Below are 65,062 nucleotides of genomic sequence, written 5' to 3'. Positions count from 1 at the left end.
TCATCTAAGATATATGTGTTAGACAATGAATAATACAATGATTTGTATATTGATCGTCATAGACTCTTCTAACTTACAGTTGTTAATATATTAACATATTACATAATTGCGTACAACATTATATAACACGATGCTGTTTGTGGTGTGTATTCTCTGCAAATTCTCGTTCATAACTACTTTATACATTCACGATGGAGATGTGTTTATGTTTCGCACATCAATGGTTTGATTCTTTTCCTCTGGTGGTGTTCAACATGTGTTTAAGCTAAAGGTTAATGCGCCTAGGACGAGCGCTTCCATACTCAATAGTAAGCACATTTCTCTCGCTAGCTTTTAATTCTGTTTATTCTTGTTGCTTTTCTCCATTATGGCTATATTATTTATTTCACACATATAATTATTATATATTCCATATTGAACCTTGTTATCAGTATTCGTAACATAAGAAGAAACTGGAGGCTTTTTCCAAGTGCTTCGATAATTTGGATTTGACAATTAACGTGGGATACGCTGTGTGATACTCTGATTACCTAAGAATATATACGACAAAGATATCTTGTAAGTTTTGTATAGTTTGTGGACTTCCCTTGTGTGGTAGGACCAGGGAAAAAACCTAGAAGTAACATTTCCTTTTTAATTTACGATGCCATTTTCCACATGTCTCCTTAATTACGAATTATTTTGACCATGTACGCGACCCCTTTTCTGTTCTTATTTATATTCGCTTCCTTATTTCCTTTATCTGCATACCATTATCCTAGGTAGACCTACTTATACATTTATCGCATCGTCCTTTAGTTTTACTCTGGAGCCTATATCACAGTGTATTCCTTTCCTTCCTCGGAAAAAAACATATCGTCTACAAATATCAGGTGGTTATTCAATTCAAATATCCTTTATCAATGTTATATCCTTTCTACTGATGCTATACAGCATAGTTTGGATCCAAAACACAGTTCCTTGGTTAATCTATATATAGTATTTCAAATCTAATCTGTGCGTTGCTATGTGTTCTGTATTTCCAATTTTCTTCAATCTCTTCTATATATAAGTGACCCTACGAAACTTCAACTTGCTTGAAATTCTAAGTACAACATTCAGTTTTTCGTGTGATGGTGGTTCCAAGAACGACCTGCCTACCCGTGTAGGCCTATATGCTATTTCCTTACTAATCTTTATGGTACACTTCACATCAGGTTTCATTTTCGCAGAGAGCAATGATAGTATCGTAAACCCTCCTATAGTGATCCAGCCATTCCATCCATCTGTGTCTTCCATCAACCAGTGGCCTAATTAATAGTTGTCAATTAAATTTTTATATACAAATACCATTATATATGCACTTTCCCAAAAGTTTATATTATACTTAAACTCAACAACAGAACCTGGTGAATAGTCAATTTATGTAATCTGGTGTCAAAACATTTTATTTATAATTCTTAATACGAGGTTTGCCTGATTCTATCGTTTCAATTTTGTTATTTGGTATAGCCTACACCAAGTATAACTTTGCAAATTGCAAGTTGAATATTGGCAGAATTCCTTTACCATAACCCAACTACAGTGGGCTATTTATTTCTCGGAAATTACCAATATTTCTGTATGTGAAGGAATCTTGCGGTACTACGAATTCAAGTACTGACAACAAGGACCTTTTAGCAAAGTTCCTTCATTGATGAACTTTCACTGCATTCCAAGAATCTTTGTGAAAAGGCATTTTCAAGCTTCGCGAGTAAAATATCAGTAACTTTCTCAGAATGACACTTTTCATTGGTATCCTGGAGAAATTGTTTATTTCGTCGTTTTAATCTTAAGTGTATTTTTTTATAGTCACCTCCTATGTGTTTATAAAGTTCGTGATCCACGGTGATTCATAAGTCTGTTTCGTATCTAAAGTTTACTAAAACAAAGAGTTGACTACATCTACAGGATGTAGAAAATAATCTACAAACAAGATTAGTAATGCTGTGACATTCTTAATTTTCCTAAAGACGTCGCCGAATATTCCCTTGCCCATTGTAGAGTTGACGTAAGGCAATCCTTTAAGACATTTTAGTATTAACGGATGTATAATGGAATATAAAAACATTTGAAATTCTGTCTAACACGAAAGGAATAAAAGTAAAAAAGTATCAAGAGAAGTAAAAATATTTGTCACTATATATTATTTGTAAGATAATGTATTAATTCATATATAACTGCAACTCAGAGTTGACGTAAGGCAATCCTTTGGACATTTTAGTATTAACGGATGTATAATGGAATATAAAAACATTTGAAATTCTATCTAACACGAAAGAAATAAAAGTGAAAAAGTATCAAGAGAAGTAAAATGATTTGTCACTATATATTATTTGTAAGATAATTTATTAATTCATATATAACTGCAAGTCAGAGTTGACGTAAGGCAATGCTTTGGACATTTTAGTATTAACGGATGTATAATGGAATATAAAAACATTTGAAATTCTGTCTAACACGAAAGGAATAAAAGTAAAAAAGTATCAAGAGAAGTAAAATGATTTGTCACTATATATTATTTGTAGGATAATGTATTAATTCATATATAACTGCAAGTCAGAGTTGACGTAAGGCAATGCTTTGGACATTTTAGTATTAACGGATGTATAATGGAATATAAAAACATTTGAAATTCTGTCTAACACGAAAGGAATAAAAGTAAAAAAGTATCAAGAGAAGTAAAATGATTTGTCACTATATATTATTTGTAGGATAATGTATTAATTCATATATAACTGCAACTCAGAGTTGACGTAAGGCAATGCTTTGGACATTTTAGTATTAACGGATGTATAATGGAATATAAAAACATTTGAAATTCTGTCTAACACGAAAGGAATAAAAGTAAAAAAGTATCAAGAGAAGTAAAATGATTTGTCACTATATATTATTTGTAAGATAATTTATTAATTCATATATAACTGCAAGTCAGAGTTGACGTAAGGCAATGCTTTGGACATTTTAGTATTAACGGATGTATAATGGAATATAAAAACATTTGAAATTCTGTCTAACACGAAAGGAATAAAAGTAAAAAAGTATCAAGAGAAGTAAAATGATTTGTCACTATATATTATTTGTAGGATAATGTATTAATTCATATATAACTGCAAGTCAGAGTTGACGTAAGGCAATGCTTTGGACATTTTAGTATTAACGGATGTATAATGGAATATAAAAACATTTGAAATTCTGTCTAACACGAAAGGAATAAAAGTAAAAAAGTATCAAGAGAAGTAAAATGATTTGTCACTATATATTATTTGTAGGATAATGTATTAATTCATATATAACTGCAACTCAGAGTTGACGTAAGGCAATGCTTTGGACATTTTAGTATTAACGGATGTATAATGGAATATAAAAACATTTGAAATTCTGTCTAACACGAAAGGAATAAAAGTAAAAAAGTATCAAGAGAAGTAAAATGATTTGTCACTATATATTATTTGTAGGATAATGTATTAATTCATATATAACTGCAACTCAGAGTTGACGTAAGGCAATGCTTTGGACATTTTAGTATTAACGGATGTATAATGGAATATAAAAACATTTGAAATTCTGTCTAACACGAAAGGAATAAAAGTAAAAAAGTATCAAGAGAAGTAAAATGATTTGTCACTATATATTATTTGTAAGATAATTTATTAATTCATATATAACTGCAAGTCAGAGTTGACGTAAGGCAATGCTTTGGACATTTTAGTATTAACGGATGTATAATGGAATATAAAAACATTTGAAATTCTGTCTAACACGAAAGGAATAAAAGTAAAAAAGTATCAAGAGAAGTAAAATGATTTGTCACTATATATTATTTGTAGGATAATGTATTAATTCATATATAACTGCAAGTCAGAGTTGACGTAAGGCAATGCTTTGGACATTTTAGTATTAACGGATGTATAATGGAATATAAAAACATTTGAAATTCTGTCTAACACGAAAGGAATAAAAGTAAAAAAGTATCAAGAGAAGTAAAATGATTTGTCACTATATATTATTTGTAGGATAATGTATTAATTCATATATAACTGCAACTCTGTTTTTTATAGAAAACGGTTCCGAAAGATTTGCAAACAGGGTTGCCAGTTTGGCCTATTTTCCGGCCAAAAAAAACTCAAATTTGACCTTTTGTATTTAAATAGGTTGGCCTTTAGTAATATGAAAAAAAGCCGGCCCTTAAATACTATATTTTTGACCTTTTTCTATTAATGGGTTGACCTTTTAAAGCCTCTGTTGATTAGAAATTGACCTTTTCTCATTTAGAAAACCTGGCAACCCTGTTTGCAAACAACAACAGTGAGTCAGGGTTGCCAGATGGGTTAGTCTAAAAATCCCCAAAACAACCCAAAAATCCCTATTTCCACAAATATCTTCTCTTCTGATCATGTAGGCTTTACTAATATAGAAATTAATCCCTATAATTCATATAAGCACAAGAAAATTAATTCCAACAATATAAAGGTTTACTCATCTTTGTTTCTTCTTCACATCAAGTTGCACGGAATATCCCCCATCAGACACCAAAAATCCTCAAATCTAGGAATAAATCCTCAAATCTAGGAATAAATACTCAAATCTAGAGATAAATCCCCATAGCTGGCAACACTGCAGTGAGTGGACTCGGCTGACATTGCATCTGACGGGTAAGTTTGTGTTTCCTGTAATATTTCACCATTTCCGCTGGTATTTGAACAGTCATCTTCGAGGATTGAGCCTCGTGTGTTGTTAATCGGTTTCGTTCCTGACAAGAAGTAAGTATCGGTCTCGTACTTGGCTTACATTTAGTGTTAAATGCTTCAGAAATGTTGGGCATGGAATTCAATCTGCCCGTTTTGTGGGTGGATTTTTTTATACGAGTGACGTAATGTAAAAGTTCCATTTGAGTTCTACAATTATCAGAAAAATCACATCGTTGTCAGTGATGAAATACACCTAATTTTTTCTTCAGTAAACAATATCAGTGTACGTTATGGCATTGTATTTCATAACCATAGGAATACATTAGCTTCTGGCACTCACTAACCTCTATGTCATTCTTGTGGCATTTTCTATCAAGTATTTGTTAAGGTACATTCGTGGTTACAAGTGTCCAATTAGTCGGTAAGGCCATTTCCTTTTATATGTCCTAATAATTACAGGTAAAGAAAGCTTATTGATTTTGCCCATTTTTCCGACCAATTAATTGTTTAATGCGTTTGCCAATTTTTCCGGTTTTCCTTGGGGTCAACTCCAGATATCTGCATTATTTAGGAATTGTAAGTACAAAAATATTAATAGCCCCTAATTTTATAGTTTATTTATGACATATTTGTTTTTGATGTTGTTAATAGTTTATATATGACATGTCTGTGTTGACGTCGTTACTTATTTTAGAATGATTTATTGTTAATTTGTTCTCTTCATTTATTTATTTCCTTTTCTCACTGGACTATTTTTCCCTGTTGGAGCCCCTGGGCTTATAGTATCTTGCTTTTCCAACTAGGGTTGTAGCTTGGATAGTAATAATAATAATAATAAGTCTTAAGGAACCTTGGATATGTGCAAGTGTATTAAAGTAATGGTTCCATATCATATCCTAAGATTATAAGATGAAGTATATTCACATATTCCAAAATATTTTATTATTATTATTATTATTATTTTTTAAGTTAACCCTTTTACCCCCAGGCTATTTGGAAATTTCCAACCCTTAATCCCCATGGGGTTATTTTTTTTCAAGCACATTTTGCAGTATATTTTTTTCCAAATTGCTCTAACAGCCTTAATTTTTGACATAGAGGGGTCAGGTTGGTCTCATTCTCTTGGAAAATGCCTGAAGTTTCTTAAAAAATTATCAAAAATATGCAAAAAAAAATTTTAAATAACATTTTTTTGCAAGGACGTACCTGTTCGTCCATAGGGGTAAAGGGATGAGTTTTGTGAAACGTACCAGTACGTCCTTTGGGGGTAAAAGGGTTAAGATAATACTGCCTTGCTGTGTAAGGTTTGTTTAATTTTGGTTTGGATAATGATCTTGGATAGACAAGGGTCCTATTTTGCAACTTTAAATGTTTTTAAAGTGGAGGATATGATGAAATGTTGTTATGAAGAAATTAATTGCAATATGATTATATGCTTTCCAACTGTTGAAAACTAGTATTGTAGTTCTGGGATAAATGTGGTCAACTGATTTAGTGATACAGACTTTCCATTTGTAAAATGCTTCACATTTGATGTAAAATTTCTTATTTGCGTAAGTAAGGATTAAATTTCATAAATGAAGTTATGAGGCATATGAAAATTGTCTTTGTGTTTTTACTTCACTCAACTATTCATGATTATGAAGAAAATGAACTAAGTTGTTCTTCCTGGTTGGAGAGCAAAGAATAAGGTTTATCACAGTTGACATGAGGATTGCCTTGCACATATTGGATTTTGTATTATATCTGATTATTTAGAAAATGTCCTTGGGCCACAGGCTCATGTCAAATGAGGTTCCAGTGGGTCGTTACAAGTTGCAAGTGTCCTCCAGTTGAGTAAATAATTACAAAAGTGACCAGAACAACTTTTATTCATTAACCCTTTTACCCCCAGGCAATTTGGAAATTTCCAACCCTTAACCCCCAAGGGGTTATTTTTTTCCCAGCACATTTTGCAGTATATTTTTTTTCAAATTGCTCTAACAGCCTTAATTTTTGTCATAGATAGGTCAGGTTGGTCTCATTCTCTTGGAAAATGCCTGAATTTTCTTAAAAAATTATCAAAAATATGAAAAAAATAATTTTTATAGCATTTTTTTGCAAGGACGTACCGGTACGTCCATGGGGGTAAAGGGATGGGTTTTGTGAAACGTACCAGTACGTCCTTTGCGGGTAAAAGGGTTAAGTTACAGTATAAAATCTGCAGGAGGGGGAAAATCATGTCAAGAGCCCTGTCTGAATGAGAAGATTTTACATTATGAACGAAATTCTGTTGGGTTTCCTACAAACTCTGAATTGTTCCGGTAAGGCCATACTCACAGGTTTAGAACATGCTGAACAACATTGAATCAGTCTATTAGGGTAATGTTGAAATTAGTCAAGTTAGAAGGGTCAGCAGGTGGATCTCTGGTAGTAGAGTCGGATATGTTTGAATTTTTATCGCAGCAGTTGGGCAAAGTGATTCAAAACAAAGGATGTGGTTTTCTTGATAAGAAAACAAGAAAGGAAATGTTGGTGATTGGGAATTGATGCATTATTTCAATCTTGTTTTATTTGTATATATAGGTGTTGTACCATATAGAGATACAATATGTATATATACAGTATATATATATATATATATATATATATATATATATATATATATATATATATATATATATATATATATATATATATATATATGTATGTATCTTATTGTGTGTGTATATATATATATATATATATATATATATATATATATATATATATATATATATATATATATATATATATATATATATATATATATATGAATATATATATATATATATATATATATATATATATATATATGTATATATATATATATATATATATATATATATATATATATATATATATATATATATATATATATATATATATGAATATATATATATATATATATATATATATATATATATATATATATGTATATATATATATATATATATATATATATATATATATATATGTATATATATATATGTATATATATATGTATATATATATATATATATATATATATATATATATATATATATATATATATATATATATATATGTATATATATATATATGTATATATATATGTATATATATATATATATATATATATATATATATATATATATATATATATATATATATATATATATATATATATGTATATATATATGTATATATATATTAACTGAAGTGATAAAGACTAGACTAAACAATTGTCACATTATTTTGATTGCATTATGATTTTACCTTATTACAAAAAGCTTCTACAACATTAACTGTTTTATGTCTATACTAGCAACTCGTCAGTATGCTGTGGTTCACGCCACTTTATTTTGAAAGGACCAACTCTCTTCCTGGATATTGAAGCTATTTGATCTTAGTAAAGTACTCTATGTATACACCTTCTAAGTCCTTCTATCCTGCCAGATACTGTATCTGAATATTGTTCACTTTCTTTTCACCAATTTTTCGTTTGCAATCTTTCCACATGAACAGGATATGTAATCACATTTATAACCTCTCCATCAAAGTGAACATTCTTGCTCTTATATTAACACACTTACACAGTACAGTATCACGCTTTTCATTCTTTTCATGTTATGCTAACAGTTCTTCTTAGCAAGGTTGGTAGCGTCGCGGATCTCTATTATAGAGGTCCCGAATTCGGTCCCCGCCAGGGACGCGAATACCGTGAGACCTTCTACCGGGGGGTACTCCCACGTGGCGCCTGGGGGGGAGGTTAGAGGGGACTAGTGATAATCCCTGCTGGCTAATAGTCGCCCGAGGAGGACGATGTAAATCGTCTCAGTGGAGACCTAAAACCCGCAACTTTAACTTTTTTAACTTTATACACTGTGAATATCTCTATTCTGCTTTAATATACAGTAGTAGAATTTGTTCAATAAATCCTCAAGATATTCCAAGTGGGGCTTCCGTAGACTCTTAACTTGCTTCCAATGCTTCGACTATTATGTTGCCTCTTCTCACATCTTATTTATTATCCAATAGATTATTATTAAATGCTTGCACAAATCAATGGTTTCTATTCATCCACCATCTTCCGTGTTCTCATTTATCCACTTACATTAATCATATTCACACCTGCAACTTTCTCCAGTTGCACACATTTCATGTTTTTAAATAGTAACAATTTCTTTACATTATTCTTAATTGTTATCCTACCATCAGCTATTACACATTACTTTCACAAAGGTTTTCTTATCGTGATATGCCTTTCATCTACATTCAATGTCATTTCTAACTTTACACTCAATCCAATCCTAAAAGATTTTAAAGATTTGGGGAAAATTTGTCAGAAACACATCTAAACCTATCCAGTCACTAATTTCCCTCCACAACTTATCCTCTGTACCATACATCCATAACACTTTCTGGATCAGTCGCAAAGTTTTTATTTGGTTGTGCGTGTTGTAAACTTTTTCGGGATCAGTCGCAACGTTTTTATTTGGTTGTGCGTGTTGTAAACTTTTTCTGGATCAGTCGCAACGTTTTTATTTGGTTGTGCGTGTTGTAAACTTTTTCTGGATCAGTCGCAACGTTTTTATTTGGTTGTGCGTGTTGTAAACTTTTTCTGGATCAGTCGCAACGTTTTTATTTGGTTGTGCGTGTTGTAAACTTTTTCTGGATCAGTCGCAACGTTTTTATTTGGTTGTGCGTGTTGTAAACTTTTTCTGGATCAGTCGCAACGTTTTTATTTGGTTGTGCGTGTTGTAAACTTTTTCTGGATCAGTCGCAACGTTTTTATTTGGTTGTGCGTGTTGTAAACTTTTTCTGGATCAGTCGCAACGTTTTTATTTGGTTGTGCGAGTTGTAAACTTTTTCTGGATCAGTCGCAACGTTTTTATTTGGTTGTGCGTGTTGTAAACTTTTTCTGGATCAGTCGCAACGTTTTTATTTGGTTGTGCGTGTTGTAAACTTTTTCTGGATCAGTCGCAACGTTTTTATTTGGTTGTGCGTGTTGTAAACTTTTTCTGGATCAGTCGCAACGTTTTTATTTGGTTGTGCGTGTTGTAAACTTTTTCTGGATCAGTCGCAACGTTTTTATTTGGTTGTGCATGTTGTAAACTTTTTCTGGATCAGTCACAACGTTTTTATTTGGTTGTGCTTGTTGTAAACTTTTTTTTTCTCAAGCTTCTTTTATTTTTACACCTCTTTTATTGTGTAGACCCGGTATTCTCCTTGTCCTCCCATTTTTGTCATCAATCTGAATATTGTGTATTTGAATAGCTGATAAATATGCATATGCTTTATCCTTTCATCTTTTGAGAGAGAAGCATAATGGTGTCACTCTTCTAATTTTGGCCAGTAATTTTTAATTAATGCTATTGTTTGCTTCGTTTCATTCTAACTGTATCCCAGTACAGTTCATTGATATATAGGTATAGTGATTTAGGGGATTTTCAGATAAGTCATCCAAAAAGGACCTTTCACTTATACATTATAGACTACAATATCTATTGTGTATATGCATGCCGTACATGTTATTATTATTATTACTTGCCAAGCTATAACCCTAGTTAGAAAAGCAGGATGCTATAAGCCCAAAGGCTCCAACAAGGAATATAGCCCAGTGAAGAAAAGAAATATGGAAACGCTACAAGAGAAGTTTAAGAACAATAATATTAAAATAAATCTTTCATATATAAACTATAAAAACTGTAAAATGACGAGGAAGAGAAACAAGATAAAATAGTGTGCCTGAGTGTACCCTCAAGCAAGAGATCCCTAACTTAAGACAATGGGTAGTGCCATAGCCTCTGTACCATGGTCTTCCACTGTCTTGGAGTTCTCTTGTTTTTGGGTACACTCCAGCACACTATTCTATATAATTTCTCTTCCTCCTGTTTTGTTAAAGATTCTATAGTTTATATAGGAGATATTCATTTTAATGTTGTTACTCTTCTTAAAATTTTTTATTTTATTTTTTCCTTTGCTCACTGGGCTATTTTTAATGTTGGAGCCCCTGGGCTTATAGCATACTGCTTTTCCAACTAAGGCTGTAGCTTAGCAGGTAATAATAATATTAATGATGATAATAAATAATAATAATAACAATAATCATAATGGAAGACCATGGTACAGAGGCTATGGTACCACCCAAGGCTAGAGAACAATGGTTTGATCTTGGAGTGTCCTTCTAGAAGAGCCTCTTACCATAGTTAAAGGTCTCTCTTTTACCCTTACCAAGAGGAAAGTAGCCACTGAATGATTACAGTGCAGTAGTTAACCCCTTGAGTGAAGAAGAATTGTTTGGTATTTTCAGTGTTGTCAAGTGTATAAGGAAAGAGGAGATGTGTAAATGATAGGCCAGACTATTCTGTGAATGTGTCGTCAAAGATGAAATGAACCGTACCCAGAGAGAGGGATCCAATGTAGTACTGTCTGGCAAGCCAAAGGACCCTGTAATTCTCTAGTGTTAGTATTTCAATGGGTGGCTGGTGTCTTGCCCAACCTACTACCTATATGGTGTGTATGAGCAGAAACACAATATTACATAGTGTAAGTGAGAAATATCTCAAAGGAAACTGATTATATTACTAATTTCCTGTTGCTTTAATATCTTGTAAGATTTTATTAACCCTTTTACCCCCAGGCTATTTGAAACTTTTCAACCCTTAACCCCCCAGGGGTTATTTTTTTTCAAGAACATTTTGCAGTATATATTTTTTAAAAATACTCTAACAGCCTTAATGTTTGTCATAGAGAGGTTAGGTTGGTCTCATTCTCTTGGAAAATGCCTGAAGTTTCTCAAAAAATTATCAAAAATGTGAATAAAAAAAATTGTAAATAGCAGTTTTTTGCAAGGACGTACCGGTACGTCCATGGGGGTAAAAGGGTTAAGAGGGTTTAACAGGAAAGGATTTACCTTTAGAAATACCACAGTACAATAGTGCAATATGTTATACAGTAGATAATTATATAAAGAAAAATATTTTTTTCCTTTGTCATTGTTTACTTTTTCAACCTTTAAAAATGGTTACTTAGTACTCCTCAGTAAACCATTATTGGTTGTATCTATTCTTTGTGTAAAGTTCGATATGCTTGTACTTATTATTGTTCATGCGAGTTGGGGTTCCAAGTGGGCTAGGCTTATCTAATTATATGAACTTTGTTTGAGTTATCAAACACTTTCTCCATGGCACTCCTGATATTTTGGGGTTTCCCAGCAGCTGGTATCCTGTCACTTTGCTTCTACCACTTCTCCAAAAGTTTTTCTTAATCTTGTCCAAACCTACTTCCTAGCCTTTAAATGCTTTATCTCGGCTACATCCTTGTTCCTCATTTGTGCTTTTTCTTCCCAGAAAACTTGCCATTAGATTCTGCATTGTATAATGCTGTATATCATCTTTCCTGTCTTTCCTCCATTTTCTTTGCTAGAGCTCATGTCACAGTGTTTATGTAAATCTGCCAAATTTCTGCTTGCTTTACCAATGAAAAACTTGTTTTCCAAAAGTTTAGCAATCTCTTCATTTCATCCATTTGTTCCTATCCTTTTCAATTACTTTCTCAATCCCATCATATTAATTAAATATGTAAACGATAACATTCTTTGCAGTATCTCCTCCACTGTCTAATCTTCTCTATTTCATCACTGTGCATTAATTTATACTATGTTTGGATGAATTGAGTACTGTACAGTGTACACTACACTGTTTTGAGATAGTATCTGATGGTAAAGTAAGACCCTTTTACATTAACATAGTAAAGTTTTCAATATTAAACTTACCCGATAATCATGTAGCTGTCAACTCTGTTGCCCGACAGAATTCTATGGAGGGATACGCCAGCTATCACAATACTAGAAGGGGGTGTACTTACCAGCGCCACCTGTGGCCAGGTACTCAAGTACTTCTTGTTGACACCTCCTCAATTATTCCTCTGTCGTGCTTCTGACAAGACGTTCTGGGATACGCTTATGTTCTTGGAGTATTTTCACGACTTTGGTGAAGTATTTCTCTTTGATTTCGGCTGTCGCTTTACTGGAAACTTCTATTTTAGCTTAGTTAGCTTTTGGAATTAATTTGATTAATTTTGGTGACGAAGAGAGTATGAACTCTCGTTCACCTTTCAATGGCCGACCCTTCCCTTAGACGGAAGTGTTGGTGTCTAAGAGAGTATAGACTCTTTTTCTTAATTTTGCATAACAAAAGTTATAGATTTATTTTATATCTCTCCGCCTCTTATAGGCCTCTTCGATTAACTTCCTTTTATTATAAACTTATTAAAATTAATTTTTATATTTGTTTATATTCGACCTTCCTAATACAGTAGTAGGCGGTCTTTTCTTGGTACCGAAGTTAATTATCGTGAGCCCGTCATTTCGGTTTTACCTGTTAACATATTATGCTATTTTAAGGTCTTTGAAAGAATTTCTTTGATAGTCTCGTACTTTTTCAAAGTTGAACTAACGTTTTGTTTGTCTCGGCAGTTGTTGACGTTCAGAACGTTTCAACTTGCACTCTATCGTTACGATAGAGAAAGAATGTTCACGGTTTCACATTGCAGTAAGAGTAACCGTGTCTAGCGTTTTGTTCATTCTTTCTTAACTTAATGGTTTTGATCCTAATAAGGAACTTTTCTTTTTGGGAAATATTTCAGTTTTTTCCTTTAACAATAATATGTTTTAACGATATATATGATTGGGCTCTTCTCTCAGGTTCTAAGTCAAGAGAGAGAGAGAGAGAGAGATAGAGACGGAGGGAGAAAGAGGATAAACGTTTCCCTCAAGCCTGCCAGGCGTACGAGTAACGTCGTTATCGTTTTGCTCTTATCCCTAGTCTCTTTAGGGGAAGAAACTAAACGTTTCTAGAGTGATCTAGTGTTTAGTCTCTTTCCAGCCACTGAATTTTCTTTCATTAGATTTTTCTGTTACATAGTAATTCTGTTTTCGCAATTACTAACTTTTGAGAAGGATAGAATTGCGTGTTTCAGGTACAAACCACTTAAAGTTTCGAGTTCAGTGAAATAAGTGCAAACAGAAATCAAAGTGATAAGTGATTAGCGCAAAGTATGTCAGTGTTATGCGTGAGGGTACTTTTGTGCGCGCCAGTCGTCCTCCCAGTCCGGGACCTCTTGCAAGCTCCCAAGCCCAGGGGAGAAGCAATGTCGAAGGATTAAAGGGTTCGGCAGGCCTTGATCGGCGCACAGAAGTATCCTCGGTGGTTGTGGGCGTGTCTTACCGAGACCGTCACTCCCACCCGCAGACGATTGAGCCCTTATTTTGCTCGTCTGCAGAAGAGATTTAGAGGAGAAAATATAGGCAGAGTAACGCTGGTCTCAGGTCTCAAGACCTCTTAAACGTAAGTCCAGACCTATGCCAGACGTACGAAGTAAAGTTCAACAACCCGGATGCAGTCATTGGGTTAGCTCTGACTCTCCTCAGTCATCAGTTTGTCGGGCTGAGAGTGCGCCTACACTCCCCCCGCCTATGCTCGCTCCACCTGATCGCAGTACCACCTGCCAGGCGTACGATGTTGTGGACTCTACTACAGTCCATGCAAGCACAGCTTTCGGACCTGATGCGTGAGTGTCGTGCTGAGAGTGTTGCACCTCCTCCTCCTCCTGCACCGGTGGTGCACCAACCGCCTGTGCTGCACCCGCCTGCACCGGTGGTGCACCAACCGGCTGCACCCGTTCAACCTGTGCTGCACCCGCCTGCACTCGCTGCACCCAGTCGCAGCACCATCTGCCAGGCGTACGATGTTGTGGACTCTACTACAGTCCATGCAAGCACAGCTTTCGGACCTGTTGCGTGAGTGTCGGGCTGAGAGTGTTGCACCTCCACCTGCACCCGTTCAGCCTGTGCTCAACCCGCCTGCACTCGCTGCACCCAGTCGCAGCACCATCTGCCAGGCGTACGATGTTGAACCTCTTTCTGTGTTCGCTGTTCCCAGTGTTGTTCAGCCTCAGCCTTCTTTAAGGCAACCTTTGGTTTGGGATCAGGAGGATTACTCCACTCTTCCTCCTCCTCCCCTGGCTGCTCCACCGGTGGTGCAACTCTCGGTGGAGGTACAACCTCTTCCACCTGTGAGTCAGTCTCCTCAGCTGCTGCACCGAGCTCAACCCGTGCACCCTGATCCTGCGCCTCAGACACCTCTGCTTGCGGGAACTTTACCTTGTTCTGCGCAACCTCGGTCTCTTCACGCTCCACTCATACCACAGGAACAGGAACTTTCTGCACCTTCCACTGTTGTTGTTCCAGCTCGTTCTGACTCTGCTGTTCAGCATACCTTACCTCCTTTTTCAAACCATGGCAAAAATATGAATCATGAGTTATGAATGTAAGGTAAACATTATGTTGATTTTTAAACCCCATGCAAGCATGCATAAAGCACTCTAGCACTGGTCATGGAATTTCTGAGAATGTTAAACGCCATGCACACGCTCTGCTTTCCTTACAGCAGGCTCTGCTTACAGCAGGCTCTGCTTACTACATGCTCAGCATTCAGCATGCTCTGCATTCAGCATGCTCTGCATACAACATGCTCTGCATACAGCATGCTCTGCATTCAGCATGCTCTGCATACAACATGCTCTTCATACAGCATGCTCTGCATACAGCATACTCTGCATTCATCATACTCTGCATACCTTACCGCATGCTTCTCAACATATCTTGGGTTGTTGCCAACTCACTAGACTGTCAAGCAGTTTCATAACGTTGCCTTCTAGTCTGCTGCTTTTGCACCAGTGAACCCTCACTCAGAGAACTTAGCTTTTCTAGGATAAGGTCCCTGTAGATGAGAAAGTTCTTTTCTCCCTCCTTCTGATATTCCCTTGAGGACTCTGTCATTTGGAGGGAGCCTTTAGCTGCATAACCTCTTATGGACTTTTATTTAAGCATAACATGCTTACAGGGAAGGTAATGGTTCCACTTCAGCCGCTAATCCCGTCTGTTACCACACCTGCTCCCATAGACCTTGAGCTGTGTTGCATGACATGCAGTCCAAGCTTAGTCCTTGTTAGAGGATTTTTTTGTTTACGGAGTCAATGTGTCACGGGGAAGACGTTCAACAACCAACAGAAGGGACTTGTTGTGACGCAGTGCGGCTACCTCAGCAACCCGTTAAGGAGTTGTCTGTACGACCCAGATAGTCTAGACAGATTCGGGTTGTCACTGTACTTCCTCGCTTGCCCATGATTGACAGTTTACAGACTGTGCAGCAGTATCATGATCTTGTGTCCGGCTCCGTCAGACGACTGGCTTTTAAGAGCTCCCACAAGTCGTCGCTGTCTGGAGATTTTCAAATGGACTATGGTTCTGACCAAGGAACTGGGCCTCCTGGTCAATTTTGAGGAGTCTCAGCTAGTTCCATCCCAGACCATTGTTTCCTTGGGTATGGATCTTCAGAGTCGAGCTTTTCGGACTTGTCCGTCGGCCCCAAGGATCTTCCAAGCCCTAGAATGCATCCAGAGCATGCTGAGAAGGAACCGATGCTTAGTCAGGCAGGGGATGAGTCTAACAGGGACACTTTCATCGCTGGCCCTGTTCATCGAGTTAGGGAGACTCCACCTCCGCCCCCTTCAGTATCATCTAGCTGCTCACTGGATAAAGGACATGACGCTAGAGACGGGCTCAGTTCCTGTTTCCGAAGAGATGAGGTCTACTCTAACGTGGTGGAAGAACAGCATTCTTCTCAAGGAAGGTCTACCTTTGGCTGTTCAGACCCCCGACCACCGTCTCTTCTCGGACGCATCGGACACGGGCTGGGGTGCGACACTGGACGGACAGGAATGCTCGGGAACATGGAATCAGGAGCAAAGGACACTTCACATCTATTGCAAGGAGTTGTTGGCAGTTCATCTGGCCTTGATAAACTTCAAGTCCCTCCAGCTTAACAAGGTGGTGGAGGTGAACTCCGACTACACCACAGCCTTGGCTTACATCTCCAAGCAGAGAGGGACTCATTCGAGGAAGTTGTTCAAGATCGCAAGGGACCTCCTCATTTGGTCAAAGATCGAAAGCTCACGCTGGTAACGAGGCTCATTCAGGGCGATATGAATGTCATGGCAGATCGCCTCAGCCGTAAGGGTCAGGTCTTCCCCACAGAGTGGACCCTTCACAAGAATGTTTGCAGCAGACTTTGGGCCCTGTGGGGTCAGCCAACCATAGTTCTATTCGCTACCTCGATGACCAAGAAGCTCCTCTTGTATTGTTCTCCGATTCCAGACCCAGCAGCAGTTCGCGTGGATGCCTTTCTGCTGGATTGGTCCCATCTCAACCTGTATGCATTCCCGCCGTTCAAGATTGTCAACAGGGTACTTCAGAAGTTCGCCTCTCACAAAGGGACACGGTTGACGTTGGTTGCTCCCCTCTGACCCGCGAGAGAAGGGTTCACCGAGGTACTGCAATGGCTGGTCGACGTTCCCAGGACTCTTCCTCCTAGAGTGGACCTTCTGCGTCAACCTCACGTAAAGAAGGTACACCCAAACCTCCACGCTCTTCGTCTGACTGCCTTCAGACTATCGAAAGTCTCTCAAGAACTAGAGGCTTTTCGAAGGAGGCAGCCAGAACGATTGCCAGAGCAAGGACGACATCCACTCTCAGAGTCTATCAGTCTTAATGGGAAGTCTTCCGAAGCTGGTGCAAGGCCAATGCAGTTTTCCTCAACCAGTACCACTGTAACCCAGATTGCTGACTTCCTGTTACATCTAAGGAACGTAAAATCCCTATCAGCTCCTTCGATCAAGGGTTACAGAAGTATGTTGGCAGCGGTTTTCCGCCACAGAGGCTTGGATCTTTCCTCCAACAAAGATCTACAGGACCTCCTTAGGTCTTTTGAGACCTCAAAGGAACGTCGGTTGTCCACTCCAGGCTGGAATCTAGACGTGGTCCTAAGGTTCCTAATGTCATCAGGATTTGAACCGTTCCAATCAGCCTCTTTTAAGGACCTCACATTAGAAACTCTTTTCCTCGTGTGCTTAGCAACAGGTAAAAGAGTAAGTGAGATCCACGCCTTCAGCAGGAACATAGGTTTCACATCTGAAACGGCTACATGTTCCTTGCGGCTCGGTTTTTTTTTTTTGTTTTGTTTTTTTTTTTTTTTTTTTTTTTTTTTGGCTAAAACGAGCTTCCTTCCCGTCCTTGCCCTAAGTCGTTCGAGATCCCAAGCCTGTCCAACATGGTGGGGAACGAACTAGAGAGAGTACTTTGCCCTGTTAGAGCTCTTAAGTACTATCTAAGAAGGTCAAAACCATTACGAGGACAATCAGAAGCCTTATGGTGTGCTATCAAGAAGCCTTCTCTACCAATGTCTAAGAACTCAGTTTCTTACTACATCAGGCTTCTGATTAGAGAAGCAAATTCTCATCTGAAGGAAGAAGACCTTGCTTTGCTGAAGGTAAGGACACATGAAGTGAGAGCTGTGGCTACTTCAGTGGCCTTCAAACAGAACCGTTCTCTGCAGAGTGTTATGGATGCAACCTATTGGAGAAACAAGTCAGTGTTCGCATCATTCCATCTCAAAGATGTCCAGTCTCTTTACGAGTACTGCTACACCCTGGGTCCATTCGTAACAACGAATGCAGTAGTAGGCGAGGGCTCAGCCACTACATTCCCATAATTCCATAACTTTTTAACCTTTCTCTTGAATACTTTTTATGGGTTGTTCGGTCGGCTAAGAAGCCTTCCACATCCTTGTTGATTTGGCGGGTGGTCAATTCTTTCTTGAGAAGCGCCGAGGTTAAAGGTTGTGATGAGGTCCTTTAGTATGGGTTGCAGCCCTGTATACTTTAGCACCTTTGGGTTGATTCAGCCTCCAAGAGGAACGCTGCGCTCAGTAAGGAAGACGAACTTAAAAAAGAGACAGAGTAACGGTTCAATTCGACTTCCTTACCAGGTACTTATTATTTCATTGTTATTTGAGATAACTGTTATATGAAATATGGGATACTTAGCTATCCTTTAATCTTGTACACTGGTTTTCACCCACCCCCCTGGGTGTGAATCAGCTACATGATTATCGGGTAAGTTTAATATTGAAAAATGTTATTTTTATTAGTAAAATAAATTTTTGAATATACTTACCCGATAATCATGATTTAATTGACCCTCCCTTCCTCCCCATAGAGAACCAGTGGGACCGAGGAATAATTGAGGAGGTGTCAACAAGAAGTACTTGAGTACCTGGCCACAGGTGGCGCTGGTAAGTACACCCCCTTCTAGTATTGTGATAGCTGGCGTATCCCTCCATAGAATTCTGTCGGGCAACAGAGTTGACAGCTACATGATTATCGGGTAAGTATATTCAAAAATTTATTTTACTAATAAAAATAACATTTTACTGTGTTTCCTTTTCCTAGCTCATATTTTATATGTCCTATATCTTGTACATTTTCTCTCTATAGGCTTGGATGCCCAGAACCCTTCGTCGGAGAACCACCATGTCGAATGTGGAACTAGCACCAATGGCAAATATCAGAGAAACAGATGTGGAAATAGTTGGGTAGGTTTTACTCTTTTAGTATTAGAATCAAGTTATCTGTTGATATTTGTTTCTATTGTAATAGCTTGTATGCAAAACTTTATTTAAAAATGTATGTTGAAATTAGTACTGTATAGCTGGAGCAGTTAATGAATACTCTATATTGTTTCAGGGAGGGAAATGGCAATCCCAGACGTGGAGGAGATGAAGGTATTGATGATGGTTTTGATGTTCCTGGTAGCAGTAGACCTACAAATGGAACTCCGCGCACACCACTTCCTCGTTCCCCGTCTCCTGCCCCAGGTCCTGGAAGGGGAGGGTATCTCCCAGTGCCCACAGATCCAGCAGTGGGTGGCATACCTGTAAGTAATGTTGATTTATTTTTTGTGATCTTAAATGGTGTTTGTTCCGTAGCCGAAATACAAACCACGCTATTTACATTGGGTATACTTTCGGCGTAGCTGAAATGACGAGCCAATCGTTTTTAACGAGGGTTAACTACTCCCGCGCTAGTTAGCGGGGGTAGGGGAATGGGTAGCTTGCTACCTCTCCCCCCCCCCACACACACACACCGGTGATTTGCTTCACTTCACTTTTGGCTCCGGCGATGAACAGACGTGTCTGTCCATCGTCCTCGTTTGACAGCCTTAATCTTTATTTTGCTTTTCCTCAGCTTTTGTGTGTTTGAAGTTGGCCTCGCCCTTGGATGTCCACCATGCGCAAGTGCCCTGGTATTGCCGGTCGCCCTTACGGTACTTTCATGTCTGCGGTGGATACGGATCCTCACACCCTTTGCCCGCAGTGTCGAGGCCGACGATGTGACAGAGAAAATACTTGTAGTGAGTGTAGGGAGTGGTCTGCCTCCCAGTGGGAGAGGTTTGGCCGCCGGCGTGAGAAAAAGTCCAAGAGAGACCGTTCTCCTTCTGGGATTGCCTTGAAGGAGGAAGGATCTTGGGACTCTTCCTCCGCCACCCAAACCTCCTCCGAAGCTCCCCCTCGTCCGGCTCCTAAGGAGAGACCGCCGAGTGGGAGGGCAGGCCCTAGTTCTGTTTCCCGACCTTCGGTGTGGGGGGAGAGGGCGTCGCCTCCCATAGCGGGGTGGCTCCCCCTCCTCCTCTGGGGGAGGTTTTTGATAATGATCCTGTGTCTCATGATGATCTTTTTCAGCTTTGGGCTTCCTTGGGGCTGAAGGGCCTGCCCTCCAAGGAAGCCCTGTTTGACCTTGTCCAGTTGGGGGCCGCTGTTAAGCAGTCGCCGGTGATAGCAGAGGTAGCTCCTCTGTCTATTGTCGACGTCGTGGTGACAGAGGCTTCCGACGGGTCGGGGCAAACCTCTGTGGTTCCTGATGAGGATGACGTTGCTGAAGGCTCTCCTCCCCCTTCTGTACATCCTTCGAAGGGGGAAGGGAGTCCCACGGGCTCTTCAGCTGCCAAGCCTACCTCTCGGGGGAGCGCTTTGTCTGAGACTCCCCTTCGGAGGACTGATGATCCTGATGACCCCCCTCGTGGCCAACTTCGCCGTAAGGCTCACAGTCCGCTACGTCGCAAGGGCCTCCCGTCTCCCTATAAGGGTGCTAAGAGGCGCCTTTTTGAATCTTCGCCTCCTTCCTCCGATGGGGACTCTCCTCGCCGTAAGCAGCCTGGAGCTCCTGTCTCCTTAGGCCTCTCCGGGGATCGATCTCGTTCTCCAACGCCTTCCAGACCTTCCGCCTCTGGTGCAGATGGACAGCAGTCTGACCTCGTCATCCGATGGGCAACGGTCCCTTCGGGGCAAAGGGTTGCCTCCCATGGTGTGGGTGTTTCCCTTGCACGTCAGGGTTCCTCTGCTCGCCCTTCTACAGTGTTAGCGCACAGGCGCGCTCCTGCTCGTCAGCGTTCTCCTGATCGCCAGCGCTCTCCTGTTCGTCAGCGCTTTCCTGATCACCAGCGCTCTCCTGTTCGTCAGCGCTCTCCTGATGATCGTCGCCCCACTGCTCGCCAGCGCTCTCCTGAGGACACCGAACATCCTGCTGTTCCTGTTGTGCACCCAGCGCGCAATCGTTCTCCTGAGCGCTCTAGATCTCCTGCTCGTCAGAGCGCACCTGCGCTCCCAGTTCCTGACACGCGCCCTGTGCGCCCACGTTCGCCTGCGCGACCTAGAACTTCGGTTCAGGTCTTGGACAAGGACTCTTCTTCTCCTCACCCTCGCGATCCTGCTCGTCAGCCTGTTCCAGCGCAGCAACGCACGCGGTCTCCTGCGCGTACTTATAAGGTTACTGTACGTCCTCGCTCCCACGCACCTCCTGTTCCTGAGCCCGTTCGTGAACGTTCGCCTTTGTGCAACGCGCCAGCAGCTCCCACACAGGATTCCACGCGTCGCCCTCCTGCTCGTCAGCGATCATCAGCTCGTCAGCGATCACCAGCTCGCCAGCGATCACAGACACGTCAACGTTCGCCTGCTCATCAGCGATCTCCTGCGCGTCAACGGTCCCCTGCGCGTCAGCGATCTCCTGACCACCCGCGTGATTTTTCGCCTGCGCGCAAGAGCTCTCCTACGCGTCGGCGCCCAGAGGATCTGGAGAGACATGGGTCTCCTTCTACCAGCTCGCCCACGCGCGGTCGCTCGCCTGCGCGTTTACGCGCTATCGCTCCCCTACGCACCAGCGTTCACCAACGCGCCATCGATCGCCTGCTCGCCATCGATCTCCCACGCGTTACAGGCCCCCTGGACAACATCGACAGCGGTCGTCGGAGCGATCTCGTTCGCCCACGCGCCAACGCGTTCCCTCACCGACTTGCCCACTCGCCAACGCGCTCACTCGCCAGCTCACGCTCGCTCACCCACCCGCTTACTAGCCTGCGCAACTGTTCCTGCGCGATCGTTCGCCCGCGCGCGACCGCTCCTGCGCGATCGTTCGCCCGCGCGCGACCGCTCCTGCGCGATCGTTCGCCCGCGCGCGACCGCTCCCGCGCTCGATTGTCTCTGCGCGATTGCGCGCCCGCACTTCAACAGCCTCTCGCGCGTGACTCCTTAGTTTCGCCTACGCACGAGCGTCAGCACGACCCCCGTTCGCGTCCGGTTCCGCAGCTTGCGACAGCAGCAGGGACGCGTGTCGCCAGACCGCACTCAGGATCGCCCCCGCCTAAGCGCAGGTCTCTTTTTCAGGATAGGGAAGACCCATCGGAGAGGTCATAGCAACTTTCTTCCCCCTTTTCCTTACAGGCAGGGCCAGTGGTGTCCACTCCGAAGGATCGCCCGATCCCCTTCCCTCCAGCGGGAATTTCGGACTCTGCGTCCGTGTCTCGGCAGTCTTGGTTTGGTCCTCTGATGCGGGCGTTAGTGAAGGCTATGAAGCCGGCACTCGCCGATCAAGAACACAAGCCAACGGCGGCCTTGCCCCCGCTGAAGAGAAGGAGAGGAGTGGACTTCGTGGTGACTTCTCCCAGGGAGAAGCTGGTTCCTAAGAGGTCCATCAGGAAGGCTCCGTCCCCTTCGCAGGCGCTTTCTCCTTCTCCCGAGGACGAGGCTTTTCCGTCCTCAGGAGAATCCAGTGAGGTAGCGGTCTCCCCCTCGGCACCAAGGGGGGAGTCGTATCCTCGTGGAGGGGAATCGTCTCGCGTGGAAGGCGCCTTCCAGACCTCTTTGTTGGGGTCGTGTATCCCGCCCAGGAGGGAACCTAAGGACTCCAAGACGATTCCGAAGTCTTCTCGAATTCGTCAGGATCCAGCTGCACCCCGGGAGAACGTCCACGCATCTCCCAGGAAGAGATTCCGGGGACAGGAGACTTAGCTGCCAGTCCACAGGGAGGAGACCAGCAAGAGTCTGAGCATGCCTTCTGGCAGGTTCTGAGCCTGATGAGACAGCTCAACGGGTTCATGGACCCCGTGAAGGCAAGGACACGGTCCTGGATCAGGTGTACGGAACTCAGAAGCCCCCAAGGCCAGCGCAGCTTTACCCTGGTCCCAGGGGCTGAAGAGTGCCAGAGCCAGGGCCAATGCTCAACTCGCGGTTCTTGCTTCCTTCAGTCGTTCCTCTGCCGGGAACAAACTCCTCCCACCTCCTCGTCTCCAGCAGAGGAGGTATTTTGAGATCATGGGGGAGTCTAGCCTCACTTCCCCTCCATCATTCGGTAGAAGAGCTCGCTAGGGGAGTTCCCCTTGAGAAGCTCTCCGCCCGCAGGTGACGTTCTCGGCGTCGGAGATCCTGAGCCATGAGAAGGTCGTGAAGTAAGCCATGCAGGCCACTTCGTGGCTGGACATCTGGCTAGGTTCTCTGGGCATCCTATTGCTCTCCGAGGATCTGTCTAAGGAGACCAATAGGAAGGCCCTGGAGACCTTCCTCCTCTCGGGCACTCGCTCCATCGAGTTCCTGGCACATCAGGTTACCAACCTTTGGGCCAACTCGGTGTTCTCTGGGCATCCTATTGCGCTCCGAGGATCTGTCTAAGGAGACCAATAGGAAGGCCCTGGAGACCTTCCTCCTCTCGGGCACTCGCTCCATCGAGTTCCTGGCACGTCAGGTTACCAACCTTTGGGCCAACTCTGTGTTGAAGCGTTGTGATGCGGTGACCAAGAAGATCCACCCGAAGGTCCCCACCGTGGATGTCTGCAGGCTCAGGCACGCTTCCCTCCTTGGGGGGAATCTGTTCAAGCCGCAGGACATGGAACGTACATCTGAGAGGTGGAGGAAGTCTAGCTAATACTCCCTCCTCCAAAGTGCCCTTGCATCTCGGCCCTACAAGCCTCCAGCTCCGCAGCAACCGCAGCAGCAGCCTCGCAAGACACCAAAGCAGGTGCCGGCAGCTAAGAAAGTGGTGTCTAAGCCCCAGCCCTTTCCAGCCAAGGGCAAGAGGGGCGGTAAGTCCTACAGGGGAGGCAAGACTCCTAGAGGGAGCGGCCGCAAACGCTAGGAGTGGCAGTCCCCCCGCATGTCCACCTGTGGGGGGATGCCTTCAAAGTTGCGTGCACAGGTGGCAGCAACACGGGGCCGATGCTTGGACGGTCTCCGTGATCGGCCAAGGCTATCGCGTCCCATTCACGACATCTCAACCTCCCCTGACAGTGAATCCAGTGTCGTTGAGCTCTTATGCCATGGGATCGGTAAAGGGGCTAGCCCTTCGGGCTGAAGTCGAAACCATGCTCAAGAAGGATGCTCTCCAGGAGGTCGTCGACGGCTCCCCAGGCTTCTTCAGTCGACTCTTTCTTGTAAAGAAGGCGTCTGGAGGCTGGAGACCTGTCATCGACCTCTCAGCTCTGAACAAGTTTGTCAAGCAAACTCCGTTCAGCGTGGAGACAGCGGACACGGTCAGACTTGCGGTGAGACCACAAGACTTCATGTGCACACTGGATCTAAAGGACGCGTACTTCCAGATCCCAATCCATCCGTCTTCTAGGAAGTACTTGAAATTTAACCTAGACAGCAAGACCTACCAGTTCAAGGTGCTGTGCTTCGGTCTCTCCATGGCACCTCAGGTGTTCACCAGTGTTTTCACCCTGATTTCATCTTGGCCGCACAGGAACGGCATCCGTCTCCTTCGTTATCTGGACGACTGGCTGATCCTAGCAGATTCGGAGTCGACCCTTCTTCGACACCGAGACAGGCTTCTGGGACTTTGCCAGGATCTAGGGATCGTGGTAAATCTCGAGAAGTCCTCTCTGTAGCCATCCCAACGACTGGTTTATCTAGGCATGTTGTTAGACACCAATCTCCACAAAGCCTTTCCATCAGACGACAGGATAGCAAGGCTGAGGAGGGTGACGGAACCCTTCCTCAGGCGAGAAGAGCTTCCCGCCCAATCGTGGTTGCGTCTCTTAGGTCACCTGTCCTCCCTGGCTCGTCTGGTTCTAAATGGCCGTCTCAGGATGAGATCCCTGCAGTGACGGCTCAAGTCCCAGTGGAATCAAGGATCCGATTCCCCGGACTTACAGGTCCCGATAGGACCTTCGGAACAGGCGGACCTGCGGTGGTGGCTGGTCGACGAGAACCTGCGAAAGGGAGTAGATCTTCTCGTCCTCCCCCCGGAGTTGACACTGTTTTCGGACTCGTCAAAAGAAGGGTGGGGGGCGCACATTCTGGACCAGAGGACCTCAGGCCTTTGGTCAGAATCAGAAAAGTACCTACACATCAACCTGCTAGAGATGAAGGCCGTCTTTCTGGCTCTTCAACAGTTCCAACGGACCCTGGCGGGTCACTCCGTGGTGATGATGAGCAACAACACCACGGTAGTGGCTTATATCAACAAGCAGGGAGGTACTTTTTCGCAGCAGCTATCCCATCTTGCAGTAGAGATTCTGAGGTGGACCAAAGTCCACTCGATAACACTATCAGGTCGCTTCATTCCTGGCAAGAGGAATGTGCTCGCCGACAGTCTGAGCAGGGCTTCTCATATAGTGAGTACCGAGTGGTCTTTGGATCCTCAGATAGCCAACAAAGTCCTGACTTAGTGGGGTTCCCCGACCGTGGATCTGTTCGCGACAGCTTTGAATTTCAAGCTGCCCCTGTACTGCTCCCCAGTCCCGGACCCCGAGCCACTCTGGCAAGATGCTTTCCAACAACGGTGGGACAACATCGACGTGTACGCCTTCCCACCGTTCTGTCTGATGAGAATGGTGCTCAACAGAACCAGACTATCGGTCAACTGTTCGATGACTCTGATAGCTCCGCTATGGCATCACACGGAATGGTTCCCGGACCTTCTGCAGCTCCTGACGGAGCTCCCGAGAGAGCTTCCCCCACGACACGAGCTACTCAGACAACCACACTGCAACATCTTCCACAAGGCCGTAGCCTCGCTTCGGCTTCACACCTGGAGACTGTCCAGCGTCTCCTCACGGAGAAAGGCTTTTCGCAACAGGTTGCAGAGAGGATGTCTCGGCACCTGCGAAAGTCCTCTGAGGGAGTCAACCAGGCGAAGTGGAGAGTCTTCTGTGGTTGGTGTCGTGGGAGGGGTATCTCTCCACTCGATGCCACTATTCCAGCAATAGCGGAGTTCCTCGTTTATTTGCGGGAGGAAATGCGCCTTTCGGTCTCAGCAGTGAAAGGCTATCGCTCAGCCTTAAACTTGGCTTTTAGGCTGAAAGGAGTGGACATTTCTTCCTCGCTGGAACTCTCTCTACTCCTACGTAGCTATGAGCTTACCTGCCCTCAGTCGGAAGTGAGACCTCCTCCTTGGAACGTGGTTCGGGTCCTCGGGGCTCTTAAGAGACCTCCCTTCGAACCATTACGCCAGGCCTCTGATCGCCACCTGTCTTGGAAGACGGCTTTCCTGCTCGCTTTGGTCTCTGCCAAGCGAGTTAGTGAACTTCATGGTCTCTCGTACGACATCGCCCACTCAAGGGGATGGGGGGAGATAACGTTCAGGTTCGTCCCTGAGTTTATTGCCAAGACTCAGAACCCTGGAGTGCCGGACCCACGGTTTGACTCTTTCAGGATCACGAGTCTCTGTTCTGTAACAAGCGACCCAGCCCAGCTGCTACTATAAACATCCTCCCCTCTCTTGGGGAAGCAGCATCCTGGTCTCCGCATAGCTGACCTCAACCTCTGCAGGTAACCCATGCTTCCTTGTGCTCCTAGTATTAAGCTTAATACTGTCATGTCCCCCATACCCTGACGAGGTGGTATTGGGAACGTCCTATCCTGGATTCCTATCTAAAGGTCTCAAGGTCAACTTCATAGGACGAGTCACGCTCTTTCCTCCACACACAACTTATGTAGGCCACACGTTCCTTGCGAAGCGAGGAACTTGTGAGGTGCAGGGGCTCCTTTTCTCAAGTGCTACTCACTGGGAAGCGAAGCCCCCGGGTAAAGCCAAAGTCAGTAAGGCTGGGGACTTTCCACCCTTCCTAAGGGGTAAGTCACCCAATGTAAATAGCGTGGTTTGTATTTCGGTTACGGAACAAATGACAAATTCGGAGATAATTTGTATTTTTCCTAACCATACAAACCCTAGCTATTTACACATATTTGCCCGCCAGCCCTGTCCCCCAAGTCAAGTCCTACCTCTAAGTGAAGTGAAGCAAATCACCGGTGTGTATGGGGGGGGGGGTAGCAAGCTACCCCTTCCTCTACCCCCGCTAACTAGCGCGAGGGTAGTTAACCCTCGTTATAAACTATTGGCTCGTCATTTCAGCTACGCCGAAAGTAAACCCAATGTAAATAGCTAAGGTTTGTATGGTTAGGAAAAATACAAATTATCTCTGAATTTGTCATGTTTGTAATTGTCAAGAGTTATTAAAATCTATACTACAAGATTTGTGTTGAATGATTTTGTGAATTGATATGATTATGGTTAATATAGAATTACTTTTGCTGATGTAAAATTTAGTGGGGCTCTGCTTTTATTGGTGTTTTAGAATTCTAAATTAATTTATCTTGGCAGGACATTGTTATAGTTAGAGGAATATTTCTGAGGGCAGGTGGGATGCGTTAAATGATTGTAATATTTTGAAATAGAGAAGTCAGTGACTTAATGTGAATGAAATGCCATCCTGTTCAGTGCTCAGCAATACGTTTAGTAATTACTTTTATCTTTTTCTGCCAAGGTTTTTATTCTGCGTTTTATTTTTTTTTTTTATTTATTTTTTTTTTTAAAGCCAGGATGAAGATTATTTACTACAGTATTATTATTATTATTATTATTACTATCCAAGCTACAACCCTAGTTGGAAAAGCAAGATGCTATAAGCCCAGGGGCTCCAACAGGGAAAAATAGCCCAGTGAGGAAAGGAAATAAGGAAATAAATAAATGAAGAGAACAAATTAACAATAAATCATTCTGAAATAAGTAACAACGTCAAAACAGACATGTCATATATAAACTATGTACAAGACACTACTGATAATGTAATTTGAAGACAATACCTTCTACATACGATATTTTCTTACTGAGTGAGTGACATTCTTGGGCATTAATGTTCCTTTTTAGTACTATAAAGTTTTCCTGTTATTAGGTGATGTAAGGGACATTAAGAGTGCTAGATTAAATGTTGAGAGTGTATGATGAAAAGGCAAGTGAAAGCTATAATTATAGTATGTTTGCACATGGTTATGATTCAAGGTCAGATTTTATATTATTGGTGATATTTTTTACCCTTTGAGTGGGGATACCTTAATGTGGTGAAAGGGTTTACATATTGCCATGATCAGCAAAGCTGTACTAGTTAGGGTCACCCATACTAGGTTGGTTTGCTGCGAGCAACCAGACAAAAATCTCCCACCATCATAGTGATGAAAACTGGCCAAACCTCATACATGAATTGACATTGCAATTCATGCTTGAGGCCTTTGTCCTGCAGTGAATTAGATACAGATGTATATGTTTTTGTTGTTTTATTAGTTATTTACCAAAACCCCAATGTTTTATACAGTACTATATGTACTTTTTCTTAGGGAAAGAAACCACTGAATGTCAATACATATGCAACGAAGAAGACTGTTGCTCAAGGAATGATGGATTTAGCCTTGCTCACTGCCAATGCAAACCAACTTCGTTATGTGATCGAATCTGGGAAGTACGGAAACATTGGCATCAATTATTACGTCAGCATGACACTCATCTCTCTCAGTATTTTAATGCAGGTATGAAATGAGTGTTTGTTTTTGTGATGGTAAATTTGACTTATATTTTCTTTGAGCTACTGTATTGTTATACTGTATTTAAGGTTCCCTTCAACTGCTTATACCTGTAATTCTTGTAGTGGATCCCTGCACTGCCTAGAATATATAATTAATGGGTAGTTAAATCTAGTTGATCAGAATCTTGATGTAAATGTAGCTTTATTTTTTCTTTACAGTTGGTTATAGGCATTGCTCTCATATTTATGGGGAGATATGACGTATCTCATGACCGCCAGGCAGTGAAAGCCGACAGGCTGAACAACTGGATTGTACTAGGAGTGTTTATCATCACCATCATTAATGTTTTCATTTCCTCCTTTGCTATTGAACCAATGAGTCCTGCCCTCCTGAGAAGTGCCTTTAGTGAGCATACCGAAAGAATCACAGAGAGAATAGTGGAAGCTGGAAACGTTCCGTGATTGGTTAGATCAGATAAGATGATATGGCAGGTTTTATACTTTTACTTATTGTATTTGGTAACTTCAAATATGTTGGCATTATAAAGTTCAAATATGGCTTATAGATGTTGCATGTAATTTTTCACACATAGGTAGAAGACACTATGTTGTTGTGTTTATTTATATGATATTTATGTGCTGGGGGTTGCATACTTGCATATTGTTAAGGCTGTATAGTGTTGAATTTATACTAACATGATGCTGTAGAAAAATCATAATAGATTCACATATTTTTTCTATTTTTTGTACTCAAATTTTGTTATATAGTTTATATATTTATACATTTTAGATCTTTTAGAAAAACCATATTAGATATTTATCAAGTGCTCAAATTTAGGGTTGATTCTCATAAAAGTCAGGTAATACTCTTTGCTCATACCTGATATAGAGGCCTTTTGTAACTTAACCTCACATCTGACACATATTTTATTGCCTTAATATGGTCACAGTAGGCACAAAAAGTTATTGTTGCTTAATTACTATGTATAACTGGCAATATTGCTTGGATTCTGTTTATCTATCCAACCAACTTTTATATGTATGATATTGAATTAATTTTCATCTTTCAAATTTAGATAGGAATTTTTCACAAGAGTTTAGCTAACCTAGAAAAATGTTTTCCTCTTGAGTTTGCTATCACAGGTCATTCAAGTTAGTTGTGTACTGTATAGTATTGTGATGGCAATGAGTGAGAACAAAAAATTGTTATTGTGTTCTCAACTAGTGTGTGGAAGAATGTTAATTTATTTGGCTGTAGCGTGACTCAGTGATTAGGAAATAATGTAAGTCATTTTGAACTAAATTGACTTAGAAATTTTGATTGATTATCACATTTGAGTAATGTGTATTTCAGAAGAGGAGCAAGTCAACTGGTTGAGGTTGGTTTAAATAGGAAACAGTATTTGCAGATGATTAACCTTAGACAAGAATTGTCAATCAATTAAGACAGAAGATTAGATTAGTGTTATGATTTGTATCATTGATCAAAAAATCTTTGTAACAGATTGGCAATATGGAATATGAATTTTATCTATTACTGTATTGTTATTCCTTAATAATTGTGAGTACCAGACTATTAGGCAATGGTAAGAACTTTTTTTTTCTGTATCAACTAGCTCTGTTTACAGTTTAACCAGAATTACTGTATATTAATTGTCATTTCTCTGGCAAATGTATGTTAGATTGATGGGATATTATCGGAGGGTAAGGAGAAATATATTGAACTTTATTTTTCAAATAATAGTAATAGTTAAACACACATCTGTCTCGTGGTGATAAGAAACAATTATATTCTTACCTTATCACTAAAATTTAGTCATTACCTGAATGCATACACTGTTCTATATGACTGCGGAGGTAGCAGCAGTAGGGGATTCAGCATTATGAAGCTTCATCTGTGGTGGATAATGTGGGAGGTTGGGCTGTGGCACCCTAGCAGTACCAGCTGAACTCGGCTGAGTCCCTGGTTAGGCTGGAGGAACGTAGAGAGTAGAGGTCCCCTTATTTGTTTTGTTTCATTGTTGATGTCGGCTACCCCCCAAAATTGGGGAAGTGCCTTTTGTATATGTATGTATGTATGTGTACACTTCAGGTGCAGGCAATTCTCTTTTGAGTCATGATTTAATTATTTAACAATAACAGCTATCTTTTCATGAGCTATTAAAGACTTAAGTGTATTATAAAGTCAGGCCAGATATTTTATTACAGAAAGGTTGTTGTTGATATCTTTGGGAGGTTTATTTTATAGGCTTAAAGTATTTATCTTTGTGTATAATATGGTTCCTATTATGTCAGAAAGTTCAGTAAAGTATTTAAAATGGTTTTTATATTTATATTTGTGAGGAACAAAATTTCATTTTATTACTAATGTTTTTTTTTATGAATCATATATTTAATTTTTATTCATATGGGTCATGTATATATATATCGTGTATATTACATGTAGTGGAATTTTTACTTTATACATTACATGTTTATTGTTTATTCTATACATTTTGTTATAGTTTGATATATACTTTTATTAAAAGCAATAAAGAAAGTAACATACAGGTATTTTAGATTTAAAAAGGGCTGGTGTACAGTTTCTTATAACTGAAGGGTTTTACGTATACCGTACCGTAAAATGCCTAGTGCCTAAAACTTAATCGAGTTAGCTTATACAGCATAAAAGAGGTATTATCTTGCAAGGTACTTTGGAAAACAAATTAGAAATGCATTAGTTTTTGTAGAAGCGGATGAGATGTTAAATATTACCAGATCTGTAATCCAATCATACTTATTAGTGAGACTTACAGATTTCTTTCACATAAGGTGTGAAAAGTCATTCACAGTCATGCATAAACAATTGCTTTTTCCTCAGTTATTTTTATACTTTCTGTAAATGCTTGTTGTATTCTCTATATCATGATTTAATACCTTTCAGCAAGTGCCAAGAGTTGAAACTACTTGGTTGTATTTCTTTATAGTTTTCCAAAAGATACATCTTCACTTAAGATTTAGTATTTAACTTTTACAAGAACTTTAATACATTTTCTGTTTTTTCATGCACTACAATATTTGAAAATCCCCATTCACTCCTAGCAAATGTATAGGTTTTAACACAAAATCCTATTATGGAGTTATCTTTGTTGACACCGGATCTTTGAAGTTTACTGTACTGTATATTATTTTTAAGAAGGTTAAAATTTTTTTTTTATAATGAAGTCTGGTTAAAATACTTTTATTGTACAGTACTAATGCCTGGTTTACATATTAGAGGAAAGTATGGATTGTTAAGCATTTTAATGAATGTGCTATATGTTTTGACATTAGAAAATTATCTATTAAGAACAAGTAGCATTCTTTAAATATTTTTTTTCCTATTAAACCATGCATTGTTAATGCTATATGCCTACCCTTATTTTGGTGGTCAGTCATTTCCATTTTTTCCTTTATGGCTTCTCTCCTTAATAATTAGTTATTTATGATATATTGAAGATTTATTCCTTCAAGAATCATAAAAAGCTAATAATGATCTCGTGGAATCCAATGTATGCTGTAGGTGGTATTTGGTGCATTATAAGCTGGACTAAGGTTGTACAGTATCAACCTCCCCTGAACTCGACGCTACGTTTTTTTTTATTTGTCTTTTACTTGGAATTTTTACCCTTTGGCCTTCTCATCTAGATATGTACAAAATTGTTTTAACATCTTATTGTATGAATGGGGTTTTGGTTAGTTTTACATTTTTTTTTTTTTTAGAAATTTCTTTAACGACTTGAATTTAGTAAATATCAGATGTTAATTCTACTCTGGTGATCCAGAACCAACCTGCAATATCAAATGCAATGTGATTGAGAAATTAGTTATTTATCCTGTATAGGTCAACCTGGCTTAATTTCATATTTTAACCAGATCATCGTATTTTAATTATGTAGGACCAGCGGATGTGTCCAAATAAAGTGTCTTATTATTATTTAGTGCCAATAACTAGAATTGTAGCCATATGTGTGATGCTATCATCCTGCCGTCGTTTTATTGAAAGCTTTTATAGGCAGTTACTAGTTTAACTGTGGTTTTTATATTGCAAAATTCTTAAGTAATAAATTTTCATATGACCATAACATTTTAATTGTGCTGTTTGGAAATAAATTGCTGAATTTTTTCATCTTGTGATATTATTTGTCAGTCATTACACAATGGCCTGTCTGTTTCTCGCAAATTTATCGGCTATTTCTTGAAGTCACTGTAATCTGTCCGTGAATTGAAATTTTACTAAATTGTTGACTGGTGACTGGAGTTCAGTGCTGCTGTTAGGATTCTAGTATGTTTAAAGATCCTGTCACATGCCAGTTGGATTTTGAGTGCCACATGGCTGAAAAGATTTGTTCCAGCCTGTGCCTCTTACAGTTTCCTTTGAGTCCTAGGCTTGAAATTGAACCACTGGTTCTCTGCAGTGTTTATTCCTAATCAGGTTACTCACTGGTCTTGTTAACTAATTTATGATGGTTTCCAACTCCCAATTTTAAAATATTTAATTTAGTTTTTCGTGTATTGCACATTTGTGATAGAGGTTGTTGGCAGATTAAGAATTGTGATTGACTTTCCAGTATTGCTGCCTTACAAAAGCACTTCTCTAGTGAAATTTTATTCATTAATTTCTATGAAAGGTATAAGTGCTAGATTTGGATAGTAAGCTTTAAAGAATATAAGGATACTCACTGATTAGACAGATTTTTTTATATTTATTATTGCTAGCTAAGCTCTGACCCTAGCTGGAAAAGTAGGATGCAATAAGCCCAAAGGCTCCAAGGGGAAAAAAATAGCCCATTAAGTAAAGAAAATAAGGAAATAAACTATATGAGAAGTAATAAATAATGAATATAGTGCTGCTTTTGATATAGTTGTGCATGAACTGCTACTAAATTATCTACGGTCTATCAGTGTTGAAGATCAAGCTTTTGAATATCTGAAAGACTACCTGGATGGCAGAAATTTCTGTGTAAATTGGAAACACTTTCATCATATGAACCTTTGAATAGATAGGTATCTTGGGGGAGTGCACTGGACTCAGTCCTATTCTGCATCTATACTATTTGTTTATCGAAAATACTACAAAGACATGGTGTAAAGTTCAAACTACTTGTGGATGATACACAATTTTACTTCGCCTTAATTGATATAGATGACACTACTGAAACTCTAAACCGAATCCTTAATATTTTTAGGGAATGGAGGGCAACCAAACAACTAAAATTAAATAAGAATAAAACTGAGTTTATGCGGGTGGGAAAGAAACAGCGCAAGAAACTTGGGCAATATTCAAATAAACATAAATAAAGACTCGGTCCTGTTATCTAGTAAAGTTCATGACTTAGGTGTATCTCTTGACTGTAACTGGTCTCTCAGTGCCCGAATAAATAATGAAGTAAAAATTGCTGGTTATCATCTCGGAAACATTGCTATTCTAAAAAAGTACATTGATGAATATTCTGTAAAAAAAAACTTGATAAACTGCTGTAACTCCATCTACAATTTACCAAAAGTACAACTTAAGAAATTACAGAACATAATAAACAGAGGAGCAGGACTGGTGAAAGGTGTCCCATCTAGAGAAAGGATCATTCCTATACTAATTGATTTACGTTGGCTACCAATTATAGCGAGAATTTAATGTAAAATATGTACGATAACCCACTAAGTGAGCAGAACCAGTCGTCCAAAATATCTAGGAGAATTGCTACATGTGCTGCCAACAAGTTGTGTTGACATGTGAATAGTTACAGATGATTTCAAACTATTGGAACCTAGATTTATGTCTACTGCAGACTCTAGAGCCTTTTAAATATGCGGCCCCGAGACTATACAATAAGCTCCCACGTGACATCCAAATAAATTATTATTATTGTTATTATTACTTGTGAAGCTACAACCCTAGTTGGAAAAGCAGGATGCTATAAGCCCAAGGTCTCCAACAGGAAAAATAGCTCAGTGAGGAAAGGAAACAAAGGAAAAATATGACATTCGTAGATAATTTGTATTTTTCCTAAGTATACAAACCTTAGCTATTTACATGGGGTAATTACTTCGGCGTAGCTGAATGACGAGCCATAAAAGTTTTAACGAGGGTTTACTACCCCACCGCTAGTTAAAGGGGGAGGGGTAGCTAGCTCCCCCCCCCCCCACCCCCCCTCACACACACAGGTGAAAGGCTCACTTTACTTAGAGGTAGGACTTATCTTGGGGGACAGGGCTGGCGGGCACATATGTGTAAATAGCTAAGGTTTGTATAGTTAGGAAAAATACAAATTATCTACGAATTTGTCATTTGTTCCGTAACTGAAATACAAACCACGCTATTTACAAGGGGGGACTTAACCCTTAGGAAGGGTGATAAGTACCCTGCCATACTGGCTTTGGCTTGCCCGGGGACCCCGAACCCGAGTTTGTACGAACTCAAGGGGTGAGGGGGTCCCTGCTTCTTACAAACTCAAGGGGTGAGGGGGTCCCTGCTCTTCGCTGGCAGTTGTGAAACTGCTGCGGCCTACGTAGGCTGTGTGTGAAGGTGAGAAGTGACTCGTCCCAGGAAGCTGACCTGGAGTTCTTCAGATGGAAATCTATGCTAGGACTCTCCCAATACCACCTCGTCAGGGTATGGGGACATGACAGTATTACATCTTAATACTAGGAACACAAGGAAGCATGGCTTGCCTGCAGAGGTTCGAGGTCAGCTGTGCAAAGGACCCAGGATGCTGCTTTATCCAAGGGAGGAGAGGATGAAGAAAAGAATAAGGGCCAGGCAGATCTTTTCATTCACTCAGACTAAAACCGGGTAACAATGCTCTCAACCTTCTGCTACTTGTCCAATAAGGAGCCTGAGGTTAGACCACCTGTTGTGCAGCCACCACAGGGCCGATAGAGAACGTATCAAGCCTCCTGAGTGTCACGTCTTGCAGGTAGTGGGCCATGAAGTGGTCTGACGCTTCCATATCCCACCTTGCAGGACCTGTGTCACTAAAAAGTTCTTCTTGAAGGCCAGGGACGTAGCCACGCCCCTGACATCATGCACTCTAGGGCGACGTGACGGAGGAGGGTCAGGATTCAAGGCCAGATGTATTACCTTGCGAATCCAGGCCGAGATGGTATTTCTGGTGACCCTCCTCTTCATCTCCCTGGTGCTCATGAACAAAGCTCACACCTGGGGGCGAACTGCATCTGTTCTTTTAAGATACAACCTCAGACTCCTGACTGGGCACAGTAGGAGATGGTCTGGGTCATCTGTTATAGAACGGAGACTCAAAACCCGGAAGGAGTCGAACTTTGGGTCCGGCACTCCCAGGTTCTGAGTCTTGGCAACAAACTCAGGGACGAAGCCAAACGTTACCTCTCCCCATCCCCTTGAATGGGCGACGTCGTACGAGAGACCATGAAGCTCACTGACTCGCTTGGCCGAGGCCAAAGCTAGCAAGAACACCGTCTTCCAGGTAAGGTGGCGATCAGAAGCCTGGCGTAGTGGTTCATAGGGAGGTCTCTTAAGAGATCTGAGAACTCGAACCACGTTCCAAGGAGGAGGTCTCACTTCCGACTGAGGGCAGGTAAGTTCGTAACTCCGTATGAGAAGAGAAAGTTCCAGCATAGAGGGGAGAGATACCCCTTCCACGACACCAACCACAGAAAACTCGCCACTTCGCCTGGTAGACTCCTGCGGATGACTTGTGCAGGTGACCAGACATCCTGTTCGCAACTTGTTGCGAAAATCCTCTCCAGGCGTGAAGTCGAAGCGAAGCTACGGCTTTGTGGTAGATGTTGGAGTGTGGTTGTTTGAGTAGCTCGTGACGTGGAGGGAGCTCCCTCGGAATCTCCGTGAGGAGTTACAGAAGGTCCGGGAACCACTCTGCATGATGCCATAGCGGAGCTATCAAGGTCATTGAGAGATTGACCGATGTTCTGGTCTTGTTGAGTACCCTCCTCATCAGACAGAACGGGGGAAAGGCGTACACATCGACGTTGTCCCACCATTGTTGGAAGGCATCCTGCCAGAGAGCCTTGGGAACCGGGACTGGGGAGCAGTACAGCGGGAGCTTGGTGTTCAGCGCCGTAGCAAACAGATCCACCGTCGGGGAATCCCACAAAGTCAGGACTTTGTTGGCTATCTGAGGATCCAAAGACCACTCGGTACTCACTATCTGCGTCGCTCTGCTCAGACTGTCGGCGAGCACATTCCTTTTGGCCAGAATGAAGCGAGCCGATAGTGAAATCGAGTGGACTTTGGACCATCTCAGGATCTCTACTGCAAGATGGGATAGCTGTTCCGTAAAGGTACCTCCCTGCTTGTTGATATAAGCCACGACCGTGGTGTTGTCGCTCATCACCAATACAGAGTGGCCCGCCAGGACTTGGTGGAACTTCTGAAGTGCCAGGAACACGGCCTTCATTTCTAGCAGGTTTATGTGAAGGTACTTTTCTGATTCTGACCACAGGCCTGAGGTCCTGTGGCTCAGAACGTGTGGCTCAGAACGATGCGTCCGAGAACAGCATCAAATCTGGGGAAGGGACGAGAAGATCCACTCCCTTTCATAGATTCTCGTCTGTCACCCACCAACTGAGACCCGCCCGTTCCGCAGGTCCCATAGGGATCAAGGTGTCCGGGGAGTCATGTCCTTGACTCCACCGGGACTTGAGTCGCCACTGGAGGGATCTCATCCTGAGGCGACTGTTGGGAACGAGACGGGTCAGGGAGGAGAGGTGGCCGAGGAGACGAAGCCACGATTGGGCTGGGAGTTCTTCTCGATTGAGGAAAGGTCTCGCAGCCTTCCTCAGCCTTGCTATCCTTTCGTCTGATGGGAAGGCTTTGTGGAGATTGGTGTCTATGACCATGCCTAGATATACCAGTTTCTGAGAGGGCTGCAGGAGGACTTCTCGAGATTTACCACGATCCCTAGATCCTGGCAAACTTCGAGGAGTTTGTCTCGGTGGGGAAGAAGGGTTGCCTTCGAGTCCGCTAGGATCAGCCAGTCGTCCAGATAACGAAGGAGACAGATGCCGATCCTGTGGGCCCACGAAGAGATGATGGTGAATACTATGGTGAACACCTGAGGGGCTGTGGAGAGACCGAAACACAGCACCTTGAACTGGTAGATCTTGTTGTCTAGGCAAAATCTTAGGTACTTCCTTGAAGACGGATGGATTGGGATCTGGAAGTACGCGTCCTTCAGGTCTAGTGGTCTCACCGCAAGTCTGACCGCATCTGCCGTCTCCATGCTGAACGGAGTCTGCTTGACAAACCCGTTCAGGGTTGAGAGGTCGATGACTGGTCTCCAGCCTCCAGACGCCTTTCTCACAAGAAAGAGTCGACTGTAGAAGCCTGGGGACCCGTCTACAACCTCCTGGAGAGCGTCCTTCTTCAACATGGTCTGGACTTCTGCCCGGAGGGCCTGCCCTTTTGCCGATCCCATGGCAGAAGAGCTCAACGACACTAGATTCGCTGTCAGGGGAGGTAGAGAGGCTGTGAACGAGACGCGATAACCTAGAGTAATCACAGAGATTATCCAGGCATCCACCCCGAGTTGCTGCCACCTTGTCGTGCAACTCTGTAGGCATCCCCCCACTGGTGGACATGCAGGGGGATTGCCAACCCTAACGTTTCCGGCCTCGGCTGGTACCTCTAGGGTTTTTGTCTCCCCTGGAGGACTTCTTGCCCCTTCTGCTCTTGGCAGGAAAGGGCTTAGACACCTTGGGCTTCGCTGTGGTCGTCGTCTTTGTGTCCTTAGCCGGACGGGGCTGCTGGACTGCTGGAGGCTTGTAGGGCCTCGATGTCAGGGCCCTGTGGATGAGGGAATCCTGGTTGGATTTCCTCCACTTCTCAGTGGTGAGCTCCACGTCCTTAGGCTCAAACAGGCTCTTACCGAGAACGGAAGAGTATCTGAGCCTGTTAGCCTCTGCACTGGGGACCTTATGATGGAACCTCTCGGCCACAGCATCCCGACGCTTGAGGATCGTATTGGCCCACAAGCTCGAGACTTGGTGGGCCAGAAACTCAATGGTCTGTGTGCCCGAGAGTAGGAAAGTCTCCAGCGCTTTCCTGGTGCTTTCTTTGGAAAGGTCCTCGGACCGCACCAGGATGCCCAGAGACCCCAGCCAGATGTCGAGCCACGAAGTTGCTTGCATGGCACACTTGGTGACCTTCTCCTGGCTTAGGATCTCAGTGGCTGAGAAGGACACGTGCTGGTTGGAGAGTCTCTCAAGAGGGACTCCGCCTGTGAGTGTAAGGGAAGAATCAGACAAGACTCCTCGAGGATCTCGAAGTACCTCCTCTGATGGACTCGAGGAGGAGGGAGGAGCTTGTTACTGGCAATCGATCTGCTGGAAAAGGCAAGCTCAGAGAGCTGGCCCCCGACCTTGTCCCTGGCACTCTTCATCCCCTGAGACCAGGGCAAAGCTGCACTGGCCCTAGAGGGTTTCTGAGTGTCATAGACGCGGTCCAGGACCATGTCCTTCCCTTCGCGAGGTGGGACCTCAGGGTCTGGGATCTCATTGAGGTTCCTCATGAGGGTCAGGACTTGCCAGAACGCGTGTTCTGACTCCTGGTGCTCTCCTCCCGAAGGACTGGCAGCGAAGTCTCCCGTCCCCAGTGGCTCTTCCTGGGGGGACACGTGGATATCCTCGACGGCTCTAGACGGTTCCTGCCTGATCCTTGCTGACGATTTGGGAATCGTCTTAAGAGTCCTTAGGCTCCCTCCTGGGCGGGATACAGGACTCGAGCAGCGAAGGGGGCAGGCTCTTCTCCACCCCTGGACGAGACGACCTCTCAGGGAAAGGCGGAGCCTCCCCCATTTGTGTGATGGGGGAATGGTCCGTCTCATCCGACTCTCCTGAGGAGAGGTAATTTTACTCCTCCGCAAAGTATTTCAGTTACGGAACAAAAAGTATTTTATGCACAGTAACATCTAAATATTTCCTTTATCAAATATAAAAACTTAAACAAAACAAGAGGAAGAGAAATAAGATAAGTGTGTCAGAGTGTACCCTCAAGCAAGAGAACTAACCCAAGACTGTGGAAGACCATGGTACATAGGGTATGGCATTATCTAAGACTAGAAAACAATGGTTGGATTTTGGAGTGACCTCCAAGAAGAGCTGCTTACCATAGCTAAGGAGTCTCTTCTACCCAACAAGAGGAAAGTACTCGCTGAACAATTACAGTGCAGTAGTTAACCCTTTGGGTGAAGAAGAATTGTTTGGTAATCTCAGTGTTGTCAGATGTATGAGGACAGAGGAGAATATGTAAAGAATAGGCCAGACTATTCGGTATGTGTGTAGGCAAAGGGAAAATTAACCGTAACCAGAGAGAAGGATCCAATGTAGTACTGCCTGGCCAATCAAAGGACCCCATAACTTTAGCGGTAGTATCTCAACGGGCGGCTGGTGCCATGGCCAACCTACTACCTAAATGAAGATATCAAGGCTTTCAAGAGAAAACTGAAGACTCTTATTCTGCGAGTGCTTCGATAGTGATGATTTAACAGTAAATGAGCAATACGCGATGCGAAATGTTGAATGCTTTAAAGCGAACATGATAAAACGACTGTGGAGTTCCTATAGAGAGTAGGGTTCCCTTGCTGTACAGGATCGAAAAGCAGCCCTTAAAGTAAAGTTAGTTAAGTTTTCCCCTTGTAACTGCATGTCATAAAACTTCACTACCTGCTGACCTATGTATGTTCTTAATATCACATAATTCTTCATTTATTGTCTGCTCATTGTCTCTTCAAGTCTTTAAGACTGCAATTAGATTCCTACATTCAATAGTAAAGGTTTCTCTATGCTCATCTTCTATAGAAGCTTAATTATATCATCGTAAAGCCATTGTTAGAGGAATTTGATAAGCAAGAAATTTATAATTTTTTAAAGATTTCAGTTCATGACATTATTAATGTATTAAAACATTAGACAACTAATAAAGAGAATATGCACTAAATTGTAGACAAAAAAAAAAAAAAAAACCTGTAGGGATATTAGCTTGGATGTAATTATTTTTTCTTATTTAATTTGGGAACTTGACTTACAATTAAAACAAAGAAGTCATACATACATACATATACCAAGGCACTTCTCCCAATTTTGGGGGCTAGCCGACATCAAACAAATGAAGCAAAAAAGGGGACTTCTCCTCTCTACGTTCCTCCCAGCCTGACAAAGGACTCAACCGAGTTCAGCCGGTACTGCTAAGGAGCCACAGCCCACCCTCCCCCATTATCCACCACAGATGAAGCTTCATAACACTGAATCCCCTACTGCTGCTACCTCCGCGGTCATCCAAGGCACCGGACGAAGCAGCAGGGCCTACCGGAACTGCGTCACAATCACTCGTCATTCATTCCTATTTCTAGCACACTCTCTTGCCTCTCTCACATCTATCCTCCAATCACCCAGAGCTTTCTTCACTCCATCCATCCAACCAGACCTTGGCCTTACTCTTGTACTTCTCCCATCATCTCTTGCATTTATCACTTTCTTTATCAGACAGCCATTTTCCATTCTCTCAACATGGCCAAACCACCTCAACACATTCATATCCACTCTAGCTGTTAACTCATTTCTAACACCCGTTCTCACCCTCTCTACTTCGTTCCTAACCCTATCTACTCAAGCTACACCAGCCATACTCCTTAGATACTTCATCTCAAACACATACAATTTCTGTCTCTCCGTCACTTTCATTCCCCACAACTCTGATCCATACATCACAGTTGGTACAATTACTTTCTCATACAAAACTCTCTTTACATTCATGCCCAACGCACTATTTTTTACTACTCTCTTAACTGCCCCCGAACACTTTGCATCCTTCATTCACTCACTGACATACATCTGCTTCCACTTCACCATTTGCTGCAACAACAGACCCCAAGGACTGTACTTAAACTGATCCACCTCCTCAAGTAACTCTCCATTCAACATGACATTCAACCTCGCACCACCTTCCCTTCTTGTACATCTCATAACCTTACTCCTACCCACATTAACTCTCAACTTCCTTTTTTCACACACCCTTCCAAATTCTGTCACTAATTGGCCAAGCTTCTCTTCCGCGTCTACAACCAGTACAGTATCATCAGCAAACAACAACTGATTTACCTCCCATTCATGGTCATTCTTGTTTACCAGTTTCATTCCTCATCCAAGCACTCGGGCATTCACCTCTCTCACCACTCCATCAACATACAAGTTAAACAACCACGGTGACATCACACATCCCTGTCTCAGCCCCACTCTCACCGGAAACCAATCGCTCACTTCATTTCCTATCCTAATACATGCTTTACTACCTTTGTAGAAACTTTTCACTGCTTGCAACAATCTTCCACCAACTCCATATAACCTCATTACATTCCACATTGCTTTCCTATCAACTCTATCATACGCTTTCTCCAGATCCATAAACGCAACATGCATCTCCTTACCTTTTGCTAAATATTTCTTGCATATCTTCCTAACTGTAAAAATCTGATTCATACAACCCCTACCTCTTCTAAAACTACCCTGTACTTCTAAGATTGCATTCTCTGTTTTATCCTTAATCTAATTAATCAGTACTCTACCATACACTTTTCCAACTACACTCAACAAACTAATACCCCTTGAATTACAACACTCATGCACATCTCCCTTACCCTAATATAGTGGTATAATACACTCACAAGCCCAATCTACTGGTACCATTGACAACACAAAACACATATTAAACAATCTCACCAACCATTCAAGTACAGTCACACCCCCCTTCAACATCTCGGCTCTCACGCCATCCATACTAGATGCTTTTCCTACTCTCGTTTCATCTAGTGCTCTCTTCACTTCCTCTCTAGTAATCTCTCTCATTCTCATTTCTCATCACTGGCACCTCAACACTTGCAACAGCAATTATATCTGCCTCCCTATTATCCTCAACATTCAGTAAACTTTCAAAATATTCCGCCCACCTTTTCCTTGCCTCCTCTCCTTTTAACAACCTTCCATTTCCATCTTTCACTGTCTCTTCAATTCTTGAACCAGCCTTCCTTACTCTCTTCACTTCTTTCCAAAACTTCTTTTTCTCATCATATGAATGACCCAATCCCTGACCCCACCTCAGGTCAGCTGCCCTCTTTTCCTCACTTACCTTGCGCTTTACCTCCACATTTTCTCTCTATATCTTTCATACTTTTCTACACTATTACTCTGCAGCCATTCTTCAAAAACTCTCCTTTTCTCTTCCACTTTTACCTTCACTCCTAGTCCTTCATTCCACCATTCACTGCCCTTCCTCATGCTGCCTCTAACAAAACAAACTTCTTGCCACACACATCACTTGCAATCCCAACAAAATTTTCTTTTACTAACTTCCATTCCTCCTCTAAATAATCAGTTTCTCTTACTTTCACTTCGTCTTATGCCATTTTCAACCTTCTTGATATTTACTTTTTACCCCGGGTTTTATTAGCTCTTCAACCCTCACTAGCTCCCCTTTTCATCCACCTACTCTATTCCCCCACTCTTTTTCTACAACTGATTTTCCTTCCACCAAAAAAATGATCAGACATACCGATAGCCATACTCCTAGCCACATACACGTCTTTCAATCTTCCAAACATTCTTTTAGTTATCAACACATAATCCATTAACGCCCTTTCTACCACTCTTCCATTTGTCACTCTTACCAATGTATACTTGGTTTTATCATTATTTTTGAAAAATCTAGAACTTATCACACCATCCCTTGCTCAACACACACATCTACCAGTCTCTCACCACTCTCATTTCCACCTGATACGCCATACTTCCAATTTCAAATGACACCTTCTACCTCTCCAGCGCCCACTCTAGCATTTAAGTCACACATGACAACTACATAATTCCTTCTACATACCTAGTTAATTCATTCCAGGACTCATTCTGCTCTTCACTTTTCTCACAACCTGGCCCATACGTTCTGACAAAAGCCCAACATTCCCTACCCAACCTAATATTTACCCACATTAACCTAGATGATATCTCCTTCCATTCCACTACTTTACCTGTCATCCATTCACTCAGCAATAAAGCCAAACCTTCTCTTGTTCTTCCCCTTTCAATCCCAGACACTACCAGATATTTCACCAAACATCACTTCACCTTTCCCTTTTATCTGTGTCTCACACAAAGCCAATATAACCATCCTTCTATTCCTAAACATACTTCCAATCTCACATCTTTTACTCTATCGTACTACATCCACGCACATTCAAACACCCCAAAAATAAAGTGCGAGGAGCAGTCACTCTCCTCCCAGCTCCACCTTTTTGATGTCTCACATGATTATAATACAGGAGAGGGAGTTCCCAGCCCCCTCGTCGTGTAAACAATAAAAGAAATTGAGTCACGTTAATGAGATACAAAAGAAAATGTAGGCCTCCTGATATTCAGCATTGAAATCTACCTTCGAAACGAATAAAACATGAAAGAATCTTATGGAGCCCAGACGGGGACCATGAAACATAAAACAGTGGTCATGAAAAGAGCATTCTAATTTCAGACATAGAAGCTATTGGAACTGAATGTAACTGATACTTACTGTATTTATTTTCTTATTTAGCAAAAGAAGTAAAGGGAAGACCGTAAAGCTCGAGTTATTTATAATAATAATAATAATAATAATAATAATAATAATAATAATAATAATAATAATAATAATAATAAATGCATTAGCTCTGGCATTAGTGTCATCTATTAACAAGATATCCAACTAAAATTTATAAAAGAAAGAAAAAAAAATACTTTTTTTTTTTTTTTTTTTTTTTTTTATAAAAACGGGTGTATCAATTTATGTATGGAATTTAAGCCCTTGACAGTAATGCAACACTGTATGTAATGTATATCTACAAAATATGCATTTTTAAAATCGTATATGTATTTATCAATATTCAGCTGCGTTGAAAAACTGTTTGTGTTTCTTCAGTAAAAATCCGTCAACAATGACGTCATTGTCACGTCAATGACGTCACGAAGTTCAGTCCAGGGTTGCCAGTTTGGCCTTTTTTCCGGCCAAAAAAACTCAAATTTGACCTTTTGTATTTAAATAGGTTGGCCTTTAGTAATATGAAAAAAGCCGGCCCTTAAATACTATATTTTTGACCTTTTTCTATTAATGGGTTGACCTTTTAAAGCCTCTGTTGATTAGAAATTGACCTTTTCTCATTTAGAAAACCTGGCAACCCTGGTACAGTCTCGGATTACGGGGGTAAAGTCATCACACATTCCCAATGGCTCAGGTAACTATTTTGGTCATTTTTCTTAGAAAAAAATAAATTTTTGTACACGTGTGGTGTTTCAATGTTGCATATAAGTTTTCGTGGTTGGTTACAACAGAAAATCGTTTGTGTAGAATTTCCCGATTAATCCGCAAAAGAAAGTTTATTGAAGTTTGTAAACTTCAAGGACTTGTGCTCTATTCAATGGAAGATGCATCCAGACTTATTTTGATTTGCTGTAAATAAATTAGAAATAAATTAGTTAAGTTTATCAGAATTTCTAATCTGTATTAGATACAACTTCGTTTTAATTATGAGGCCATCGTCTCTGAAGCTTAGCTAAACTTTATTTTTTATTTAACCATTGTTGTTGTTCTTGTTGTTGTTGTTGGGCGGAGGGATTTTTTTTTGAATAAATTTTTTTTTTTTGAAGTGAAAAATGAGTTACTAATTATAACTGCAAATTAACGATAGGCTCGTAGAATCGATGCTCTTAATGCATTATTGATTAAATGCGTATACGCAATTCTCCGAGACCACTTGACACTCCCTTTTTCCTGCCGTCAACAAAAGACGTTTCTCTGAAAGATGGTGAGATATAGGAGTTAATCTCTTGCAAACAGTAGTGAAATAGGGTAGAATTTTATTGTTAATTTGTTCTCTTCATTTATTTATTTCCTTATTTCCTTTCCTCACTGGGCTATTTTTCCCTGTTGGAGCCCCTGGGCTTATAGCATCTTGCTTTTCCAACTAGGGTTGTAGCTTGGATAGTAATAATAATAATAATAATAATAATAGTAGGTTATACCTGCCAATGCGTCCAGTTAACTTGAGACACCATCTAAATAGTATAGATATGTGTAACGTATTCAATAGTGTTGTTTGTAGAACGGTGGACACACCCTACACTTTATCCTATGGTATTAAAATCCGCTGTCTCTTAGTCCCCCACCTGTAAGGACAAGCCGACTCAATTGTTTAAATGGCATTAAGTTTCCCCTTTTCCATTCCTGAGCCAAGCTGGCATCCTACTGTAGGTTATCCAGCTTTATTATAGTTACGGATAGGAAAAGCTTTCGGGGTGTATGTATGATAGCGGCCACCTGTATTTATGATTACAGTTAACTAAGTGTATGGCAGTGGAAGGGCGGCGTTAGCGGCCCCCCCCCTTAGGTAAATAGGTAAGGACACGGCTTGTGTGTTAGGTTAGGTGGGAAAATATATGTTAATTGACGTTAATTCTAATACAAATGGGAGGAACTGGCCGCTGATATACAAAGGCTCCAAGCTTTCCTACTAAAGTACAGCGGTTAATATATGATACCCTTATTTTTAGCGAAACGAGAATTTTTTATAAGAATTGGACGAGTGCTGGCTATTTTGGTATTTTTCTCTATACAGTATGTTTAATAGGAGCTGTGACATTCGTTCGTTGTATATTGCCCCGGCCCTTAACCATTAGTCTTAGCCCCCAAGTCTGGGCCATAATAACTTGCATATTGGTCGATTAAAATGGTAAGTATGTTTTTCACTCTGTCTATTGTTTATATCTGAGAGACTGAAAGGAACTTATTGCGCATGCCTTTTTCCCATAGTTTGGGGAGCTTTCTGTGCATTTACAATGGCATATTTGTCATGTTTTTTTTTTGTTTTTTTTTTAACCATTTAACAGCTTACAAGTATTTCTTCATAAGTTCCCAGATATTGTTCTACAACAGCCATTTTTTTTTTCCCACCAGGTTCAGGTTCAGGTTCAGGTTCTGGGGTGAGGCATAGCCTTTACAACGGCGCCTCTAACGTTTATCTTCTTGTACTGTTCTGTCTTTTCTTCCACATTATGTTTAATACTTCTTTTTTCTTTTCTATATTTGTTTCACTAAATAAAAATAACCCTACTATTTTCTTTGGGTCTTCGTCTTATGGTTGTTGTAGCATAATTACTTCGTTCCTTTCTTTTCTATATTCCTGGCAAAATAACAAAAAATGTATCAAATCTTCCTCCTCATTTTCACAAAAATTACAGTTTATATTCCCCTCAGTGTGTCTATCTACAATATTTAGTTTTCAATATTAAACTTACCCGATAATCATGTAGCTGTCAACTCCGTTGCCCGACAGAATTCTACGGAAGGGATACGCCAGCGATCGCTATACAAGAGGGGGGTGTACTCACAAGCGCCACCTGTGGCCAGGTACTGCAGTACTTCTTGTTGACACCACTTCAATTTTTCCTCTGTCGTGCTTCCGGCAAGACGTTCATGGATACGCTTAAAATTTTGGAGTCTTGTTCACGGTTTTTGGTGAAGTATTGCTCTAAGATTTCAGCTTTCGCTATTCAGGAAGTTTTATTATCAGCTTAGCTAGCTTTTGGAATTAATTTGATTATTTATGGTGACGAAGAGAGTATGAACTCTCTTTCACCTTTAAATGGCCGACCCTTCCCTTAGACGGAAGTGTTGGTGTCTAAGAGAGTATAGACTCTCTTTCTTAATTAATACAAAAGTTATAATCTCTCCGCCTTTTATAGGCCTCTTCGATTAACTTCCTTTTTTTTATAAATTTATTAAAATTAATTTTTATATTTGTTTATATTCGACCTTTCCTAATAGTAGGCGGTCTTTTCTTGTACCGAAGTTAATTAACATTGAGCCCGTCATTTCGGTTTTACCTGTTAACATATTATGCTATTTTAATGTTTTTGAAAGAATTTCTTTGATAGTCTCGTACTGTTTCAAAGTTGAACTAACGTTTTGTTTTGTCTCTGCAGTTGTTGACGTTCAGAACGTTCAACTTGCGCTCTATCGTTACGATAGAGAGAGAATTTTCACGGTGTCACGTTGCAGTAAGAGTAAACCGTTTATAGCGTTTTGTTCATTCTTTCTTAGCTTAATGGTTTTAATTCTAATAAAGGAACTTTTTATTTGGGAAATCTTTCAGTTTTTTTCCTTTAACAATAATATGTTTTAACGAGTATATATGATTGGGCTCTTCTCTCAGGTTCTAAGTCAAGAGAGAGAGAGAGAGAGAGAGAGAGAGAGAGAGAGAGAGAGATAGAGACGGAGGGAGAGAGAGCTGGATAAACGTTTCGTTCAAGCGAGTAACGTTGTTATCGTTTTTGCTCTTCTCCCTAGTCTCTTTAGGGGAAGAAGGTAAACGTTTCTAGAGTTTATTCTTGTTCTCAAGCTTTATGCGGTGAGAGATTTTAAACGTAGTTTATTTGATCTAGTGTTTAGTCTCTTTCCAGCCACTGAATTATTTATCCTTCATTAGATTTTTCTGTTACATTGTAATTCTGTTTTCGCAATTACTAACTTTTAAGGAAGGATAGAATTGCGTGTTTCAGGATCAAACCACTTAAAGTTTCGAGTTCAGTGAAATAAGTGCAAACAGAAATTCAAAAGTGATAAGTGATTAGCGCAAAGTGTGTCAGTGTTGTGCGTGAGGGTACTTCTGTGCGTGCCAGTCGTCCTCCCAGTCCGGGACCTCTTGTAAGCTCCCAAGCCCAGGGGAGAAGCAATGTCGAAGGGCAAAAGGGTTCGGCAGGCCTTGATCGGCGCACAGAAGTATCCTCGGTGGTTGCGGGCGTGTCTTACAGAGACCGTCACTCCCACCCGCAGACGATTGAGCCCTTATTTTACTCGTCTGCAGAAGAAATTTCGGGGAGAAAACGCTGGACTCAGGTCTCAAGACCTCTTAAACGTAAAGTCCAGACCTCTAGAGTTCAACAACCCGGATGCAGTCATTGGGTTAGCTCTGACTCTCCGCAGTCATCAGGTGACTGCACACCTCCTAAGAGAGGTAAGGTGATGCCGCAACAGACCTCATCTTCTGTTAAGGCTTTGCCTCAGCAGACCTTAGCGTCTGCCGACCCCAAGATGACTTTGCTGCAGTCCATGCAGTCACAGCTTGCGGTCTTAATGCGTGAGTGTCAGGCTGAGAAGGTTACACCTCCTCCTGCGATCGCTCCGCCTCTCCGCAGTCCAGTCTGCCAGGCGTACGATGTTGAGGTTCCTCAGGAGCGTACTGAGTTGCCAGTTACCAGCGGTGTGCAGCAACCTCCGCCTTCCTTAAGGCAACCTCAGCAATGGGAGCAGGAATCTTATGCCTTACTTCCTCCGCTTCCGCTTGCGGTTCCACCAGCGAGGCAACAATCTCTTGAGGTACGACAACCTCTTCCATCAATGAGGCAGCCACCTCAGCACTCGCTGCAGCGACCTCAACCCTCCTCAAAGCGAGACAAGAACTGCGTTCTGCGCAGCCGCTACCTCAACTCTCGCAGCTCACACCTCAGGAACCTCAACTCGTTCCTCAGGAACCTGCTACTGCGCATCCGCAACCCTTACAGCAAGCGCAACTCTTGAGGCAGCAACCTCATGCTATGAGTCAGCCACCTCAAGGCATGCATCTGCCACTTTCTCCTCAACTTGAGCCTCTTCCCATTCAACTTGGAAATAACAAATGACAATAATAACACCTCATTACTTTCATAACTTGCATTTGTAATCATATACATGTATGCCTACACAAACATTATGATAATGGAGGTTATTTGTATTACTTAATATAAAAATATATATGTATTCCTTGCAATATATTTTTAACAAAATCGCAAATATGGCAAAAATATCTTCAAAACAAAAATGAATCATGAGTTATGAATGTAAGGTAAATATTATGTTGATATTAAAACCCCATGCAAGCATGCATGAAGTAATGCAGTGTTGCCAACAGGGCGAGTTTCCCTTTCCTGAGGTGAAGTAGATTATAGTACATTTAGTGCAGCTTAATTCTACGATTATCATGCCGTAAATCAATTCCCTCGGCACGTGCACTTTCAATGGACAGTAATGCGATATTACTCACTCTAGCACTGGTCATGGAATTTCTGAGAAATGTTACACGCCATGCAACACGCTCTGCTTACCTTACAGCATGCTCTACATACAACATGCTCTGCATACAGCATGCTCTGCATACAGCATGCTCTGCATACAGCATGCTCTGCATACCTTACCGCATGCTTCTCAGTCATACATCTTTGGTTGTTGCCAACTCACTAGACTGTCAAGCAGTTTCATAACGTTGCCTTCTAGTCTGCTGCTTTTGCACCAGTGAAACCCTCACTGAGAGAACTTAGCTTTTCTCGGATATGGTCCCTGTAGATGAGAAAGTGCTTTTCTCCCTCCTTCTGATATTCCCTTGAGGACTCTGTCATTTGGAGAGGAGCCTTTAGCTGCGTAGCCTCCTATGGACTTTTATTTAAGCATAACATGCTTCCAGGGAAGGTAATGGTTCCACTTCAGTCGCTAACCCCGTCTGTTACCACACCTGCTCCCATAGACCTTGAGCTGTGTTGCAAGACATGCAGTCCAAGCTTAGTCCTTGTTAGAGGATTTTTTGTTTACGGAGTCAGTGTGTCACTGGGAAGACGTTCAACAACCAGCAGAAGTGACTTGTTGTGACGCAGTGCGGCAACCTCAGCAACCCGATAAAGAGTTGTCTGTTCGACCCAGACAGTCTAGACAGCTTCGGGTTGTCACGGTACTTCCTCGCTTCCCCATGGTTGACAGTTCACAGACTGTGCAGCAGTACCATGATCTTGTGTCCGGCTCCGTCAGACGACTGGCTTTTAAGAGCTCCCACAAGTCATCGCTGTCTGGAGATTCTCAGATGGACTATGGATCTGACCAAGGAACTGGGCCTCCTGGTCAATTTTGAGGAGTCTCAGCTCGTCCCATCCCAGACCATTGTCTCCCTGGGTATGGATCTTCAGAGTCGAGCTTTTCGGGCTTTTCCGTCGGCCCCAAGGATCTTCCGAGCCCTAGAATGCATCCAGAGCATGCTGAGAAGGAACCGATGCTCAGTCAGGTAGTGGATGAGTCTAACAGGGACACTTTCATCGCTGGCCGTGTTCATCGTGTTAGGGAGACTCCACCTCCCCCCCTTCAGTATCATCTAGCTGCTCACTGGATAAAGGACATGACGCTAGAGACGGTCTCAGTTCCTGTTTCCGAAGAGAGGAGGTCTTCTCTCGCGTGGTGTAAGAACAGCTTTCTTCTCAAGGAAGTCTACCTTTGGCTGTTCAGAAACCCGACCGCCGTCTCCTCTCGGATGCATCAGACACGGGCTGGGGTGCGACTTTGGACGGACAGGAATGCTCGGGAACATGGAATCAGGAGCAAAGGACACTTCACATCAATTGCAAGGAGTTGTTGGCGGTTCTTCTGGCCTTGATAAACTTCAAGTCCCTCCAGCTTAACAAAGTGGTGGAGGTGGACTCTGACAACACCACAGCCCTGGCTTACATCTTCAAGCAGGGAGGGACTCTTTCGTGAAGTTGTTCTATATCGCAAGGGACCTCCTCATCTGGTCTAAAGATCGAAAGCTCACGCTGGTAACGAGGTTCATTCAGGGCGGTATGAATGTCATGGCAGATCACCTCAGCCGGAAGGGTCAGGTCATCCCCACAGAGTGGACCCTTCACAAGAATGTTTGCAGCAGACTTTGGGCCCTGTGGGGTCAGCCAACCATAGATCTGTTCGCTACCTCGATAACCTAGAGACTCCTGTTGTATTGTTCTCCGATTCCAGACCCAGCAGCAGTTCACGTGGATGCTTTTCTGCTGGATTGGTTCCATCTCGACCTGTATGCATTCCCGCCGTTCAAGATTGTCAACAGGGTACTTCAGAAGTTCTCCTCTCGCAAAGGGACACGGCTGACGTTGGTTGGCTCCGCTCTGGCCCGCGAGAGAATGGTTCTTAGAGGTACTGCAATGGCTGGTCGACATTCCCAGGACTCTTCCTCTAGGAGTGAACCTTCTACGTCTACCTCACGTAAAGAAGGTACACCCAAACCTCCACGCTCTTCGTCTGACTGCCTTCAGTCTTTCGAAAGACTCTCAAGAGCTAGGGGCTTTTCTAAGGAGGCAGCCAGAGCGATTGCCAAAGCAAGGAGAACATCCACTCTCAGAATCTATCAGTCTCAAGGGGAAGTCTTCCGTAGCTGGTACAAGACCAATGCAGTTTCCTCAACCAGTACCACTGTAACCCAGATTGCTGACTTCCTGTTATATCTAAGGAAAGTAAGATCCCTTTCAGCTCCTACGATCAAGGGTTACAGAAGTATGTTGGCAGCGGTTTTCCGCCACAGAGGCTTGGATCTTTCCACCAACAAAGATCTACAGGTCCTCCCTAGGTCTTTTGAGACCTCAAAGGAACGTCGGTTGTCCACTCCAGGCTGGAATCTAGACGTGGTCCTAAGGTTCCTTATGTCATCAAGATTTGAACCTCTCCAATCAGCCTCTTTTTAGGACCTCACATTAAAAACTCTTTTCCTCGTGTGCTTGACAACAGCTAAAAGAGTAAGTGAGATCCACGCCTTCAGCAGGATCATTGTTTTCACATCTGAAACGGCTACATGTTCCTTGCAGCTCGGTTTTTGCTAAACGAGCTTCCTTCACGTCCTTGGCCTAAGTCGTTCGATCCCAAGCCTGTCCAACTTGGTGGGGAATGAACTGGAGAGAGTACTTTGCCCAGTTAGAGCTCTTAGGTACTATCTAAAAAGGTCTTAACCTTTACGAGGACAATCAGAAGCCTTATGGTGTGCTATCAAGAAACCTTTTCCAAGTTCTAAGAACTCAGTTTCTTACTATTCAGGCTTCTGATTAGGGAAGCACATTCTCATCTGAAGGAAGAAGACCTTGCTTTGCTGAAGGTAAGGACACATGAAGTGGGAGCTGTGGCTACTTCAGTGGCCTTCAAACAGAGCCATTCTCTGCAGAGTGTTATGGATGCAACCTATTGGAGAAGCAAGTCAGTGTTCGCATCATTCTATCTCAAAGATGTCCAGTCTCTTTACGAGTACTGCTACACCCTGGGACCATTCGTAGCAACGAATGCAGTAGTAGGCGAGGGCTCAGCCACTACATTCCCATAATCCCATAACCTTTTAACCTTTCTCTTGAATACTTTTTATGGGTTGTACGGTCGGCTAAGAAGCCTTCCACATCCTTGTTGATTTGGCGGGTGGTCAATTCTTTCTTGAGAAGCGCTGAGGTTAAAGGTTGTGATGAGGTCCTTTAGTATGGGTTGCAGCCCTTGATACTTCAGCACCTTAGAGTTGTTCAGCCTCCTAAGAGGAACGCTGCGCTCAGTAAGGAAGACGAACTTATTTAAGGCAGAGTAATGGCTCAAGTCGACTTCCTTACCAGGTACTTGTAATTTCATTGTTATTTTGAATAACTGATAATATGAAATACGGGATACTTAGCTTCTTGATATACATGTACACTGGTTTTCACCCACCTCCCTGGGTGTGAATCAGCTACATGATTATCGGGTAAGTTTAATATTGAAAAATGTTATTTTCATTAGTAAAATAAATTTTTGAATATACTTACCCGATAATCATGATTTAATTGACCCACCCTTCCTCCCCATAGAACCAGTGGACCGAGGAAAAATTGAAGTGGTGTCAACAAGAAGTACTGCAGTACCTGGCCACAGGTGGCGCTTGTGAGTACACCCCCCTCTTGTATAGCGATCGCTGGCGTATCCCTTCCGTAGAATTCTGTCGGGCAACGGAGTTGACAGCTACACGATTATCGGGTAAGTATATTCAAAAATTTATTTTACTAATGAAAATAACATTTTTAACATATTAGTTTTTGCTCAAAAAAATATCACTGAAGCAAATGTATTGTCATAGATTAACTCTTCTTTAATTTCTTTCTTCCACGTTCTATATATTCCTAAGCTCACTTTACTTTCTATTTCTTCTTTCCACTTTTTAGTATCCCACTTTCTGGTTTCCGTCTTTATTTCTGCCTTGTTCATTCTTCTTATTTGTCTTATGCCTAAACTTAATTCTTCCAAATACTTTGCAGGTTTTTTCCACCATCTTCCTTCTTTTTCTTGAATATCCAGGATAATTATTTTCAGTATTTCCTTCTTTCCATTCAGGGTACGATTTAAGTACTGCAGCTTCCCATCCATCACTCTTGCTTTCATAGAAGATGCACCTATCTCCCCTCTTAGAGCAGTATTAGCTGTGCTTTTAGTGGCACCTAAAATCTTCCTGTATACCCCATTCTCTATTCTTTGTAGTTTCTCTATTTCAGTTTCTGTTAGATTTATAACACTTGTTCCATACAAAATACAGTGGTACCTCTACATACGAATTTAATCCGTTCCACAACTGACTTCGGATGTAGAAAATGTTCGGATGTCGAAACGAATTTTCCCATAAGAATACAATGAAATAGATTAATCCGTGGTTGAGCCCTAAAACCTATGATAACATCTTAATAAACTACTACACATAATTTCCCATGAGAATAATGCACACTAAATTAGATAATAGACATGTAAAAAAGAAGAATTATCAAAAAAATGATAAATAAGAAACGGGTTTTTAGCGTCATTTTACCTTAGAAAGTCTAGCGCAGGTGTTGTTTGTCTTGCTACGCAGAGAGGAGACGGACGGGCGGCAAGGAGGTAGAGAGGTTAACTACAATAAACGTACACTACCGTAACTTATTCTAACTTACACTAAGTGAACTTTAACAACTTAGCTTATTTTTTTTTTATTTTTATATTTTATATTTTTTTTTTACATTTTCTTTTTTTCTTCTTGATGATTAATTTTAATCACTTTCACTCTCTACACTTAAAATTGATTGAATTTTTTTCTCTTCACTCTTTGCTGTTTTCTTTGAACAACTTCCTTCCTCTTCATCACTAGTTTTTTTTAAAGAAGCTATCGATAGAAAGTTGCTTGGTACAGCTTTTCAGAATGTTTCGAAAATAAGTTAGGGAAACATCATCAAACTGCGCAACTACACGACAAACCTGCAATTTTAAATATTGAACTTAGCCGGTGAATATATAATAGCTGCAACTCTGCGGCTCGACAGAAAACATACTAAAAAACTCGCGAGCGATCGCTATGAAGGTTGCGGGTGTGCCCACCAGCGCCAACTGTCGGCCAGATACCACTCTTGTATGTAAACAAAACCTTCAATTCTTTTCTGTCGACGTTGACGACAAGACGTATCAATACTCGCTGTAGAACCTGGAGTTTTCTCAACATATTTGGTGAAGTACTTTATTTTGGTTTGAGCTTTCGCAGTGCAGGTGTTTTATCTTCATCTTAAATCTTGAACTCGTTTTTGGATAGATTTAATTTTTGATGACAAAGAGAGTATGGACTTTCTTTGACTTTTAAATGGCCGACCCTTCCCTTAGACGGAAGTGTGTTTAGGCTTTTAGCAATTATCTTATCACGTTATAAATTAATTATAGATTTTCCTCTATATATTTTATATCTCACCGCCTTTATTAGGCCTCTTCGATTAACTTTCCATTTATAATAAACATAAAAATAAATTTTAATGATTTGTTTATATGCGACCTTTCTTGAGAGTAGGCGGTCCTAACTTGGAAACCGAAGTTAAACAACGTTGAGCCCTTTCAATCATAAATAGCTTTTAAAGAGCTAATGATTTAAAACTTTTTAAATGAATATTTTTTAATAGATATTTTTCAATATTAAACTTAGCCGGTGATCATATAGCTGCAACTCTGTTGCTCGACAGAAAAACCTACGGTCAAAATACGCCAGCGATCGCTATGCAGGTGGGGGTGTACATCAACAGCGCCATCTGTCGAGCAGGTACTTAGTACTCCAAGTCAACAAAGAACCAATTTTCTCTCTGTCGGGCTACTGGCAAGACCTACTAATACGCTGTTACTAACTGGATTTGTTTTCACAACTATTTGGTGAAGTACACTATTCTAGTTTTGAGCTTTCGCTATGCAGGGGTTTTATCTTCATCTCAAAACTTGAACTCGTTTTGGATAGATTTAATTATGGTGACAAAGAGAGTATGGACTCTCTTTCACTTTTAAATGGCCGACCCTTCCCTTAGACGGAAGTGTGTTTAGGTTTTTAGTAATTTTGCTTAACACGTTATAGATCTATATATTTTATATCTCTCCGCCTTTATTAGGCCTCTTCGATTAACTTTCCATTTATTATAAACATATAAAAATAAATTTTTATGTTTTGTTTATATGCGACCTTTCCTGATAGTGGGCGGTCCTAACTTGGAACCGAAGTTAATCAATGTTGAGCCCGTTATATCGTATTTAGCCTTTAAAGAATTTAAAACTTTTTAAATTTAATATGTTATGAAAGAATTTCTTTGATAGTCTTCGTACTGTTTTCAAAGATGAACTAACGTTTAGTTTTTTAGTCTACGCAGTTGTTGACGTTCAGGACGTTCAACATGCGCTCTATCGTTACGATAGAGAGAGAGTGTATCACGGTTTCACTTTGCAGTAAGAGTAAATCGATTCTGACGTTTCGTTCATTCTTTCTTAGCTTAAATGGTTTAAATTCCAAATTAAAGGAACTTTTTATTTGGAAAACCTTTCAGTTTTTTCCTTTAGCCAAATTACATGTTTTTTTGACGATATATAATTGGGCTCTTCTCTCAGGTGCGAAATCAAGAGAGAAAGAGAGAGAGAGATAGAGACGGAGGGAGAGAGAGGAGAAAAAACGTTCCGTTCAAGCGGGTAACGTTGTTCTCGTGTTACTCTCCTCCCTAGTCGCTGTACGGGGAAGAAAGTAAAACGTTTCTAGGGTTTTATTCCTGTCCCCAGGCTATGTGCGGTGAGAGATTATAAACGTAGTTTATTTGAACTAGTGTTTAGTCTCTTTCCCAGCCACTGAATTCTTTATCTTTATACTGTATATGTTTTCTGTTTTTGCTAGTATTAATGAGATGCATTATACGACTGTTTTCGCAATTACTACCTTTTAATGAAGGGTAGAATTGCGTGTTTCAGGTAGAAATCAGTAAAAGTTTCGATTTCAGTGAAATAAGTGCAAAACGGAAAATCGAAGTGATAAAGTGATATGCGCAAAGTGTTACAGTGTTGCGTCCGAGGGTTCGTCTGTTCGTGCCTGTCGTTCACCTAGTCCGGGACCTCTTGCAAGCTCCCAAGCCCAGGGGAGAAGTAATGTCGAACGACTTATGGGTTCGTCAGGCCTTGATCAACGAACAGACGTTTTTCCCTCCGTGGTTTCGGGCGTATCTACCCAAGATCGCCCCACCCACACAAAGACGAGAGAGCCCATTTACTTCTTGTCTGCGGAAGAGGTTTCTCGTAAGAAACCATGGACCAAGGTCTCGCAGCTTATTAAGCGCAAGTCGGTCCCTTCCGCGCAAGTCCAACGGCCCAGTTGTAGCCACTGGGTCAGTGCGGACTCGCTGCAGTCTTCCGACGACTGCTCACCTCCTAAGAGAGGCAAAGCGGTACCGCAACAGGCAGTAACACCGTCTGTTGCCGCACCTGCTGCTGTAGACCCTAAGTGGTCTTTGCTACAGTCTATGCAGACTCAGTTAGCTTCCTTTATGCAGGAGTATCGTGCAGAGAAGGTTGACGCTGCACCCGTTAGCCTACAACCAACCACGGTTGTGCGTCCAGTAGACGCTGAGGCTACCTGCTCCCGCACTCCAGCTGTGAGAGTTCCACCACCCATGCGCAGTCGACCCTGCCAGACGCATGTTGACGTTCACCGACGCACGGAACCCTCCGTTGACGTTCGCGTGTTACCACAACAACCTAAGTTGTTTTGTTTTGACGCGGTGCGTCAACCTCCGCATTCTAGAGTTGTTTTGACTGCTCAGTATAGACAGTCAAAGCAGTCTCGAGTGAACACTGTATGTCCTCACGCACCTGTTGTGGTTGACAGTTCAGTTGTTGACAGTTCACAGACTGTCAAGCAGTTACATGATGTTGCCTTCTGCTCTGCTACTAATGCACCAGTGCTGTATGTCCTCACGCACCTGTTGTGGTTGACAGTTCATTTGTTGACAGTTCACAGACTGTCAAGCAGTTACATGACGTTGCCTTCTGGTCTGCTACTAATGCACCAGTGAGAGACTCAATGAGATAGTCTAGCTTTTATCGGACAAGGTTCCTGTAGATGAGAAAGTGCTGTTCTCCCTCCTACTGATATTCCTTTGAGGACTCTGTCATTTGGAGAGGAGCCTTAAGCTGCTTAGCCTCCTATGGACTTTAATTAAATCATGATGATTTTTTTAAGGATCTTCGTCCGGATCTTGTAACTGCTGCTCCTCGTTCGCCTAAACGTCAGAACTTACACTAGGCCTAGCTACTTCGAAGCCGTTGTTGTTAAGCTAGTGCTCTCTCGCTCTCCTAGAGAGCGTTACGTTGGCTAGGCGACTGGTTTTTGCACCAGGAGGAGTTTTAGGGATACAGCCTTTGATTTCCCTTCTTTTAAACTGGCTTATAGAGCGAGAGTCTGATAGGACACGAGAGAAGTTCTCGGCTTGGGAGTTCATGCCTCTGCCCAGATAGACTTCTCAATTCTGGTAGACTCGCCCTGGCGCCTAGCCAGGAGACGCTCCAAGTTGTTTACAGGTCAACTTCTCAACTTTTGTCGAGCCTTTGAAGTTTTGCTGTACTATTATGTCACACATAACAAGGCTTCCAGGGATGGTAAATGGTTCCGCCTCAGTCGCTAACCCCGTCTGTTGCCACACCTGCTCCCGTAGACCCTAAATGGGCTTTGCTGCAAGACATGCAGTCCAAGCAGGTGTCCTTGATAGAGGACTTAAATGCGGAGAAGAACCTTCTGGCCAACAACCTTCCAACCGGTTGGTTGTGCGCCCTGTTGATGCTGAGGTATCCTACTCGCGTCTGCCAGTTGAGGTGGTTCCTCCACCGATGCGACCCAGTGTGGGCTGCCAGTCGCACGTTGACGTTAAGCGACGCTCGGAGGTGGTTGTTGACGTTCAGTGTGTCACTAGGAAGACGTTCAACAACCAGCAGAGGTGACTTGTTGTGACGCAGTGCGTCAACCTCAGCAACCCGGTAGGGTGTTGACTGCACAACCCAGACAGTCTAGACAGTTTCGGGTTGACGCTGTACTTCCTCGCGCACCCATGGTTGTTGACAGTTCACAGACTGTGCAGCAGTGCCATGATATTGCGTCCGGCTCCCTCACGCTTCCACCAGTGCGACCGGATTCAGCGAGTCAGACGTTGCCCACTCCATTGCCTTTTCCTCATCAGTTTCGGATGAGGAACCCTCTGATGAGGACGTTGCTGAACAAGACGATCAACCCCCAGCCCTGCTATCCATCCAGAAGATGCTGAAGAAGGAACGCTGCCCAGTCAGGCTGTGGATGAGTCTGGTAGGGACACTGTCATCTGTGGATCAATTTGTGTCACTAGGAAGACTACACCTCCGTCCTCTTCTATACCATCTAGCTTTTCACTGGAAAAAGGACAAGACGCTAGAAGCAGTCTCGATCCCGGTTTCCGGAAAGATTAAGTCTTGTCTGACTTGGTGAAAGGACTATATCAACCTTAGAGAGGGTCTTCCCCTGACTGTTCAGACTCCCAACCACGTTCTCTTCTCGGACGCATCGGACGTAGGCTGGGGTGCGACATTAGACGGTAGGGAATGCTCGGGATTATGGAACTCGAGTCAAAGGACAATGCATTTCAACTGCAAGGAGCTAGTGGCAGTACGTCTGACCTGGAAAAGCTTCAGGTCTCTCCTTCAAGGCAAAGTGGTGGAGGTGAACTCGGACAACACCACGGCTTTGGCGTACATCTCCAAGCAAGGAGGGACCTACTCTCTGACATTGTACGAGATCGCAAGGGACCTCCTCACCTGGTCAAAAGGTCTAGACATTTCACTAGCAACGAGGTTCATCCAAGGCAACTTGAATGTCATGGCAGATTGTCTCAGTCGGAAGGGACAAATAATTCCAACAGAATGGACCCTCCACAAGGATGTATGCAAGAGACTTTGGGCCACCTGGGGCCAGCCAACCATAGATCTCTTCGCAACCTCGATGACCAAGAGGCTCCCAATATTTTGCTCACCAATCCCGGACCCAGCAGCAGTTCATATAGATGCCTTTCTACTAGATTGGTCACATCTAGATCTATATGCATTCCCTCCGTTCAAGATTGTCAACAAGGTACTGCAGAAGTTCGCCTCTCCCGAAGGGACAAGGTTGACGCTAGTTGCTTCCCTCTGGTCCGCGAGAGAATGGCTCACCGAGGTACTTCAATGGCTAGTAGACGTTCCCAGAACACTTCCCCTAAGGGTGGACCTTCTACGTCAGCCACGCGTAAAGAAGGCACACCAAGGCCTCCACGCTCTTCGTCTGACTGCCTTCAGACTATCGAAAGACTCTCGAGAGCTAGAGGCTTTTCGAAGGAGGCAACCAGAGCGATTGCTAGAGCAAGGAGAACATCCACCCTTAGAGTCTACCAATCGAAGTGGGAAATCTTCCGAAACTGGTGCAAGTCAGTATCCGTATCCTCGACCAGTACCTCTGTAACTCAAATAGCTGACTTTCTCTTATATCTGAGGAAAGAACGATCTCTTTCAGCTCCCACTATCAAGGGTTACAGAAGCATGTTGGCATCAGTCTTCCGTCACAGAGGCTTAGATCTTTCCAACAATAAAGATCTACAGGACCTCCTTAAGTCTTTTGAGACCACGAAGGAGCGTCGTTTGGTTACACCTGGTTGGAATTTAGACGTGGTACTAAGATTCCTTATGTCAGACAGGTTCGAACCGCTACAATCAGCCTCCCTGAAAGATCTCACCTTTAAGACTTTTCCTGATATGCTTAGCCACAGCTAAAAGAGTCAGTGAGATTCATGACTTCAGCAAGAACATCGGATTCTCATCCGAAACGGCTACATGTTCTACAACTTGGTTTTCTAGCCAAACACGAGCTGCCTTCTCGGCCTTGACCAATATCGTTCGATATTCCAAACTTATCGTATGGTTAGAAATGAACTAGAAAGTCTTATGTCCTGTAAGAGCTCTTAAGTTCTATTTAAAAACCTTTACGAGGCCCGTCTGAAGCTTTATGGTGTTCAGTTAAGAATCCATCTTTGCCTATGTCAAAGAATGCTTTATCCTATTTTATCAGACTGTTAATACGAGAAGCTCATTCCCATCTGAATGAGGAAGACCAAGCTTTGCTGAAGGTAAGGACACACGAAGTTAGAGCTGTCGCAACTTCCGTGGCCTTTAAACAAAATAAATCTCTGCAAAGTATAATCGACGCAACCTATTGGAAAAACAAATCAGTGTTCGCCTCTTTTTATCTTAAGAATGTCCAGTCTCTTTACGAGAACTGCTACACTCTGGGACCATTCGTAGCAACGAGTGCAGTAGTGGGTGAGGGCTCAACCACTACAATTCCCTAATTCCATAACCTTTTTAATCTTTCTCTTGAAATGTTTTATTATTGTTTTTGGGTTGTCCGGAAGGCTAAGAAGCCTTTCGCATCCTACTTGATTTGGCGGGTGGTCAAAGTCATTTCTTGAGAAACGCCTAGATTAGAGGTTTTGATGAGGTCCTGTTGTATGGGTTGCAACCCTTGATACTTCAGATCCTAGGGGTCGCTCAGCATCCTAAGAGGATCGCGAGGCTCCGTAAGGAAAACGTACTTAAAAATGCAGAGTAATTGTTCAAGTCGACTTCCTTACCAGGTACTTATTTATTTTAAGTTTGTTATTTTGAATAACTGCTAAAATGAAATACAAAATACTTAGCTCATAATAATGTAAACATGTAATGCTGGTCTCTACCCACCCCCCTGGGTGTGAATCAGCTATATGATCACCGGCTAAGTTTAATATTGAAAAATGTTATTTTCATTAATAAAATAAATTTTTGAATATACTTACCCGGTGATCATATATTAAAGGACCCTCCCTTCCTCCCCAATAGAGACCCAGTGGACCGAGGAGAAAATTGGTTCTTTGTTGACTTGGAGTACTAAGTACCTGCTCGACAGATGGCGCTGTTGATGTACACCCCCACCTGCATAGCGATCGCTGGCGTATTTTGACCGTAGGTTTTTCTGTCGAGCAACAGAGTTGCAGCTATATGATCACCGGGTAAGTATATTCAAAAATTTATTTTATTAATGAAAATAACATTTTATGAAAGATTTTCTTTGAATAGTCTTCGTACTGTTTCAAAGATGAATTAACGTTTAGTTTATTTATGCTACGCAGTTTGCGCTCTATCATTACGATAGAGAGAGAGAGTATCACGGTTTCACTTTGCAGAAAGAGTAAATCGATTCTGACGTTTTGTTCATTCTACTTTCAAAGCTTAAATGTTTTAAATTCTATTTTAAAGGAACTTTTTAATTGAAAAACCTTTCAGTTTTTTCCTTTGGTCAAATAACATGTTTTTTTGACGAAACGTAAGTGGGCTCTTCTCTTAGGTGCGTAATCAAGAGAGAGAGAGAGAGAGAGAGAGAGAGAGAGAGAGAGAGAGAGAGAGAGAGACGGAGGGAGAGAGAGGAGAGAAAACGTTCCGTTCAAGCGGGTAACGTTGTTCTCGAGTTACTCTCGTCCCTAGTCTCTGTACGGGGAGAAAGGATAAAACGTTTTTAGTTTTTTATTCTCGTCCCCAGGCAATGTACGGTGAGAGATTGAAAACGTAGTTTTGAATGAACTAGTGTTTGCTGTAGTCTCTTCCCCAGCCACTGAATTTTTTATCTTAAAATATGTTTACTGTTTTTTGCTGGTATTAATGTGCTTGCATTATACGACTGATTTCGCAATTACTACCTTTTGATGAGGGTAGAATTGCGTGCTTCAGGTAGAAATCAGTAAAAGTTTCGATTTCAGTGAAATAAGTGCAAAACAGAAAATCGTAGTGATAAAGTGATATTGCGCAAAGTGTTATCAGGGTTGCGACCGAGGGTTCGTCTGTTCGTGCCTGTCGTTCGCCTAGTCCGGGACCTCTTGCAAGCTCCCAAGCCCAGGGGAGAAGTAATGTCGTACGACTTATGGGTTCGAGAGGCCTTGATCAGCGAACAGACGTTCCCTCTATGGTATCGGGTGTATCTTACCAAGATCACCCCTACCATAAGGCGAGAGAGACGATTTTCTCCTCGTCATCCGAAGGCTTTTCGCATAAGAAACCTGAAACAAGGTTTCGAGGCCCTTAAGCGAAAGTCAGTCCTTTTAGGACAGGTCCAGCGTCCTGGTTGTAGCCATTAGGACAGGTCCAGCGTCCTGGTTGTAGCCATTAGGACAGCTCTGACCCTATGCAGTCATCGGAAGACTGCTCGTCGCCTAACAAAAGCGTAACACAGACTCCGAGAGTCTTTTTGTTGGCAAGGTTTTGCGGTCACAGACGTTACCCTCGTCTCTTACCGCAACCATTTCCGTTGATCCTAAATGGGTTGTACGGCAAGACATGCAGAATAAGCTTGCCTCCCTTATGGAAGACTATTCTGCCGATAAGTCCGTTGAGCCTAGCCGTTTATCTCATCGAGATCCTGGCTTTCAGCCTCCCTGACGTTCCTTTGTGCGTCCTGTTGACGTTGGCGTAGCTAAGTCACGTCAGTCAGGTTGTTTAGAACCACACTCAATGCGGTCTCGTGTGGATTTTCAGCCACATTTGGACGTTAGGCCACTTGCTGATGCTCCTGTTGACGTTTAGGACGTTTGCTAACAATCGGAGTTGACTTGTTTTGACGCTGAGCGTCAACCTCCGCATTCTAGAGTTGTTTTGACTGCTCAGTCTAGGCGGTCAAAGCAGTCTCGAGGTGACGCTGTGCGTCCCCACGCTCCTGTTGTTGTTGACAGTTCACAGACTGTCAAGCAGTTACATGACATTGCGTCCTGGTCTCTCGCACCTGTTGTTGACAGTTCACAGACTGTCAAGCAGTTACATGACGTTGCGTCCTGGTCTCTCGCACCTGTTGTTGTTGACAGAGCACAGACTGTCAAGCAGTTACATGACGTTACGTCCTGGTCCGCTACTAATGCACCAGTGCGTGTGGACTCTGCTTGTAAAGCATTGCCACCACGGTAGGTCTCTCCCTTGCTTGAGACTCAGCTATTATCGGACAAGGTTCCTTCAGATGAGGAAGTTGCTGTTCCCCCTCCTACTGATATTCCCTTGAGGACTCTGTCAGACGGAGAGGAGCCTAAAGCTGCTTAGCCCTCTATGGACTTTAAATAAATCATGCTGATTTTTAAGGATCTTTGTCCGGATCTTTTTGTAACTGCTGCTCCTCGTTCGCCTAAACGTCAGAGCTTACACTAGGCCTAGCTACTTCGAAGCCGTTGTTTTATAAGCTAGTGCTCTCTTGCTCTCCTAGAGAGCTTTATGTTTGCTAGGCGACTGGTTTATCACCAGGAGGAGTTTGGGGGATACAGCCTTTGCTTTCCCTTCTTTTAAACTGGCTTATAGAGCGAGAGTCTGATATGACACGAGAGAAGTTCTCGGCTTGGGAGTTCCTGCCTCTGCCCAGATAGACTTCTCAAACCTCATAGACTCTCCCTGGCGCCTGGCCAGGAGACGCTCCAAGATTTTACAGGTCAACTTCACAGCTGTTTTCGAGCCTTTGAAGTTTTGCTGTACAATTATGTCATGCATAAACAAGGCTTTCAGGGATGGCTCCAATGATCTGACAGCCACGTTCTCTGCAGGAACAAGTCCCTCAGGGATGGCTCCATGATTTGGCAGCCATGTTCACTGCAGGAGTACGTAAGAGGCAAGTGCGCTCAATGTGTTCATTGTCAAGACAAACTTCACGATGAAGTCTACCAGGCTGTCTTGACAGCATTTATGGAAGGCGACTGGATGGTCTCTCTCGACCTTCAGGAGGCATACTTCCACATTCCTATACACCCGGATTCCCAACCGTTTCTGAGGTTTGTTTACAGGAATGTGGGGTACCAGTTTCGAGCTATCGGGGATCCGAGCCTCCCTGTACTTGGACGACTGGCTTCTCAGAGCATCGTCCAGCCTTCGCTGTTTGCAGGATCTACATTGGACGTTGAGTCTGGCCAGGGAGTTGGGACTTGTGGTCAACCTAATAGTCCCAACTGATCCCATCCCAGAGTATTCTATTTTTGGGGATGGAGATTCGCAGTCAAGCCCTGCTCGAAGTCCAACTAATGCTGAAAAGAAAACGTTTATTCAGTCAGAAGTTGGAACAGTCTCGTAGGGACTCTCTCATCCCTGGAGCAGTATGTCTCACTA

At 42.3% G+C, this 65,062-nt stretch overlaps 1 protein-coding gene across 2 annotated transcripts; it reads left to right on the top strand.

Moving 5' to 3' along the window:
• The first annotated feature begins 4,638 nt into the window (after positions 1-4,638).
• LOC137653403 (ninjurin-2-like) lies at positions 4,639-32,881 on the top strand. Of its 2 annotated transcripts, none has more exons than XM_068386758.1 (5): positions 4,639-4,673; positions 19,107-19,204; positions 19,356-19,545; positions 28,550-28,738; positions 28,954-32,881. In XM_068386758.1, the coding sequence occupies exons 2-5, from the start codon at positions 19,113-19,115 to the stop codon at positions 29,194-29,196; spliced, it is 714 nt and encodes a 237-aa protein (XP_068242859.1). In that variant the 5' UTR covers positions 4,639-4,673; positions 19,107-19,112; the 3' UTR covers positions 29,197-32,881. The 2 variants fall into 2 exon arrangements, with proteins under 2 accessions (XP_068242859.1, XP_068242860.1); XM_068386759.1 differs by lacking the exon at positions 4,639-4,673 and adding an exon at positions 4,714-4,781.
• Positions 32,882-65,062: the final 32,181 nt, after the last annotated feature.

Source organism: Palaemon carinicauda, chromosome 14, assembly GCF_036898095.1.
Source record: "Palaemon carinicauda isolate YSFRI2023 chromosome 14, ASM3689809v2, whole genome shotgun sequence".
NCBI lineage: Eukaryota > Metazoa > Arthropoda > Malacostraca > Decapoda > Palaemonidae > Palaemon > Palaemon carinicauda.
The sequence above is the reverse complement of the archived record's forward strand: the minus strand, read 5'-3'. Positions and strand labels throughout refer to the sequence as shown.

Excerpts from the sequence above, each read along its gene's own strand:
- LOC137653403 (XM_068386758.1), top strand. The coding sequence starts at position 19,113 with ATGCCCAGAACCCTTCGTCGGAGAACCACCATGTCGAATGTGGAACTA. Across the intron at positions 19,205-19,355 it reads ACAGATGTGGAAATAGTTGG|GGAGGGAAATGGCAATCCCA; the intron begins GTAGGTTTTACT and ends ATATTGTTTCAG. Across the intron at positions 28,739-28,953 it reads CTCTCAGTATTTTAATGCAG|TTGGTTATAGGCATTGCTCT; the intron begins GTATGAAATGAG and ends TTTTCTTTACAG.